This window comes from Clinocottus analis, unplaced genomic scaffold, assembly GCF_023055335.1.
Source record: "Clinocottus analis isolate CAN_PGR_092001 unplaced genomic scaffold, fCliAna1.0.p SCAF_8, whole genome shotgun sequence".
In the NCBI taxonomy this organism is placed as follows: Eukaryota; Metazoa; Chordata; class Actinopteri; order Perciformes; family Cottidae; genus Clinocottus; species Clinocottus analis.
The window spans coordinates 19,932,413-19,999,135 of record NW_027176240.1 but is presented as its reverse complement, the minus strand read 5'-3'; the positions used below and the strand labels follow the sequence as shown (position 1 = coordinate 19,999,135).

The window sequence follows — 66,723 nt, the reverse complement described above, 5'->3', positions numbered from 1 at the left end:
TCACCGTGGTGGTCCTTGACCCTCCCACCAGGAACAAGATGACACCCACAGACTGGAAGAGCTTCACAAACGTTTCAACATGCATTTTTTCCATTAACAAGTTGCCGACACGTTTGACCACGTTTGCATGCACCGTATATTCTGGGTTTTTTCAGTTATTCCCAAATATATTGAGCATTTGAAAATTAATATTCCACTTATATTCTTGTTTACATGCAGCTGTGCATTTTCCAATTACCAGGAAGGCAGAGCGTTGGGAGCTGCTGGATTCACCTCCACAAAATATGTTGTTTTTTCAAGTTTTCTCAAGGAATTGTCAAATAGTCATCAACATGGATGCAAACTTGACCAACACAATCTCACTACCAACTTGTCAAATACAGCCGATTGGTCAGTAGACCTACGCTTCAAACTATATGGCACTTTGAGTGACAGGTACGTTTATGTCCCATGAATAATGTCTTTTCATAAGAAATTTCCAAATGTAGGTTTAATGGCTCTTTAATTTTGCGCAGAACTAGTTGGTTTAGTTTCAGAGAAGATCATAATTTGAGTTAAAATAAGCACGTTTATTCAAAAGTAAGTCCGTTGCGCAATAAAATATCTCACGTAATCTGCTGGCTGCGTAACCGGGGATACTAAAGTATGTAAGTTATGAAACAAAACTAAAGTAAAATAATATGTTTGTTTTGTAAAGTCAGTAAGTTTGTTACATGACTGCCGTTAGTAACGTGCATAAGTTAGGTAACATTAAAAAGAAGTTCAATTTGTTACGTAACTAGATTTAGTAAAGTATTTAAGTTCCGTAACAACATAAAGTTTAATTATATGTTTATTACACACAACTAAGTCTATTTGTTAGACTCTCCCTTCTTCTGCTTCCGGCCCTATTTTGTTTTTTGCACGGACACGACCAAGACCAATTCTGATTGTTTTAATGAAATAAAAAAAGAAGAAGTGCTGACTGCCTACAGAGCAACACAAGACATCCTGCATCCTGACGACAAGGCCGCACCACGAGAGAGACAACATTCCCAGGTGGCTGAACACTTTGGATGGAGATGGTCTGCGGGGTCGTCTTCTGCGAACATGGCCGGCTTCCCTGTCGGGGCTCCGGGTTGAACAGATCCAGGTGTCAGAGCAGAGGCAGAACAGGGGTTGCTGCCGCAGCCTCTGCGCTGGCTTTAAATGCTCATATGGAATGGGTATTAACTGACATGTGCGCCTTGGAGGAGGGTATATTTGGTCCAACCCAGCAGGGCAATCAAAGACGCGCTGGAGTTGGGGACTGGAAATGTCTGTAAGTTCATAAATGCCAGGCTCGCTCTCTTTCCCTCCATCCAGATGGATAACCAGTTGAAGGCACACACACACACACACACACACACACACACACACACACACACACACACACACACACACACACACACACACACACACCCTAATGCCTCGGGCCTGAGAAAGTGACTGCAGGACTACAGAATTACTCCAGACTCCTGGCTCGGCCCCGTCTATTACTTGGATGGTTGCGATGGTTTTTGAGGCAACCTCAGGTGTGTGTGGCGTCACCGACGGTCAGACACACAACGTTTGATCGTCGGTTTGTGACGCTGCTGACGCGATCAGGAGCTTGCCAACACTGTGACACTGTCATATTTATTAAAAACCGTGAGAGAAAATCTCCCCATGCCAATTTTAAGTCCCAGCATGCCCCATTCAGACAATCTTTTGGCATAAAATACGTAATTTTTCCATTTTTAAACCGAACGACACAGTTTTTTGACTGAAACTCCTTCCTAACAGGCTAATGTTTTGTTTTAATGGGATTTTTGTTGCAGATTCCGATTCTTCATGTCCTAATCTTTCCAAAAATGAGTCTTATTGACCGCTCGAGGAGGCATTTTGAGGAATCTGGCTCATATCACGCTGGATGTTCACTTACGATCAAAATATCTTTTAAGAGTGATTATTTATTTGCAGATATTTTTTGCTGAACAAACACATACAATAAACACAAGTATTGAAATTAATTTGGGGTTCCTATGACGACTCAAACACAGGGGAAAAGACTCAAACTCAGTGAAAAGGAGGTCTGGAGCCAAGATTGGTTCCACAGTTTTCAACAGGTTAAAATATAAATACTGTCTGGTTTGTTATTAAGGAAACTCATAGTAAATTCCCCAGTAAACACGTAGCTACTTATCATACTCATGACGTGAGGAGGGAATACTCTGTACTCTTTTTTTCCTTATACGTTAATGGAAATACTCTTCAATTAATTTCAAGTTCAATTTAACTTTTCATTTATTTCCGGTAGCCATCGTGGGAGCTGTTGCTCTTTAACTAAGCGACGGTGACGTAACCTTGGCAGGTAGGCCGGGTAACGGAGGCGTCCGCCTGGACCCCGCTGATCAACACAAAGCCGCGTTCAGCCCTAATTATTCTCTTGTGGATGCGAGCAATCTGCTTCCGAAGGCCCCTGGATGATGAATGTCTAAACACTTGTGTCTTTTATATTTTGGACACACAATCCTGCTGGCGGATCCCAACACTTTGACCACATTTGCCGCCTCGGTCATCACCTCTCAGCCACTGTACCTTGATTATCTAGAGATGATTGGACTGGTATCCCCCTCCCCCGCACACACCGGACCAGTGGGAGCATGGTGAGCAGGTAGAAGCACTTCAGACATGGCCGTATGAACTCGTTCATTTGAAGCTCACCTCGGCTTAATGAGGCGTAGGGGAGAGAGAGAGAGAGCGAGGATTGGAGGGAGGAGGACGAGCAGAGGGAGGAGGGGAGATGGCAGATGGCGGCATGTTGGAGAGAGAGGTGACCAAGGTAGAGTGATCTGAAGAAAGGAGGAGTTCGAGGGGAAAGGTACAGTGATATTTAATCCAGGAGCAATGTGAAACTTCTGTGCGGACCAAATTTGACTGTCATTTTTCAGCCAAATAAAAATGTTGGCAATGTCCATTTATTCAAACCACTGGATGTATTGAATTTTGACGTTTCAAAAATCTGAATCATGGATCTGTTTCATATCAGCCTCATATCACGCTTGCAGAAACGCACAATGCCGCATGGTGAACATTCTGACATTATTGGTTAGGTTTAGACAACAAAACCACTTTGTTATGGTTGCAAAAAACATAGTTTGTTGTTTAACTTAATAATGTAAAGTAACCACGTAACAATGTAAAATCTAACAATGTGAAAATGTAATGTAGTGTCAACAGCATTAATAAATCACACCTCCCTTTGTGGATTTTCTTAAGTAACACTACATAACAAGCGTGAAGTCAACACATAGTTTTAGTTCCACGCGGGACACGAAGCGTGGTCTCCTGGGTGAAGGTCCCGCGTTTGATTGACAAGGTAACGTCACATAACAACCAATAGCAACAACGTAAAGCAACAACGTAGCATTATAACAAGGCAACACTAGCGCAACGCAATGTAACAATGTAGCGTGAACAACACAACGTAACATGACATCATAACCTAAAGGGCGAGAAACACTCTTGCAACTACAACCACGCTGGTCACGCAGTTGCATCGACGGACTCATTTTTATTTGAGTTTCCCGCCTTTTCCACACTCCAGACCAGTAGGTGGCGCAACGACCGTTTAGAGTCGAGCTGCACACCGACCTTACCGATATCTCCCTCCAGGAATTCACCGCCATGTGCATGTCCTTATGCTCCATTAGACGGCTCATGTAAATGCTCATATTTGTGGACCTCTTCAGCCAAACGTTCTTCAACGGGATCCATTGTTCGTGTTTCTGCTACGGCTTTTAAAAACAGCGCTATTATGCTATGAAACCGGAAATACGAGACTCAGAAAGGATGTGGTTAGCGGACCAATCACAGCCTTGCGGGCTGTGAACGGCTTGCGTAGCTTTGTCGGATAGTCCGAAATTTTGGGCGACGCACACAAGAGTCCCGTCAGCAAGATGGCTGACAGGACTACACAAGGGGTCCTTGCAGGTCTTGCGTGCTTGCGTCTCTGCATAAAACCCGAGTATAAATGACCCTTAACACGGTGACCTGAAGACGTAACCAAGCTGCGCTACGAGACTGTGGCGCACAACGACATTGCAGTGAGATGTTGACACTGTAACAACGTAGCAGACGTCCAGAGGTCAGAGGATACTACTTATGGATCGTTTAATGAGCTCGTGCACTTTCATAGAGCAGTTCAGTCCCGTGTGAAAGTCCTTTTGAGTGACGTGGCCTAATCCAGCACAGTCAGTTACACTATCGTTTTGTACTGCAGTCTCCATGTCCCGCTGCCAGGATCGATGCTACACAACCATCATGATGGTAACAACCATGGAGGACTTAACTCAAGACAGTTTCAATTTACCGCAACATAACTGTAGAGCTTATTAAAAAGAAAGGGCACCAATGGAGGCCGACAGTCTGAAACTGAAATGTAAAGCACGGATAGTTGGTTAACAGGCCAAAACATCACATCTCTTAAAACTATTTGTAATGGTGTGTCACGATGGAGGCTTTTTTCCAGCAAATTCTGGAAGAACACACACAAATACTGAGCATAAATATGGTTGAATATGATTTTTCTTTTTCGAAATATGTGAAAATATGTTTTCCATAACTCCACGCTGGTGGAGCACTGGTCCTAGAATGGAGGAGGAGGAGGAGAGAGAGAAAGAGAGAGAGAGAGAAAGAGAGAGAGAGAGAGAGAGAGAGGGGTGGAGGAACAGAGGGGGAAGGGTGTTTGCCCCCCCGCGGGGCTGCTGATGGATGCAGGGCTCCTGGGGTTAAGGGGAGGGCAGCAAGGCCCTGAGCCAGAGTCCAGAGTGTCAGCTACCTGCCGCTTATCACACACACACACACACGCACACGCACACACACACACACACACACACACGCACACACACACGTATATGTCAACTAGCGGTTTAGACTAGAGAAACTAGAGAAAAAACTCTTGTGCACCTCACCTTACACGCACTGACCCACTTTCCATCTTGCATGTTGGTTACATGTTGAACTTTTATCCTCTAACACACACACATGCTCACATGCACACACACACACGCACACACACACACACACATAGGAGAAGAAGATGCTACTGCTATTCACAGCTCCTGTGTTTGATAAAAGTCACAATACACCATCGAGTACACTTGGAGCCCCCCCCCCCTCCCTCTTTGGCCCCATGGAGCGCCCACTGGTGGCTGCAACTGGCATGACCAATCTTCACTGTCTTCACTGTCTGGATAAGCACCTCTTATAGGCCTCATAAAGATGCATCGAGGGCAATACTTACATTGTGAATAAATAAGTATGCAGCTGTCTACGTCACCAGAGAGAAACAGTCTTGGTCCTGGTCCTTGAGTATTCTCAACTCTGCCGACTATTCCTTTTTTCTGGTGTTTTTTACACTACAAACAGCCTCTCCCGCTAATGTGACCACATTAATGTCCTAATCAGACCGTGCTGTGTAATGATCGATACCGATCGAGTCTAATTAATGGTCAAAAGCAATCACGAGTCTTAACTGATAACGATCGCGCTTACTCCGCCATAATAAAAAGGGGGCGTGGTTTGCGGGTAATTAATGTGGCGCATCTCTCAAACTAAACGGTCCCGTTTTCACGTCACCTCACCGGGGCTCCTGCGCGTCCAGCGCCTCTTCAGTGGTCCAACCTGTCGGATGAAGAGGTGAATACGTCTTCTTCTCTTCTTTTATTTCAAGCCTGTTTGTCTCTGCCGTTCAGTTCTCTTTAAATTCAGGAGGGGGGAGTTAAAAAAGAAGCGCTAATCGCCTGTAATCCTTTTAATATGTCTCACACTTTGCTCTGTCAATACACAAAGCCCCCCCGCCCCCTCCTGAAAAAAACTCACTAACACTGAGGAGAGAGAAGCGATGAGCAGGAGGTCACCGTGCTACCGTCATATGTGTATGATATATTATATATTTACACGAAAAAATAAACAAAAAAGAAGATGTATGTATATATATACATACATTTATATATATATATATATATATATATATATATATATATATATATATATATATATATATATATATATATATATATATATATATATATATATATATATATATAGGTATCTTCTCTCATACACATAAATCTAAATATTCATATATATATATACTTTTTTCTATTATATATATTACAGACTTGTGGTGGTGTGTAGTGCGCGTGCGGGGGCCCAGGCTCCTCCCCCTCTTACCAAGCGCGTAGGGCCGCTCCTCAGGTAGAGAGATGTTTTAAATCAAGAGGGGGGAGTTAGGGAGGGGAGAGCGCTTTTGTTCCCGCAAAGGGAAAAGAAGGGAGGGGGGGAGGGAGGGGGGAGAGGGGGGGTTTCTTCTCAGCAAGATCGCGGGAGGGGGAGAAAGAGGAGGAGGGGGGGGGGGTACAGAGCGACCGACCGACGTGCTTTGACACGGCAGCGGTGTGTGGGATGAGAGAGAGAGAGAGAGAGAGAGAGAGAGAGAGAGAGAGAGAGAGAGAGAGAGAGAGAGAGAGAGAGAGAGAGAGAGAGAAGCTGCGTCCAGCCCCTGCAGTCCTGCCACAAGCGAGCGGAGGAAGCAGCAGCAGCATCTCCGCGCGGGACCTCTCTCACACACACGCGCGCACCTGAGGGCCGCGGAGGATTACAAACGAGGAGGAACAGTCTGACAGCTCGGGACCAGTATGTTTGTTTGAATTAATTTAGATATATTAAGTATAGGAAGCCCTATATTTATCATTGATATACATAATATAGGGACACATCCCTGCAGCGCTTTTCCACAAAAAGAAAGACTTCTCGTGCACTTCGGCTCTGCGGGCCTCTGACACAGCGGCTTTCCTCAGTATCACTGCTGTTTGAGCCAGTTATGGACATTTATTTGACGAGGTGTGTGCTCGCTGCGCATGCATGAGCCCCCTGTCAGACCTATTTTTTGTGTGCTTGTGTTCGTGTGTGTGTGTGTGCCTGTGTGTGTGTGTTGTGGATTCCGGTGAATTCTTTGGACTTGAGTGTTTGACTTCCGACGAGCTCTGCTGGACAGCGCAGCCCCGGTGACAATTTACTGGAAGAGCCTTTTTTCCCCCAGACCTCCATCCAACATGCGAGCCATCGCATCCCGACTCAGCTATCTGTGAGTGTCTCTCTCTCTCTCTCTCTCTCTCTCTCTCCCTCTCTCTCCTCCACCTTTACGCGCCGCAGCTCCACCACTAACTTACCGTGTCTTTTCCTTCCTCGCAGGTGTCTCCACTTGTTTGCGTTCTGCTACTACGCTCAGGTATGTCACATGCCTTCTATTTATTTTTGTCAATATTTCTGTCATGATGTTATTTTATTTTGAAGTGATAAATTGCGGATTATCTCGCGTACACATTTAGTCGACACAAAATAATTTTAAAAAAGTCGATAAAAGCGCGTCAAAGGGAGAAAAATAGGTGAGGGCTTGATGGCAACATTATGGGATACCAACGAGGGCGCGCGGCCCGCTTGGCACGGGTTGCTGGTGGACACACACCGGGGCCCTGGCACGGGGCGCGTGGGCACAGACGCGGGGCAGAGGGGACACGCGTGGGGTGGAAAATGATGTTGTGGGGTTTCAAAGTGAGCAAGGGGGGCAATGTGGCCGCAGAGTCATTCCATCACAGACAGGAGAGCCACGCTCGCGCGCACAACCTGTAATCACACGCGCGTCTGTTTTGGGAAGCGGTTCATTCCGCTCTGGAAGTTGTTCCACTTGTCACGCGGGGAGGTAAACAACAACAAGCTGTTGTTGCGTTCAGGATCATTTACAGAAACTCAATATATACTCGATTTATTTATTTTTGTTAGTAAAATACATACATTTAGAAGAGGGAAAAAAATGAGTAGAAGATAAAAATAAAAAAAGAGGAATGAACACGTACTGATGATTGTGATGACGTCTAATTTCTGACAGGTAACCAATCAGTCCCCGCCTAATTTCACGCAGCATGTAAGCGAGCAGAGCAAAGTGACGGACCGCGTGAGCCGCAGGTTGATCCGGGTCTACCAGCTGTACAGCCGGACCAGCGGCAAGCACGTGCAGGTCCTGCCCAGCAAGAAGATCAACGCCATGGCCGACGACGGGGACGTGCACGGTAAGACACGCGCGCTTCTGTCCTGCGGCGATAGAGATGTTATGTTGAAGCAGATCCCTTAGATTAAAAAATAAAAAAATCAGAATTGTAGATTCAAATCATTTTATTTGAATGTATATATTTGTTTGTCAAATTTCGCACACACATCATCTGGATTTGTTGCATGTTTTATTTTCAATTGACGCCATTTAAATCTGTAACTGTCCGTTCTGCACGCGCGCCTTTTAGCTTCGAGTTAAGCAAATGTTTTTCAAATATATTCCTTCATCATATTTTTTTCATTGTATATCTCTGCTGGCTCCACATGTACAAAAAACATGTATTATTTTACCTTTTTATTTAGTTAGTTTTTTTAAGCAACCAGCATTTATTTTTACTTCTACATTTCGTTTTGGCTTTGTGATTGAAATGATTCCCACCACTTGTTTATTTCGTCCTGACTTGGCTGAAAGCCAATATTCTAATAATGACATTCAAGTATAGTGCAGAAGACCTGAAGCATTAAAAAAAAAAACTGAGACGAGAAGAGCTGAAATAACTCAAAGTCTAACATTATATTTGCATTTCATTCATAAAGACGTGTGAATGGGCATAAACAAAGAGAAAACATTAGATTCACATTCAATCAGTCTATTTCTGTCTGGTTTCAAACCCCTGAGTGTCTAGACCCCCCCCCCCCTCCCCCCCATCAGCAGCATTATGTGAGGCCTCGGCCCCTAAACCAAGCCGACTGAGGTGGTCTTTGTCTTTGTGGTCCAAAGTCTCTGCGGCCTCCGAGCTCACAGAAACCGTCCGCTGGATTGTATAGGCATGCTGGAGGTGATCCTCCAGAGATCCCGCCCCGGTCTGGAAGAGCCATTAGAAGTCATCTCACTTCTCCACCTTCCCAACATTTCCTGCATAGCGTCCTCCCCCCTCCACCTCCACCTCCAACCCCTCTCCGTCCGGCCTGAACGGGCCTCGCTCCGGCCTGCCTTTTTTTGTTTTAGTCCACTAGAAAACCTTTTTGCAAAATGGGGCATCAAAAGTGGAGTTGTTGCGATGATGTCACGGTGTGTGGCCGAGAGAGGAGCGCGCAAGCTCGTCAGGTCACCTGGAGGAATGAACGAGAGAGAGATAGTGCGAAAGGTGGTGGTGGTGGGGGCCCTCCCACGTCTTTCACTCAGACTCTGCTGAAGCTGCCGGTTCGAGTCCCAGCCGTAACTCTCCACCGTGTAGCGGTTAGTCGCTGGTTGACCCCTTGTGGTCGCCGCCGTGGACGCGTTTTCACGAGGTCACGCGGGTTAGAAAAGGTATCCTAATGTTTCTGGAGGAACATCCACCAGAATCTCCCATCGCTGCATCGGTCATCCTGTCAGAAGTCCTTTATACGATGTCGTGCTGCAAAGCAACCAAAGTCCTTTCCCTCTGCAGCGTCCGCATGTCTCTCTCGCGCAGATAGAGATGAACGTGCAGCTTTATGTGTGAGGTCAACGCAGATTTATTCGGAGGGGAGCAATCCCCCGAGGGCCCGAGGGTCGCTCCTCTTTAGCTTTCAAAGAATCAGGAGACACGTGGTTTTGTCATTCTGCAAGAATCTCAGCTCGCACAAAATCCCCAGGAACGGTCCCTCGAGTTCTGGTGTGTGTGTGTGTGTGTGTGTGTGTGGGTGTGTTCAGAGAGAGAGGATGCATGCTTGGAAACACACTTGAGCATATCTGCGTGTGTTTTTGTTGATGCTTTAGCCATTCCTTTAAGTTTTGAATGTCTGAAAGAATACTGCACTGACGGCACGTCAACCTCTCTTAACTTTCGTTTCGTCCCTCCAGCTAAACTCATCGTGGAGACGGACACGTTCGGGAGCCGAGTGCGCATCAAGGGAGCCGAGACGGGCTTCTACATCTGCATGAACAAGAGGGGGAAGCTCATCGGCAAGGTGAGGAGAAGAGTCGGCCTCTGGGAAGCATATCAAGAGTTTAGTGAGAAAGGGAAAAAGTAAGATGTTAAAGAAAACACTCAAGCAAAACTCAGATCCAATGGTTTGCGGTTAAGTTCAGGGTTGTTTGTGTGGGAATGTACGGTGAATATAGACTATTCACATCATCTGGAAATAGCCTTTTTCACTGCATACTGGGCCAAGTATAAACTAAACATAGTTCCAAAAATGATCCAAGCTGTATCAGTGTTCATGATTTGTTTCTGATTTCAACGAATCCCATTAAATAACCAACACATGGATCATACTCAGCGTTACTAAATGAAGGAGCCTTTAAATGAACACATTAGCATATTTGTGTATCGCTGCGTTTTTTAAAGATTAAAGTTGTGCGTAGGAACCAATGAGCTTGAAGCCGAGAGCCACAAACAGGAAGTCGAAAAGTATAGAGACAGACGTAACACGTATTAAGTCTTTTTATGGGATCTGTTGAGGAAAAGATTGTTAAACAATAATTCCAAACTTCAGACGATATCTTCAAAACCACTGGGAGCACTGCTGATGTTTAGAATCACGACTTTGAAGCTGCTAAACGCAAAATTCGGAGTTCAAAATGTTCTTCGCTCCTCCACATAATCTGCAAACAAACCTTCATGAGCGATGAGCTGGTGTGTGGCGGTTGCCTCCAGCTTCGAGGGCTGATGATCGATCTACATATGTAGATCCACTACGTTTATACATGAGGCTCTTGGTCAGGGTTTAGTGGATCCGGGATGTGTATTCGTTGCTGTCATGAGTTGTGTAGGTGTGTGTGTGTTTGAGGCTCAGGCTATCTCACTGTGACGGCTAATAAACAGAGCTGCCAGCACCCCCTCCGCCCCCCACTCTCTCACACACACACACACACACTAACCCCTCCACCCACCCAGCACCCTGCCTCGCACACCATCTGCCCCGAGCTACCGGCCCAGTCACAGCCTGCCCCGGCCCCTGTGTGTGTGTGTGTGTGTCGAAGAGAGAGAGCGAGAGAGAGAGTCTTTTTCGGGCGACTATTTTTAACACACGGCTGGTTACAGTAGGCCGGCACAGCGTGTCCAAGTCGACGCTGGTTCAGCTGACCCTTACTGTACAACTTTCACTCACCAACCGGAGCACACACTTCCCCTTTGGGCGTCCCGTCTGGGGGCCCTTAAGCTGAACGCGTGCAGTAGGCCCCGGGGAAAGGTGTGTGTCGGGATCCAGCGATGGCAGCCCCGCTTGGTTATATTTAAACTACGACAGGAGATCAAACTTCTTTAGGGGGTTGAAAGTGACCCTTTAGGGAGGAGGGGGGGGGGGGGGGGGGTTGGAGGCTTTATGGCTGGAGGATCCAGCTACTGACCCGCAAAGGGCCACTGGATGTTTGCTGGAGGGGGAAGAGTCATCGCTTACTGTTTTCCCCCCTCTCTCTCTGATCTGTAATGACTGTAGCATATGCTGCATGCGCGAGGGGGAGGGCCCCTGTGTGTGTGTGTGTGTGTGTGTGTGTGTGTGTGTGTGTGTGCTGCACAGGGAAGCCTTTTATACATGCGATACCCCCCCCCCTCCCCTCCCATCAGTAAATCTTCCAACTAACCGCGTTCCTCGTGTTGTTGTTTTTTCCCGCGCAGAATAACGGAAACGGCCGCGACTGCATCTTCACGGAGATCGTGCTGGAGAACAACTACACGGCGCTGCGCAACGCGCGCTACGAGAGCTGGTACATGGCGTTCACGCGCCGCGGGCGGCCGCGGAAGGGCTCGCGCACGCGCCAGCACCAGCGCGAGGTCCACTTCATGAAGCGGCTGCCCAAGGGGCAACAGCCCGCCCACACGAGCCACCACCGCCCGTTCGACTTCGTCCACTACCCCTTCAGGCAAAGGACTAAGCGCACGCGCTACTCGACGGAGCGCTGAGGATGCCGGGAGATGGAGGAGAGAGAGAGAGCGAGAGCGAGAGAGAGAGAGAGACTCACGGGACTGACAGGATCACCCTGCAGCCGGCACACTCCTCTCTTTCTCCACCCACCCCCCATACAAAACACTCTAAAGGCATTTTTATACTGAGCATTACTATATCTTATATCGTAGGTCGTTTTCTATTTTTCTCAAAGTAAAAAAAAAAAAAAAAAAAAAATGTACATAGATGAAAACATGAGGGATCTATTTTTCTACTCCAGACTTAGTGCTGACCTGTGTAAAAAAACGTTTTGAGGTAACATTTTCTAGAACCATGTCTGAAACGCATTATAAACATACATAATGCGTTATCATCTGCTTTATGAGATAACAGTTGTAATCACCGTTATAAGACATTATAATGTGATAATCTAAGTGGTCACTGTTTTTATTTTTACAACATTTTGTGTGTAGATTTAATCATATTTCCCCCTTTACAACTTCAAACAATGACCAATTAGAGTAACTTATCATCACATTATAATGTATTATGACAAACATATAATGTATCGTTAAAAAATATTATACATTGTTTGTTACAATTACATCTATGGGAGTTAAAATACACTATTATCCTTGTAATTGTGGAATATTAAGATACTTCACCTTATCAGTCATTATAAATGCTTTATAATTATTCTGATTATGAGCATTATGAATACTTGGGAGAGCTTACAACTATAACTATCCAGTACTTACGAGCAGATTATAACACATTATTACAACAGGTATTGTTCATGCATGACGCGTCATAGAACGTGTTACCAGGTCTGTTTGCAGATGCACATAAGAACTAATTATCTGACTTAACGGGACATCTTAGCGTAGTGTTCGATGTGTTTTGTTTCATTTGTATAGTTTCGTGACGACCACTGGAGTCTTTTTGTTGGACTCTCGCCTGCTGCTCAAGGAGACTTGAAGGGCGCTGACTCAGCACGCTGCAGGAACGCTGCGGCGCATCCCGACTGCTTCTGTTCTCACACCGCGTGGCAGCTACGTTTCATCATGACACGACACAATGCAGCGTGTGGGGAACCCCCGACACACACAGTACCCTCACACACACACACACACACACACACCCCCACACACACACACACGTACTCTTGTGTTTTTGTTGCCCCCTGAATGTCTGTTAGTTTTTTTTATACATATATAAATATATTTTTATTTGAGGATGTGTAAAATAATTTTAAGGATGGAATATTTATTTAAAATGTGTAATAAATGTACATTGAAATGCTGATATTAAACTCTTGTTTGATACACGCTTGTTTTGGGCCCATTTGTGTGAAAAGTCTGAAAAGACACATGCAGCATTAAAACAATGTGAATGTTATAATATTTACGACAAAGGGATCTCAAAGATATGCAACGTTTCCAGCAACTTCTGAAACAAACAGTGGCATTGTGATTCAATACGACGTGTGTAATTGCTGGCGTCCATTTATGTGCTCAATAATTTATTGAAAGGCTCAAATCAGTTGATCCGTTCATTGTGTGTGTTCTCAGGATTTAACGTCTTAATGTGCTTTTTCTTAGAAAGAAGCTAAAAACTCTTTGAAACACCAAAACTTTCCAATTCCAGTTCTTGATGAATACTATTCATCCACACTGCACTCATCAACTCAACCTGCAGGAATGAGTCAGCATTTTTGCTCTTTGGGTTTCCTTGTATCTAAAATCAATGTTTGTTTTTTAAATGAGCTTTTGGTTTGATTAATAATGTTTTGTTTTACAGCATAAAATACATTAGTAAATGCAAAACTTCAAAAAACGGTTGCTAACAACCTTGTTCTGTGTACTACATCACCATGGTGTTGTTCATTTTGAGCCCAAAACTAGTGTTCTACTTCTGCTTCATGCATTCAAATATCACAAAAATGGCTTATCTTCAAAGAGTATCTTGTTAAACAAAAAGTGTAAGCATTATACATTTTTGCTTGTTTGCCGTAGAGCTTATTTTCTGCAAAAATCTAAAATCTAATAGAACAATCCTGTTGGCTTTTAGTCAATGGGATTCAGAAAGTCAGGCAAGATGGTGCAAAACCTGGCAACGCAACTGCAATGACAATACAACACTGAATGCAGCAGCACAGTCACCGCTCCGATGGCTGTTGGACAAGAAGTTGTTCCAACATGTGACTTCTTTATTTCACATTTCAGTTTGTGGAGGGAACAAATGAGCCGCCCAGGTCCCGGGGAGACATGTTGGGATTACATTACGTTTCATTTAGCTCACGCTTTTATCCAAAGCGACTTAGAATAAGTGCATTCAACCGAAACTCAGAAAAATACAAATTAAGAAAGTACAATTTATTTAAGAAAGTACATTTTTATAATATTGTAATATGTAACATTACGGCTTTATGCAAACCACAGACATGTGTAATGTCGACGTTTGGCACCTTTCTGCTGGCGTGATACGAGGCTCATATGAAGCAGGTTTATCTTTTGGGCTTAGACATGTCATCCTTCAAAGTATTGAGTGCAAAAATGTACAATACCAAAAAAAATGCCCTCACTAAGGCTTCAAAGCAGCAGTCCACAATCTAATAGGCGTCATCACTTATATGTACTCCTTGTTCACTTCTGATGTCCAGCCTGTGCACCCCGATAGCAGGTGAGCTATTCGTAATGCTAACCATGCTAACCCCGGCTGCTAAATACCGCTGTGTACACGTCAATCGGCCAATCTGACAGCGCCCTCGGTTGTAGTCTTTTTGCCAAATCCCCACTGATGATTCCTTCAGTGTTTCCATAATGTCAGCTTGTTTGTTAGCTAGCCATCACTGTCTTCCTGTGTATGCTAGTCACGTGACCGTTTTAAACTTGTCTTGTACCGATTTTAAAGAGTATTTCTGATATTTTAGCATATATTGATTTCCATTACATTCCTTCTCTCAGACTAGATGAGAGAAAACATCCAAAATATTCAGTCAACAGGTTGTTGAGTTCACTCAAAGTTAGCATCAGATGACGTCTCATTGCATATTTTACATTTCAGAAAAATTGGATACAAATAATATTATAAATCTGGGGGATTTTCATGTTGCTACGTACATTTTTTGACCCTGTTTACCTGTAACATCTTCAAAATGTATATTTACACCATTTTCATGACTGCTTATGAAGCCGGAAGGTTTCTACAGAGGAGTTTGTTCATATATTATTCACAGCCTGATTTATACAACAATCGATTCTCAAAAACATGGCAAAAATAAATATTTTTTATGGTAGTTGATGGTATTTTCTGATTATGGAATTATAAAATTAATTATAAAATTGCCTTTGGTAAAAACCTTTGAAACGAAACAATAATTTTGAACACGGCTTAATCAAAAATTTCCAATGTCTGTTCTGGAAATGTATGAAAGTGAAGTATTAAGTTACATTTTGGGATGTTTGTAATTGCAGGGTTTCACTAAACATTGTATCCTTCACCGCCATCGTCCTGACATAGAACATGGCGTCTTTTTTAGCTTGATTTCATTTTTTCTTGGGGGTTTGTTGGTGCTTCTTGTCGATAGTGTTGCCGTTAACTTTCTTCCTCCAGCATCTTCCAGGACGGAACAGAAAGGGACGCGCCGCGGCCCCTGGTTCTTCCTCCCCGTGTGAAACCTGACCAGGGAAAGCTAACAGGGAGGGTATTCTTAGTCTGATCCCAACAGGGATAACAAGGTCACCCACCCCCGCCCCTCTTTCCTTTTTAGCAGATAGCAGCACGTCAGTGTCAGAGCGCTTTGCTGTTGTGGGGATGATACCGCCTGTGTTTGTCTTTAGGCTTTAGCCTCCATCGCTTCTGTAACTCTCACTATCTCCACTGTTATTCTTTCATCTCCCGCCTTTTTTACACCCCAGCGAATGATCTGATTGGACAATCCCACCAGGCACTAGTGTGTGTGTGTGTGTGTGTGTGTGTGAAGGCATGTATTGTGCTGTGCAAGAAATTAGTCACTATATGAATTTGCCATTGTATAGGCCTAAACGTCATCGACCTGTGATATGATGATAATATGCAGTTTTATCAATAATACAATTTTGCACTATTGATAGACTCTGTGAATATAATTTAACCTGATCGAAACCTCTGCTTCATACGTGTGTGTGTGTGTGTGTGTGTGTGTGTGTGTGTGTTTGCCAGCAGGAGAGCAAATAGTTCCTGCGCTGCTGACCCGATATATTTGTTCCAGAGTTCGGATCTGGATCCGAACTCTGGATCCAAGGATCTGGATATGTTTTTAAACGTGTTACAAGTTTGGAAAATTCATAAAAAAACTTGGTGTGCCTTGATACCCTGAGAAAATAAACATATATGCTAAAAGTTAGAATTAGGTTTAACTGACTTTAGAATGTTTTCCATCACAAAGACATTATTTGCTTTATTTGTTTTTTTTCATGGCAATTCCAACTTTATCCTATTTCCCAAAAATCTTCATCTTTGTCAAGATAAAAATCGTTTGTGACCCCCGTGCTTGTGGACGAGTTCCTTCACTGGTTAATCCTGACCTATCAAAGGCTTTTCGAGCCAAAGCACTGAATTAAATGATCTCGACAACACATGACATTAATCTGCTTAACTCCTTCCACATTGGATTAACAGAGGGATTTGTCCCTCAGGACTTCCCATAGGCGCTCACAGACACCAAATCAATCAACTAAAGCCATGCCAGTGATAACTCAATGATGCGGCCTGATACTGAGAGGAAACATGCTGGTAAAATACAGTTTTGATTTTTAAAAAAAAAACAGTATGCAGATGACTCTTGAGTTTCTTCTCAAATCCGGCCTTGCGGCGCCTCTGGAAGGCCAGTAGACTTTGTGTAAATTGATTCAATTAGGCTTCCAGTCGGCCCCCTCAGCCCCCACCGCAGCCTCCAGTGTCTGTAAAGTCACAGTGAACCTCGGCGAACCTCAGTGAACTGGCTTGTGGGAAAAATCACACCTTCTGTGTCGCCAATGCTGCCATGCAAATGTGGAGCAATTCCAGTGCGGAAAAGCGGGGAGGGGAGAGAGAGAGAGGGGGGGGGGCGACGTCGCTTTCATCCATTTTATTGAGCCACAACCATCATCCTTAACCCCAGATAAACAAACAGAGCTACCTTCTTCATTTGCTTAGGGAGCAATTTAACCTCTGCCTTGACCCCCCCTGTGGAGGCCGTAGAATAGCAGGGGTGACCGGAGAACGCGACCCTGCCTCCCTAAGCAGTCTTGGAAAAGCCACAAGCCGACACAGAAGCCGCCCCCATCAAAAAGCACTTACAGCCTCCAGCCGCCTCGTACACGCCCGGAGACATTCAGGGAGATGAGGAGTTGTCCTGTTGACCCCCCGCGAGCTGGCGATGGTCAGATGATTATGGTCATCGGAACAGATCAGCGGCTCATCAGGTGGAAGTCGATATTTTTTTCGATACACTTGGAACCTCGTTTGCCCCTTCAAAGCAAAATGATGGATAGATCGCTCACTACACTGAGACTCTACTTCTCTTTCATTACACACGGCTATCACAGTAAAGTCCACCGACTGATGAACTGCTGTCAAAGGGAAATAACTTTTATTCACTTCAAACACGTTCCAATTAAGCATTTTAAATGTTTGCATCGATCCAATCTTACTTTTTTAGATCTGAAAATATGGCCAACTGAATCTGAGTAATTCGGTTTTTTACATTGGATATTAACGTTTCTGAACCCTGACAAATACTTTCATCATACAAAGGAGAATTCAAAACCACATAAGTGCAGACATTTTAGTTTATTAATTGTATTGCTTTACAACTACCATCAGAAACATTTAAGCAGTGTGAGTGATCATTTAAATATGTATGCAATATTGGCAACGCTTGCTGTATGAATGCATTGCTCAATTGTAAAATACATTTTTTTTAAATAAATCATCTGTACATACTTTAATTTGTGATATAGTATTTTTATATGATATCTGAGTTCCAGGACAGCACTTCTATTCTTTCCATTTAAAAAGCACCATCTTATCTATTTAGACTTTTCCGATGTATTAAACACATGAGTTTACATTCTACAGACAAATTACAGGTTGCGTCTTTAATTCTTTTCTTTTTTTTCCAAACAGTCTCTTTTTCCATCAGACATGTTATGCCGGCAGTGTGGGAAAACATTGACACAACAATCAGCCCATTGTGCAGCCGTGAGGCCAGCGGATCGTCACACTCTTCTTTAAAAACAATAACATTTCGCCTTCTGTCTTCTTCAGCAACTCAAAAACCCCGATTACATCTGAACACATCATACGCATTACAGGCTGCACTCAACACACATCGACTGTCATACTCGGGTGTTGTGACAGATGGAGAGAACCAAACAGCGATAAAGCTCATGATGGTCTTATGTGGTTCTTCTTTAGTTCACGACCCAGCTCACACATCAACTAATTACACGGAAATATACAAAATTACAAAAATCCACAAACTAATTTACACATTTTCCAAACTGGAAAACAAAGAAATACATTAAATATATATATATATTTTTAATTTGATGTAATTGCAACACTGTTTTAATATAAAAAAATTGGATTATATATATATATATATATATATATATATATATATATATATATATATATATATATATATATATATATATATATATGTGTGTGTATATATGTATGTGTATATATATGTATGTATATATGTATGTATATATTCATCTCATTTGATTTCATTTGCTTACATATATATATTTATTTCTCATTTTTGTATATATCTGTTATCCCTGTTCCTGTTATGATTTATTTGATTTGTGTGTTTAGCTTAGTTTGTTTATTTCATTGGATGTCTGTAGGTGTGGGATGCTGCTACTCTGACAAAAAAAATTCTCCTTGGAGATTAATAAAGTACTTTTCATTCATTCATTCATAAAAAAACACCTTGCATCTGACTCGTGACGAGTGGATTCGTACTGTACCGAGGCCAATAACCCACGTTTGTCTGAAGATATTCAGGCGCGCCAGCAGTAAGGTGGATGGATTCTCTATCAAAAATGACAGGCGGCCCATTAAATCCAGGCCCCCATTCAGCAGCGCTAACAAAAGCCACCAGTCCGGCCAGGCTGGATAATTGAAACGCAAACAACTGATCAAAGTGAAGCTCCAGCTCGACAGTTTCATTGTTTGTGTACGGGCCTTGTGCGGGACCTGTTGACTTTTCCAATTGGAGCTGTAAACTTTTGTTTGTCCATGCATTTCCAAGACTGATTGTCAGTCTGATCTGAACAATTACCAGCTAAATGTGTTTGCCAGTGCAGGCAGAGCCCCCCCTCTCTCTTTGCTGCCCTAAAAAGATCAAAAGGGAAGAACCCCTTCACCCTCCCCTCCCTTACACAGCCCCCCCCCCCCCGAAACACACCACCGCTGCCCCCAAACGTCCCCTCCACTCCCCGTAACCCTCCTCCCAACCTCTTCATTTCCTTTTAGCCATGACAGTTCAGCTGGAAAGCCAACCATAAATGATTTTTTTCGACGGCCCGGTGTTTGGGACATGGCCTTTTTGGAGAGAGCGCGGCTTCCACAACAAGGGGACATGTCTTTTAAAAAGAAGGGGAAAAAAGGAAGGAGGAAAGAAAGAAAAACGATCTGCATATTTCAATTATGTGCGGTCGTGCTCAGCTGATCAAAGAGCTTCGGGGATGCCACTCGTAACTGCAGGCTTGAGGACCCTCATGATGTGAATGAGCACAAATTGATGCTACTGATGCTAAACGGTTAAGCGCCTCACAAAATGTCATAAGGTCAATCAACTTTTGGTAGTCATTTGACCGTGACACAACCTTGGCAGTTTTAGTGGCTAAACAGCCCTCAGGGCTGTATTCCACTTTCATTGTATTGCTCAGTGTCTGTATAAATCACCATGTGAGGCGAGGAGGGGACGCTGCTGCACATTTGGGCCTGGAGAGACATTTTGACCAAACAAAAACTAACTGAAATGATTCACGGTATGATCATACACTGAAAAACACCACAATGTCATTTCTGGAAATCCTAATTATTGTTCATGTGCAAGAGGACATTGAGTGCAATTGAAAGCCCTGGGAAAAAAAAGTTGTTATTTTTATGTTGAAGGTGTTTTTATGATTCAATATATTTAGTTTTTCACACTTATTATTAAGAAATACTTTATAATAATGCTAATTTAATCTGTGTGGACTGAACCCTTTAAAACGGTTACTAGAATTTGAAATGATGAGTTCAATGAATGTCCGGCTGAGTGATTCAAGAGCTCATTCAATTATTTGCATGCGGGTTAAAACTCTCCTGGAAGCCTTTTTTTTATTACTTTGAAGAAAAGTTCAAAGTTATTCATCATAATTATAAAAATAGTTGTGAAAATGAAGCTATCAATGCCTACCTCTGGTTTTTTTTTTGCTCCTTTTCCCGTCATTCCAGTCATTCAACATGCAGACAATGCAATTCATAGATAACTCGGCTTAATCACTCAGCCTTAATTAAATGTGGCCACAGCTGTATTTTAATTTTGTTTTGCATACAAGCCTCATACTTCATTTAGAAAGTGGTCATAACATTAAATTAAATGTGTTGATTTTAATGCAATTATTTTGTTAAATGAATCTAAATCAATGCGTTAAATTTGACACTCTCCCCTTCTCAGCTTTGAATGAGCTGTCCCTGCGTCAATCACTTGTCGTTGGCTTTCTAGTTCGGCGCTTGGAGGGAGTGACGTTAGTAACTTCAAAGACCGCATGATGCACTGAAAATGTGGGCAGAATTGTCTGCAGAATTAATAGTTTGTTCGTTGAGTTTGGCAATCAGAAAACACTCATAAGCACCGGTGAATTTTTGGGTCAACCCAGGTTTAAATTCATCTGTGTTCTGACAGCGTTGTGTCACGCAGATGACATAAACAACCCGGTTCAAAGTATGACCTTATTAACAAAGTTGGAATAGAAATTAAGGAAGAATATACAATTGAAAATAAAGGAATTGAGCACAAAGTTACTAAACTGTCTCTTTGTTCAGTTTCAAACACACTGAATTAAATATGTTCTCCCACTAACAATGTCTCACTATCCCTTTTTGTTGAAAAAAATACTTTGTGTTATTGTTTATATGCGGGTTATTATACAATAGTTTATGGAACACCACACAACTCAGTGTGACCTAGATGTGTTGACTTGATAGTGTTTTAAAATGGGAGTGTCACAAAATAGTTGATTAAAAAGTTGAAAGTAAAAAACGGGACTCAGACAAAAGAGACCAGCATTCCTCTTCCCACAGAAGAGTTTCAGCTTCTTCAACTAAAGACAAATAAAAGAGTGACAGTGAGAGCTGAGGCGGGCAGTTCAACGCCAAAGAGAAGATATCAAATAGCAGACAGTTGGGTCAGTTTACAGCAAATGTACAGCAATGTATCTCTCAACGTAGCCAGCAGGTTTAACCGATTGTTCATAACATCTTAGCATCTCCAAGTTCTGGCAACGGTACATGATCTGTGTTTGTTGCTTATGATCGTTTGTTCTCGTGGTGAACGGCCGCATGGTGCGTCACTTTAATCCTAATAGATTCTGCCGTGGTCAGCACCGTCAACATGGTCGACACCCACCAACCGCAAGCAGCAGCTTCCGAACATCTATTGAGAATTCATCCGTTAATACAGTTGTGTTGCCGCCTCTTTACGTTCCCACACCTCTTGTGGCCGAAGAGACTTTCCAGACTCAGCGTCCATACTGATCCTCCCAAAGGGCCCAAACTGATTGTTCCCATGTCTGGGTAGGAGCAGTGTTGTCCCAGGGCTTGGCAACCAACTGACTTCTGCCACATTTTTCCCGACAGAGCAGAATTAGGACATTGCCAATTGAGGGTTTGCCGGTGGTTAAACAGGCATTGGGGTGGAGGAATTGGATGGAGAGGGAATAGCAGCCATTTTTGGTGTAGCCTGACCACCAGTACCTCAAGGACAGCCAAACAGTCAAACTCCTGGGACTCTCACCTGTCACCCTGCCCTCCGCTGAAGACTGCTGCGTGTCTTAAAACAGGGTTACGGTGGAGCACCATGGAGTCCATCATTGGAGGAGTTTATCGCTGGCTGTGCGGCGTCTGTCCAAAACAAGTTTGCTCAACAAACATGGTGGGCCTGCCCAGGCTCTAATCTGCCGCTGCCCTTCGTAACCAGCTGAAGTCCTGCTCCATCCCGCCTGCGCCGCAGGACTGCTGACCACCGTAGCACCTAATCCCCTCGCTACCACCCGAATCAAAAGGTCGCTTCCGGTTGAAAGTGGAGTCCAACATATTGGCCCTTCGACAGTTTTCAAGGTCATCAACCTTGTACACACCAAGTATCTCCTTGGGGTCTTCAAGGACTGCAATACCTGGTCGACCGGGAGGGATATGTCCCTCAGGTTACAGACAGAGAGGCTCTAAAGACGGAGCTATTTTTAGATGGGAGAGATTATTGCTCAGAGGAAAAGAGCCTGCAAGGGTAACATGGATATGGTAACTAAAGTTATATTTTACATGACCATCCCTGGGCGAAGGATTTTTAAAATCGGTTTAATATGATCGATGTGTCATCATTGTCCAGAACAGATTACTTTATGATACTCAGGAGATCTGGACCAAACTGTTTCTCATGCCAAGAGAAAAATGCTCTGTTGATATGGTGTCATGAGTTGTGCTTTGGTCAAATTACCTTTTTTTGTGCAAATTTTATTTTACAGGCCTGGAAGAAAAGGCAGAATATTTTGATATAGGCATAGAAAGTAACCTGCAATTTTGCATTGTAATGAAACTTATGTTATGTGCATGAAATAAAAAATAAATAAATAAAGGGACTTTTGTTTATTTAGCAACATGTTTTATTATTGTTTATGATTGTTGAAATGTAAGTTTCTCATTTTATTATTAAGGCCTATATCCATCCATCTTAGACAGAACACCTTGCAAACATGTTTCATTTAAAAAAGTTTAGTTAAAAGAATGGTAAAATCATACAATGTTCTTATTGTCAGCAAATCCCATTGAAAGACTAGTAGATATACATTCATTTGGCTCTGCACATGGGATTTAATGACAAGAGCAAAATATGAAATATCACCATCCACACCAATTCAAGAACGTGGAAGACGACTTATAAAACACTACATACAGGACCGTGTTGGTTCCACAGACCGCTGGTTGTGAAACTCAACAGCTCCATGGGAGGATCTGCTCTCGCACTCAGCTCTCTGTTCTCTCCGTGTTACAGTAAATGTGTTAAAAATTGTATTTCTGCCAGCTTCTGAAATTCAAGCCAGGCGGGTACCTCCGGTTCTGCGGAGTGAAGCCAATCTTCAGTGTCTTATAACGTGCATTCTCTCTCCTGACCAGCAAGGGGAGACTCCTCTGGTTGCAAAAAGATGGATTACTTACCTCAGTAAAAATTGTAAACATGAGTTTATGATCTTAATATCTAGTTTCCAGTCTTCTTCAAATCGGCATGATTGAAAAATTAAGATCCATTTGAGTCTAATAGATCATAAAGCAGTGTGCTTTAGGGCGGGCTGAGAGTGTATACAACCTCTCTATGTTGCCCCTTTGCATTCTAAATATGGTAACTTCTGTTCATTGGTTGCTATAAAAACAACATGGCGAGCGCCGTAATCCAAGATGGCCATGGAGAAAATTGCAAAACTCAAGGCTTCAAAACGTCCACAAACCAATATGTTCGACCCTCTGTGGTTGTTTGAACCGCTTGAACAGCTTTGCAACTCCCTGCCCGAGCACCTCAAATCTGTTGAATCCGTGCAGATTTGTAGCTTTTATTTTAAGTTTGAGTACCTTAATGTTTTACAGTGCTCTAATTTAAATTGTATTTATTCATCTCATTATTACATACTAACATATTGTTTCATTGTCAATGCTAAAAGTTAAAAGTAAGTGCTAAAGTTGTATATAACACAGGAACATACAATACTGAATGGTAGGTAAATAAAAAACACTTAATTAAAATAAACGGATTTATTTTAATAAACACACATGACTTCACTCCACGCCAGGAGGTACAACACGTAGACGTTGTCGTATTTTGACAAACGCAAGTTTGGACAGAGAACCCGTGACGTCATCACGTCCAGTAGTCGTCGTCATCAAAATACAGGAAGCTACTTCCTGTTTCCTCCGCCATGCTCACTATGATAGTCCCGCTGCTCTCTAAAAATAAGACATTTTGTTTCCTGCGGTCGAAACCCGCGTTTAAAAAGTAGCCCCGCGCGCTGGTGCGCGTGCGAGGCACGACCGAGACCCGACGGCAGCGCCGTCAGCTCAGCATGCTGCTGACGCAACTGCCGGAAGATGTTCTCTATCACGTCTTGTCTCATTTGGACTACAAATCCCTCAGTCGCCTCTCTCAAGTCTGTAAAAGCATTTACCACCTGGTGAACCGGGACGCCGTGTGGCGGAAGATTGCCAAAGAGTTTTTAAACACCGGAATCACTCGGAACGGCACGGACATGTGAGATAACAGTCGCACACTGATGACAAACCGGCTCTGTGTGTGTGTGTGTGTGTGTGTGTGTGTGTGTGTGTGTTTTGCCTAGCGTTAGCCTGGGCTGGTGCATTGGCACATTCTCAGTGTGTTTAGCAGGAAACTATGCAGCCAAATGCGTTTACACTATGACGTACACTGTGGCTATTCCACACTATGCTGTGGTGCAATGCTGCACAGCAGTCCTGTGTATCTCATTTAACTTTGATCATTACGTCATTCACGATTCCATTACCTAAAAAGGTATCCCATGACCATATAACCTCAGCTCAGTATTGAACCTCTCTTTGCAATATGTATCTTTGTGTTGACATGATGTAGCACATTTGTGAAGAAATATGCAAGATATGAGTGCACACCTGTAATAATAGGGATTAATTATTCACAACCCACCACCGTCTATATATAGCAAATCACCATGTTTTTTTTTTGTAATTGCACAAGAACAAATCTTTTTGTAACGTGATGACAATAGTCCATAAAAGGATGATCCTGAGTTATGACACAACTTGTTTTAAAAATAATGTTACTGTTTTAATTTAATTTATTTTAACATATTTTTATTCAATACTGTGAGCACCTCAATATACATTCCATTCATCTCCATTGTGTTGGAATTTAGGCATAAATCACATATTCAGACTGATATTAGGATGTTTTAAATCCCAAACTAGCCGATATTTCAAAATCCATAGCGTAATGTTAAACTGTCGCTGTTTATTGCAGATATCCTTCCATCCCATTGAAGGAGAGGGTGAAGGTAGCTCAAAACTGGTACCACGGGGTCTGCAAAAAGGCAATTCACCTCAAATGGAAAACAAAGTGAGTGTGTATTTTCCCTACAAAACTGTGATTTAACCTTTTTTTCCGAGCTTTTTTTAAAGCTATGCTAATTATGTCCTGTTTCTTGCTTCATAACTAACACATAGGCATGATATTGATATAAATCTTCTTATGTAACACTCGCAAAGAAAGCGCATCACTGTCCTCTCAAATCCTATATCTCGTCTTCAGACTGTTGCCGTGGTTGCAGCTGGATGGGAACGTCCTGTTTCTGTCTCAGGCTGCCGATATCGGAGCGTATCGTCTGAACACAGACTCCGGGAAGCTCCAACGTAACGCACTTGAAATCTACTCTGGTCACAAGGGCGATGTCTGCCGCTTCGTCCTGACGGACTCTCACCTGATCAGCGGCGGAAGGTGAACCTCGCGTTCTATTTGTTCTTCCCTTTTTGAGTGTGTAACACCGACATGGTGGTGTAAGAGCGTCAACTCATGCTGGAAGATGCAGCTCTCTTGTATTTTCTTCCTCAATGAAGGCTGACGTCCTCCTGATGGTTTGGCCGGCTGAAGTATCAGACTAGTCCTAAAAAAATAACTCCTCTTTTCTCAGTGATGGCAAGGTCGTGGTTCACAGCAGGAGGCGGGACATGACGATGGAGTTGTCGGGTCACAACCAGGAAGTCAACTGCCTGGACTCTAAAGGTGGACTCATCGTCAGCGGATCCAGAGATCAAACAACCCGGGTGAGAACGACCTTTTATTCTCACGATTTCTTCACTCGATGCACAGTTCCATGACGTGTAGAGTCCACATTTCTTTGGCAAAGAGGAAGACTGTAGGACGTAGACTTTATTGCGCCCAAACGAAGCTCTACAATTCTCCAGAATAAGACGATTTTGCTTCAGATTCAATCACCATGAGCTTAATAATAATTCAGCGGTAAAGACCCTTCGTCATGATTACGGGTTAGCTGGAGGCAAGAGGTGTAGGCTACGGTTATACATCAAGAATGTCATCTTGCTTTGTTTTTGGGTGACAGAATTTATATTTGAGTATGGCTGCAACCTTACTGCATACCTTTTGCGATGAGAAACTATGATTCTAGACTATGTCGCTAATAGTTTTTAGACTACGTTGCTAATAAGTTAACTAGCCCCCTGCTAACCGAAGCAGTAAGCTCAATGCTCAACTAAGTACAAGCATCCAAAGATTAATAATCACGTTGCTCTCTTCTTCAGGTGTATAAATGACTAGCGTTTTGTCGAGTATTCCTTACGGAGAGACTGGACACATTCAAAGAAACTCGTCAAGAACAAAAAAAACAACAGGACAATTCTAGCTCGCCAGTCTGGAAGATAATTATTCTGGCTCCACCTAAATTCGTCATCATGTTGATTAAGAGAAAAGGGGTCTATGTGTCATGTGCATAACATAGTATGGTCCTGTGATAAACTGGTTTTGGCTCCAGCGACCCTACAGCCCTGTACAGGATAGGTGGTTACAGATGATGGACGGACGGACATAGTTTTTGCTTCCATTATGTATTGTGCTGACTGGGGACTTTTGTTTCTTTAGATTTGGACTCTGAACTCCAGCTGCCCCAGAGACACCATTCCCATGTATGACAGAGTGTGGTCTGTTGCTATCAGTCCCACATTGAGGTAAGCATTTGCTCAGAATCACGCACACAAGTTTGGTTCATCAGTGATTGATGTTGTCTTTTTACGGCTATAAATGCCACACAGCCTGCACTGTACATTCATTTTAAATGATTGTGATACAAGAAAAGAAAAAGACAAAAACATATTTAATGAAATTTAAGTCAAGAGGTAAAAATGAAACACCAAAGTATGGTTTACATTTTGTACTACCGTGTCATTTGCAAGTGCCTACATCATTTCAAGTGTTGATTGTAAAAAAAAATAAAATGTTAATGCAAGATGGGGCACGGTGGATTTTCACTTGCTATTTTGGTCTCAAACGATTCTAAAAACCAAGAAATCGTGATGAAATGTTTATTGCTTTGCATTCCTCATGCTCTCATTTTGCCTCGTGATGTTTAAATCCAGCGCACCCCTTTGATGAGTTCATATTAATATCCGCTATGATTAGTCTGACTGGCCATTCTGGCTGCTAAGATACACAGTAACACATAGTAAAGAAAAAAAAGAAGTTTAAAAATATAATAATATTTATAATTTTTCTTGTTTTTTTTTTTTACGCTTATGTCTATAATGCATTATAAACATACTTACAATGCATTATAATACATTCATAGTAATTGTATACTTATAGGTATAAAAATGTAAATATTCATAGTATTTAAGAATATTCATCATCTTAGAAATATATATATGATAAAGCCACAATCAATGTAAACTGTACATGAACTTCTGTGAGGAGAAAAAGTACAATGGAAGAAGTAGAGTTAGTAATGTGCATTTATGGCACATGAATTCACCCAGAAGGAGAGAGAAAAGAGGAGCTCAGTGTATCCTGACATGTCCCCCAGCAGTTTTGGCCTATTGCAGCATATTTAGATGCTGGAGCAGAGCAACCCTGATCCAATATAGTACTATAAGCTCTCTAGTGGTAATATAGTACTATAAGCTCTCTAGTGGTAATATAGTACTATAAACTCTCTAGTGGTAATATGGGACTATAAGCTCTCTAGTGGTAATATGGGACTATAAGCTCTCTAGTGGTAATATGGGACTATAAGCTCTCTAGTGGAAATATGGGACTATAAGCTCTCTAGTGGAAATATGGTTCTATAAGCTCTCTAGTGGTAATATGGGACTATAAGTTCTCTAGTGGTAATATGGGACTATAAGTTCTCTAGTGGTAATATGGGACTATAAGCTCTCTAGTGGTAATATGGTACTTTAAGCTCTCTAGTGGTAATATAGTACTATAAGCTCTCTAGTGGTAATATAGTTATATAAACTCTCTAGTGGTAATATGGGACTATAAGCTCTCTAGTGGTAATATAGTTATATAAACTCTCTAGTGGTAATATAGTTATATAAACTCTCTAGTGGTAATATGGGACTATAAGCTCTCTACTGGGCTAATGTGGTTCTATTAAAGGCAGTCCTTGAGATTTGATTAACGTGGGAGTTAAAGGACAAATCCTGATCAAAGATATCTCTGATATTCTTCACGGTGGTGCTGGACGCCAGAGCAATGTCATCTAGAGAAACTAAATCATTAGATAATTGATTTGAGTAAAACAACTTCAGTTTTTAAAATACCCAACGACCTCTTGCAGTAGTCACATTATAGTGCAACATAACAGTGATTGTAATGATTATAACTTTTGGGATCATGATACATTTTGTGCTTAATCATACAGTGCTGAAAGCCAATTATAACACATTTAAAGCATATTTATAATGCTTTATAGATATGGACTGACATATTTTCTACCATTCAAGTACGCACTTCTTCACGTAATGTAATTGTTTTCTTGCTTGTTCAGCTTTTGCTGTCATATTGCATGCACACTGATTAACCATTTTGTGTTTTAAAAAAATAATTGTTTACCCTTGTTTGCACCGCTGCACTTCTCACCGCTGTTGTCCACGTTATAGAAATAGAGTACACGCTTAATAGAATATAGTAAAAGTTCCCATCGCGTGTCGGCACATAAGCAGCGTGAGGTTAAAACTATCCATAAAGCCACGGACTGAAATGGGCTTGAGAGAGCAGAACCAAGCTCTTTGTAGTGGTGCATTCGAGGAGCCCTTTGATTTCTCAGCCGCGTTTACACGCTTAATAACACACGGCATTGACAACACGCAGGCGGGCAGATGCAGAGCGCTGTAACAGTATCCTGACTTCCCCCACCTGCCGGTCCAGAGAAGAGAGGCAGGTGATCGTCCATCTGGCTGCAGAGTGGGAAACATCACAGGTCACCAAATGACCGGCTGCTCCACACACAGCCTCAGGAATCACTCAAAACAAAGCTCAGTGGTTAATGTCAATGTTCATGTTTGTTTTAGGTACTAAATTAGGAACTGGCTATGTGACAGTGTAATCCACGTCACGGACATTCTCCTGATTTGTGCCACATACCTGAAAGGGAAACTTAATACATTTGTACAAAGCTTATATGACGAAAGGGATTGTTTTGTTTTTATAGTGTGTACCGTATTTCACAATATAATAAATCAGAACATCTTATAACTGTTTGATTGGGTCGGATGCCCTACACGCACATCCATATAACCCAAACTCCACACTTGTACCTTCTTCCCTATATAAAGGATAGTACTTACTATATTAGCTCTGCATTGTAAAGTCATCCAATATGGACAGAAACTCTTCAGTACCAAGCTGTATGGGAGCAGGTTTAACCCAAACCCATTGTACCCACAGTCCAGCCATCGTGTGGTCCTCTAGCTGTATAACTAACAATAGAAGCTGATAAAATGTCCTAATTTTCAGTCCAAAAGTGAAACACGAGGGAATAGATCCAGTGTATGAGCACACATGCATGGTGGCCGCGGCGGTCTGATCCCGGCCTCGCAGCGTCTCTCAGATCTGAGAGGGGCAGGCAGATTATCCACATCATTAATTTCTCCAATTTGCTGGCTGAAATAGCAGGCCGTGCCTCAGCACTGCTGCCCCCTCATAATGCTTCCTACCTCTCACTGACCACCGACCTGGTTAATTGCAATTTCTTCTGGAACACAGGTGTCACTGATAAACCTGTTAAACTAACTTCTGCCACGGCACACCAAGAAAACCTGCTGGTTTTTACTCTAGCTGTTTAAACACAAGCAGAGCTGAGAGTCAAAAAGGATACGACGACACACAATCATGATGCATTATTTACACGGCTATTGTCTAACTGAAACCGGCGTCAAGCCGTGGACGGCCTTTTAAACATTCAGAGAATTTCTAACTATCGGTTTCCCCTTAGTACCATTACAGAGTGGCCCTGTAGAAGCTAGACATTCAAGGACTCTCATTTATTCAACATTATCATATTAAAAGTGTAGATGTGTACAAAAGCTGGGCCCCAGACCTGCAGGCGATGTTCCTTGCCACCAACAGCAGTGGGCTAGAGTTTTCCAAGCTAGCCTAGATATGGATTCAAAATCTGAGGAAAATAGATCATTTAAGTGCATTACCAGATTGGTGTGCTCTCACCACCAACATTGGTCGCTTACCTGCAAACGTGATCTCTGATCACATTGCATTCATTGGCTGAAAAGCCAGCAGGAGCTCCAACCAAATCTTCTTGGACGTTTCTTCAATGTCCTGCCTCCCATTCGCAATCGCGTCCTCACTGTATTGAACTTAATGGGCTGTGTTTCCTTGATTACGTGGCTCAAGTATGTTTCTTTTGTAGCTTCAGACTTTCTTCAAATTTGGCACGTCCACTTGGACTCAAGGATGACCAGATTATATTTGAATCGGTAATGGTTACGGTCACTGTGACCTCACATCCGCCACATCCTCGTGAACGTAATACCTCAGCAACGCTTTGAACAGATCTCTGAAAATCTGGCACAATCGTCCACTTGGACTCAAGGTTGAATTTATTTGAATTTTTTTTGTCAAAGGTCACTGCAACGAAACCTGTTTTTGGCTGTAACTCAAGAATTGCTCCGCTAATTTTGACAATTTCACACAAATGTATTAAAAGATGAAATGATCAAGCGACAACATTTTGGACAGACATGGATTTAAACTCCATGAGGCGTACAAGAGTGAGGCGGTGATTGTAAATGTATCTTCTTTCTGTCCAAAAATGCCTCTTTTGATAGTAAAGGTTGTTTTGATGATATTCAAGTGCTTCGATCATATTGCCTTGATGATATTTAAGTCCATATAGATGTTTTAGTATGATTGTGAGAAATGCTGGAATATTGTCTCTTAACAAAACTGAGGAATTGTGAAAATCTCTGTCTTCGGTGTCTTGTCTTTAAACTCATAATTAAGACCTGTGGAATCCATCTGGGATGCGACCTTTTTCTGGAAACCTAGTTTTTAAATACTTTCATGTGCACAGTTTGGGGCGTTTCTTCCTGTCAGCCTTCATTAAAGACAATGCGAGTACAAGACTTAAAATATTTTGGGAGGGTGGCTGAATTATTATTGTATCATGTAATGTTAGTTCATAATGATGTTTTTGAACATCTGCTGGATATGATGTGGACAGTTAAACCACGGTCTCCAGCCATTTCATTCCATTTCCATTCAACAGGCTGATTATCTTCCCAGGTGTACGACTCAAGGCAGGTGTCGTAATTCACTCTGTGTAACACTTTGTGGCATTTGTTCGTGCCATGTGCCACTTTGACAGAAGTGCTAGATTGTTAGTTTAAAGGTTTCGAGTGAATGAGGTAAATCACGGCTGCCTTCTTCCTTCCACGTTGAAAGCAGCTTGTGTTAAACCCTTTTTCCCAACAAAATGTGTCCGTTAGTGCAGGCTTTTTTAAATTCAGGAAAACCTACTGAAATAGCCGATAGACTTGCCAGTGGACTAGTCTGCCAATTTGTCCTTTTTTTGGTGGGTCTCAAAAAGTTTTAGTAAACAGTGAAGATGTCACAGTGTCGTGGTTACTTGGTTTTTTACACCTATATTATTCACTCTCTTTTTCAGTCTTATAAACAACGAAGGTGATTTGTTTTAACAAAGGAAAAGCTAACAAAGACAGTTTTGATGGGTTTTATTTCGTTTCTGTCAAGTTTGAAGTGTGTTTTTGATGACCAGCGAGGTTTAAATTGCTGTTGTCTGACAGGAGTCTGCTGGCTTTAAGGAGAGCATATTACTTGTATTTTTTGTTTGTTAATAAATTATAATTGTCCAAATTCCTGTTGATAATATCGTAGATTTCCTTCAACTCCCATCACGCCGGAAAATTGGCGCGTGCACCTGGGTTTCCATCACTGCCGAAAAGAAGATACCTGTTAATACTGACTGAGTCATTTGTCCCGGCAACGCATGCTGACTGTGACCTTTCCCACTAAAGACAAAAGCCAGATGTCAGCGAGTGGTTGTAGTGTTTTTGTCCAGTGGAAAAGAGGCTTTAGAAATGAAACTGTCCTTGCTTCACACTTCTTCTGTCCTTCAATCAGCAGGGAATGAATACAGAAACGACACTATTAACCAAGCAATTTATCACACAAATGTCAGACTAGGAGCCATAACAAGATCATAATGTTTCATTGTGAAATCTTCATTTGTAATGCCACATATTGTTTTATCCATCTCCAGCAGATTATTTGTTCTGGGCTTCAGACCGCCGTGTCTGCCTCTGTACTTTGTTATGTTTGTGCCGTGGTTCAGATGACGGTTGAGTTTGATAATGACTAAAAATAAATTGGCACTGTCACTAATATGATCTGTTCAGTGTGTGATACAGGCATCAACTGGTGCACGGAAAATGCGGTTAAATACATTTATTGCCAGCCACCTGGGGAAAAAATCCATTTGTTAAACTGATAATCTATAGACTTAACATGAATCCATCCACCACACACACACACACACACACACACACACACACACACACACACACACACACATGCTCATGCACACACATATCTCAGCCCACCTTTGTTTCCATCCCTGTATTTCTGTTGATCCACTGGATATCATCTCAAGGTCTCCGAGTGAGGATTATGTGACTGCGGTGAAATGTCAAGGCTAGTGCTGGACGGCCGCCCCCGTCAGCGCTGCCTCGGAAAAGATATCGATCCTATCTGTGGCTTTGGACCTTGGCTTTCTCTTTTCCCTCTGTTCGGATTGCTTTTCTCAATCATCTTTCTTTTTCCCCACCATATTGTGTACTCACACTCTACGCCCACTGATGGAGCTCATATTGGACAGGTTCAATGAACTATGACGAAGCACTACAGGAGGTTACAGGGGTGAAATAGGGTCATATTGTTTCTCACAATGTTATTGCTGTTTCCTTCAACACCTCCTCGTCACATACTGACGTTTGGTCAGGACTGTTGGCAACACTGGGTAGCCCAGCAAGTCCAACTCTTAACGTTGTGAATTCAAACAAAAACTTCGTTCGGTTTCGGAAAAACATCACGGTAGAGCTTAAAATATGTACGTAAACTAAACGTCCTAATTAAAAGATTAGTTCCTGGTCAAGAGAATGTTCCTGGTAGAAAGTGCTCCCCCCAATTCCTCTCATTTCTTTGGTCTTTATACTATGTTCACACTCCTGTAGCATTTTTTTTATGAAATCAAAAATCATTCTGAAAACTTATTTTAATTTACAAAAATGGAAATATATGATAGAATTACTTTGCAATGTCTTGTAGACATGTAGAAGACAAAAGAAGTACTCAACATGCTTTGTTTTGGGGACCAAGAAACACAATTGTTAATATAAATGCTGTTTTTCAGCTTTTTATAAAATAAGCAAACGGCGTTCCATCATTGAAATTGCAATAGTCGTCTTTTTGACCTCCACTGCATAGAGACTCAAGCCTTAATGTAAAGCAAGCTTTTATTTTAACCATGTCTTTTATTTCCGTTGCTCATAAATAATGCAAAGTGAAACCATCCTCCATGTTTAACCATTGTCTTGTTACATTAAATACGATGTGCGTTTTCCACAGCGCGAATTGACGCGACACCTCGGAGTAAAATCATTGAACCAAGTACATTTATTCTGCGAAGAAGGAACAGAGTCAGAAGGACAATTGCATATCTCAAATTATCAGCCCAATGCTATCATCTTAAATACACATGTTTATCAATACACAAAGGCACACGTGGCGTCTTTATGGCTTTATCATGAGGTCTTCCCAGTCATCTGACAATCAGGCCGGTCTTGGCCAAAATAAGGCAACAGGCGCCCATATGTTCTCACACACATCGACATATTGACACTTACTGTCTTATGACTTATCAGGAGGCTCACGATGTTGGTGTGTCGATATTAACGTGGGAGAAAAAAAAAGTCACTGGCCTTCTAATACTACTTATAATGAATGAGTTTAACAGTAGAAGAGTATTTAATCAAGAGTAAATGCAAGTTTTTCTTCAAAATCAGAAACGTTTTATTACCACATAAGTTAGTACAAACGAGGAATTTGTCCTTCCAACAGTGACCAAGTCACACCCTCCTCACTATACCTCTCGCTACTCTTTTTCACACAAGTACTATAATCATGCGCTTGTGATTCTAATCCTACTCGACTTTTCTACATCTTCAGTGGTATACTAAAGGTCTTTCGACATTACACACCGTCCTCCACAGCTGAGGCTGGTCAGACCTCAGCTTGTGTCCAGTTGACTAGCTAGCTACTTACCTCGTGTTTTTTCTCTTGAGCCAAAGCTATCGCCAGACTCTTTCTGCCACTTCTATGGTGTTGGCTGTTGTAGGCTCTCTGCAAGGACTGTAAAGCCCCTGCATCCAATTTCTACCCTTGCTTGCCCTCCTGCCAACTTGCCCACATTCACAAACCAGAGGTGAGCTTCCTCTCGAAGGCTTTGTCCAGGCGATCTTCCCAGGAATCTATTTCTTCCACTAAGAGGACGAGTCTCTTGCAGAGGCCAAGATCTGGTCTTCGCTGAGGGTCCTGGCTGCACCCAGCTCTTGGGAAGATGATGGCTTGTTTTGAGGGGCGGGACCTTAATTTCTCCACCTCTATTGTTGCCTTCCTTTTCCCCTTAACCCTCATCCTACATACGCTTTCAACAAAGAAAGACTAAGGACTGGGGTCTCCGAGAAAAAACTATCGTCAGAGACATCGCAAAATAACAACTTCTTCTTTTGAACAGCTTCCACTCCTTCCTGTGTCCTTCAAGTCCTTAACTTCATATTTCTTCTTTTTTTTTGCAGCTGTGGCTCATAGGTAGAGTGGTTGTCCTACAACTACAAGGTAGCTGGTTTGATTCCTGGTCTCTCCATAGTTTGCACATTGAAACCACATGATTTTGGGCCGAATGCCGTGCTGGTACAGCCATGCTTTAAGCCATTTAGCAATTCTTTCCAGTCCAATGCTCACAGGCAAATCAGTGCAGGTGGATTAGTGTTGATAAGGTGTCCCTCAGGGTACTCTCAAACATGATGATGGTAGAGATGGTTGAATAAAAGGAGAAAGTCTAAGCTGTGGAAGAGGACATTAAATGGGCTTTATCATGTCAGCCATGAGAGTGTAATTGCCATTATTTGGATATGGGCTGTAATTTGAGAATTATAGATTCTAGTAGTGATGACAGTGGTGACCCGTCTCTCTGTCCTCCCTGTGTCTCGCTCTGCTCTCTCTCTCTCCTGCTGTATCGCTGGTGTGTGCAGGTTCAGGCAGTAGGAAGTGGGGCAGGTGGTTAGCTAATAGTTGACTGAGGTGTTTCCTGCCGACCCTGCTGTCATCCAAACAAGACCCAACAGGTCCAAGTGGGCCGGGCAGCTGCAGATGTGTCGCGGCAGGTCAACTCTCACACCAAGTCACGGGCGATTAGGTTTCTTGGACGATGCTGGCTTTGGGCTGGGCCCTCGTCCAGCTCAAAGTTGTCTTCTGTGGACATGAGTTTTAGGTTGGTTTGGGATCTCTTTTTGGGTGTTTTCAGCCTGACAGTCTCCATTCATGGGACTGCTGCTAAATATAACCTTTTGCCTGATGAAGTACAAGTCCTGGGATCTATGAAAAGATCCCCAATGGTTGGGGATTGGGATGTATGGCTGTTTAAACCCTACTGCATGCATTTGTCTGCAGTGCAAAATATAGACTTTCACCTTCAGCTTCAGTAAGTTGGTCGTCATCATTTAGCTTCTAATTTTCTAAAGAAATACAAAGATGGAGCACAAACTCAATGGATTTCTGCTGCTGAACTGTACATTCTGGTTGAAGAGACACTTTTGAAAAAGAGTGTTTATCTGCCAAGAGGAAGGCTGGATGTGAGGAAGTATTAGTTCAATAAGCTTTTACAGTTTTCAGCTCCATTGAAAGATCAGTGATTGAAAGAGTTTGGAAAAATCCCTGTTAGTTTTTAGTAAAACATTTAAACTCCTGTGGTAAATAAGTGTCTTTGGCACCTAAAAATGTAACTTCTTAGTGCAATCCAATCCACATTGGACTCCAAAGGAGTTCCTTAGAGGAACACTAAAGTCTTGAAAGCTGTAGACACAAGGGGCCACATATAGTAAGTATTGGGATGAAGGCGTTTCCATGTCTGAACATTTTTTTAATTACAGTTAAGAAACTCTTGTACATTCTCATGATAAGACTTAGATGGTAACTCAAGAAGCATAGAGCCTGAAAGCCAACAGCAATATTGCTATGTGCAGATTTCCTGCCAGACTAGGCGAGTATGCTGATTTCGAGCTTGGTTAGGGTTTGGCGTTTTGGGAAAGGGGGTACGCTACACTGACCACTAGTGTAGAGAAGTTGGGAGGGGGGGAGCTGGGCAGAAGCCAGTGAAGGGAGAAGCTACCCTGAAGAGAGGTGAGAACAGGGAGGGGGGGGGGGGGGGTTACAATTGTTTTGTCGAGAATTCCTCAAGCACAACTACAAAGATGTCGCAGGGGCCAAAAGCGCTTTTGAAAGTCTCCAAAAGAAAATGATTGTTGGATAAACCGTCCCCGATTCGCCACTTTCTCACCACCGCCGGGGGAGGACGACCTTTGACCCCTGGTATCAAAGTACAGGGTGACGCCGCGGCAGCCACCCAGCCAGCCAGAGCCGGCCCTCTCTCCGACTGCGCCCCCACCGCCTCCGCCGCCGCCACCACCACCACCACCACCCGGCCTCACACACTCCAATTTCACCCCCACTGCTCTGCCCCACTCAACCGCAAGAAAAAGACCCGAAATTCATGTCTTTCTCTTTGGTCTCTCCCGAGCCGTCCCTGTGGCTCAGGAGTCAAGAATTCAATTAGTTAAAAAAAGAGAAGAAAAGAGCGAGGCTGCAACAATGCAGCGATAAGGGGGCAGAATGTGCGTTCCCACACGCTAAATACAGGGCGCTTTCCCTGGGGCCCACAGAGCCAGAGGACCCGCACCGCAGGAGGCGAGAATAATCACAGCTCCCTCTGAACCCCCTCATTACACACTCACACACGCACACGCACACCTTACATTCCTCACACACACAGATAACTTCATGCGGACACGTATTATAGGCAGACATTCCCTTCGAAGAGAGACACACCTTGCAGACTCCCCACACTTACTGCACACATAAACACACGCTGAGAGGAACTTCCAGCACGCAAATTCATGCTACACACACACACACCGCGGCACATAAAGACCTCTCATTACGTGCTGGCCTCATACAGGTGTTCTCAGGTCTCAGGTTTACCAGGGAAGAGTGTTTTCACGCCAGACACACTCTTGCCTCATGTAAGAAACACAAACAACGGTCCAAGTCTGCGACAAAACAGCTCATATACGTGCAGGATAATGAATGATAAAGATGTGCTTTTATCTCAAAGTGTACATGTATGGCAAATAAACAAGACAGATTTTTCAGCTAGTTATACTTCTGTAATGACCACGTGAAGCCTCCCTTTGGTTTCTGTTCATTTTAAGAACAAGTATGATTTTCCTAAAAACGCAATAGAAAAAGTAATTCATGTCATGATTTTTATGATCGATGCACCGGTATCGGATATCAGAATATCAGGCCAATACTGACGCAAAGAGCTAAAGGTCCTGGTGACAATGAGGCCAATCTATTTAAAAAAATGTTTTTTTTTGTGCCATTTAAAAAAAAAAAAAAAAAAATTGCAAACACTTCAATTGCAAAGCAATGTTTAAGTCAAGCCTGTTGCATCACACACACAAGAGATTGACCGCAGTCACTGGAGGCATGCAGCTTATTGATCAAACACGGTGATCGGCTGTGATCTCGCATCGGCTGATACCTAAAGGTGTAAAGACTAAAAACAAATTGGATCGGTTTATCCCGACTTATGACTCACTGAAAGTGTGCGACGCTACACTCTGACTCACGAGAGTGAATCTGGGGTTGGCTTTCTTTCACCCCTATGCAGCCAAGGTGATGTCGCACCGGCAGACGCGATACCCCCCCCCCCCTCCTCTCCTTCACCTCCCTTTCCTGCTTTTCTGGCGGCGGGTTCTCTCACATCGCACATCTTTGAAGAGATTCTGGTGGCAGATGTGAGGCGCATTGCTTTACCCCAGAAGACATGAGTATAAAACTATCCAGAAGTAAATATTTTCCTTGAGAAGCTTGACCGGGGAGGAGGGGTTTAAACAAAATGTAACTCATAAATTCTAATCATTGTGCCTGTAAGGTTAGTTAAGTTACACTTCTTATATTGTCCAGTATTGCATATTTAATACATGTGATAGGACTTTGGTAGACATGACGGTAAGTATATACTTTTGATGAGGGCTTTTTGGGGATGTTTTGTCCCCAGGACTGGGTGAAATAGTTCAAAACAATATCCATATTAGGGCAGAGAACAATTTTGATGATCAGTTAATCATTTTAGTCATTCACAACATTTTATCACTGAATGAAAAATTGTGGAGAGATGTTAGAAAAAAACTTTTAAAGTGATGCCATTAACAAACATATTAAATTAAAACAAACACTAACTACAGCCCGAATCACAATATTAAGAAGAATATTCCTCAAAAGTAATAAACATATACTAAATGGGGTCAAAGTATGCAAAATCATGTAAAATAACCAAATTATGATTATCAATGCAACAAACTGCTCTGCAGTGTTGCAAGTGTTTATTACTAGTGAGCATAGTAAAGGCAGCTGTAATAACAGATAACTAATGTAATAAAGTCATGCAGATGTCTTTTTTAGAAGCAGTCGTAATTGTTAACTATATAAGATAATGTGTCATAAACACATTGCTTTATTATAGGTGACTTATAGGAATGGTTGTGTTATTATTTAATAATTTAAGCAGTTGATTTGACCTCGTAGTGGAGAATGTTTGGTGTCATCACTTAATAAATAACTTAAATCATTATTGATTTAAGTTATTTAGTTTGAGTTAAAGCAGGTCAGATGATCTTTTCTCTGGAATTTATTCATAGTTATTTCCCATATTTAGCCCCTTTTTACCTTTTTGAATTATTCAGAGAAATCGCTGTTCCCAAAGTGTGTGTGTGTGTGTGTGTGTGTGTGTGTGTGTGTGTGGTGATCCGGGCAGCGTGGGAGTGTGCGCTGTGTACCGGCGGCGTGTTATTCATACAGCACATTATCCTAATGAGCGTCACTCCCACCACATTTCGAGCAGGAGAAAGCTCTGTGATCACTGAAGCTTCGCTTCTAGTGGATCCCAATATAAAAGTTGTCGGTCGCGCTTCTCGCTGACCCCGGCCATACAAGCACTTGTCACAGAGACCTCCTTTCACTGACTCCAAACCAAAATGTCACAGAGTGATTGTGACTTCCACTCGCTGCGGTTTTCTCATTTGTTTCTCCACAAATCCTTCCAACGCGTCCATTCATGGAGTTGCTCGTTCAAAAGAAGTCCAAAGAGTTTTGCTGCGCTCCTCATAGATGTAGCTCAGTGCAGCGAAGTGTGTTTCCTTCTGATGAAGGCCTTTGCTCATTTCTAAGTATCCATTGATTAGTGAACATTAATCCATCAATCAATCAAAGTGTCCACGAATACATTATATAGTTAAGATGTGTCGTGTATTTATTTATCATTGAGTTAATTAATTATTTTATCAGCTTACACTCGAGTCATATATATATATATATATATATATATATATATATATATATATATATATATATATATATATATATATATATATATGAATTAGAAAACTTTATTAATCCCCAGGAGGAACTCATTTGTCACCAAAAGTCATACAGACGACAACAAAGTTCACAGTGCACAGCAGACGAGAAACACATTATTACAAAGAACAAACACCAGAAAATGCCATCAGAAAGATGCTGAATCTAAAAACCACAACCACAGGTGTGTAACTGCTGCTCGAACAAAAGACCTTCTGAGTCCTTCAATCGAACACTTTGGCATCCTGAATCGCTCACTGAGTCAACTTCTGAGTCCTTTAAAAACACATTTATGTTATATATGTGTATATATAAATTTATATATACAAAAAAAATAAACAAAAAAGATAAGTGTGATTACGTCATGCTATACTACCAGTTCCTCATCCCGTAGTTGTCGCTTGTGGCAACAGTGAGAGTTTGTGTTACAGCGCTTACGAGGATGGATAGCTAACATTAGCGTGTTGTTGTGTCTGGTGTGTGTGTTTGTGTGTATGTGTGTGTGTGTGTGTGTGTCATGGGGACGGTTGTGCGGGGTCCCAGTCTGTTCCAGCCGGGTGAACAGAGCCGAGGGGCCGGCTGAGGAATGTCCTGGGGACCCTACACACAGGAGACACAAACAGAAGCCAAAAGGGCCACGGGGGTGGGAGGGTGGGGATGGGACAACAGTGTCCAGGCATAGATGTGTGTGTGTGTGTGTGTGTGTGTGTGTGTCTGTGTGTGTCTCTCCATGCATAACAGTGTGAATTTGTGAGAGAAAGTGCATGTTTGTGTGCATGCATATGTTTGCCCATGCATATCGGTGTGTAAGAAAGGGGCTAGAGGGGGCAAGGGAGAGGAGTCTGGGAGTGAAAGAAAGAAAGCAAAAGAGGGAGAGAAAGAGAGAGAGAGAGAGTGTGTGTGTGTCAGCGGGGGTCAGCACTTGCACCCTTTGGCTATTGTCTCCCTCCCTGACCGATATAAAAGCATCATAACCCTTTGAGCTCAGACATATTTAGAAAGCAGATAAAAGCACTTTTTACAAACTAGATACACGTCGGGCACAAAGCCCGGGGTCAAGCGCAACAAATTAACAACCCTCTTTCTGACGGGAGGTTGGGGGATTGGAGGGGGGGGGGGGGGACTGACGGGGCAAAGCTAAACCGCCCCTGGAGTCCATAGCCAAATGCCTCCACATTCCCAGCGCGGGGATGTGGGCTGTTCTCTTGCATTCATGTGTAATTGGTCCTCGGGGCAGAGGCTGAGATAAATGCTGACTTACTTTTTTGTGTTTGCATTATGTCCTCTTAATAGAAGACTTGTTTGGAATTCCCTAATTCCAACAAAAGTCAAGACAGCCATTGTGGAAGAATTTAAATCATTTGTCACTCAGGGTCACGAGCACCACCTCAGCCGGGTTGCACACAGTGAAGTCCCAAACGTTTAAACTGTTGCGCTGTTTAGGTGAGCTTTTAGATTTGGTCGAATGTAGGATGTGTTAGACTGTGTACAGCTACACAGGCTCACAGTGACATTCATCATCTCAGATAAGGAACAGGCTTCTCTCTTCCCTCTCACAGTGAATCCATCAATCAGAAACATTTGATTCGGGCAAAAATGCCAAACATTTACTGGTTTGATCTTGTTACATCATGGAAGAGTAAAAGGTTTGAGGTGTCGGACTGTTAATCTCACACATCAAGCATTTTCCTCTTTGTAAATTCTATCAATTGTGTCACCTCCTACTCTATCATCACTTCAATTATGTGTTTCAATAGAGCCAAACATATAGCCAGATATTGTATTCTATTCTATTACCAAACTACTACATCAGTGTAAAATGACGTTCAAGTGTCATAAACTACCTTAAGCAAGAATGTTACTTCACAAGGTCTAAGATGGCTGACAATGTGTTTTTAGTCTTATTCTCTTTTTTTTTTTTTAAAGCTAGAAAACACTGAATCCATATGCACGTTAGCTTCTCCTTCACTCCCGAGCCTGTCACTCACTACATCATCTTCACTTTATTAGCATCACAGGAAACAAGTGCCCTCTCGGATTCCCCTCCCAGTAAAGTGTCCTCCGGGGCACTTTATCACGTTTTCAATAGGGAATATAAGAAATAATAATATTTCCAATGGGAAAAATGAGATAAAGTGCCCTCTCGGATGCACGTGAGGAAATGCCCTCTTTAGGATAATCTTTCCAGTGAAGGAAATGTATTGGAGTGCCGTCGAGGAAAGTGGTTCTCAAATGGGGGTACGAGAGATTTGAAAAAGTAAAAAAATCCTGAGATAAAATGCAAGAAATATTCAAGAAAACATAAGTGTAGGTTCATAAACATAATTGTATATATTCTCTCTTAAATTTGACACTGATGGCACAGCGCTGTGTATTACATCTTTTTTTCAACCAAGAATGCTTTGCGCTGGTCAGGAGGCTGAAAAAATGTTGAGTACCACTGGTCGAGGATGCCTTTCAGCTGGGTAAAAAGTGGTTTGTTGCATTTGGAGATATTGTCATAGCACATAGCTGCAGGGGAGCGATAGGACGGCCACTGATTCTTTTGCGAGCTAATATTGCTATATTGCTCGCTCCAACCTGACAATCTACAAAGCCCCTTTTTTTTAGTGGCAGCTTCAATTCCTCCACACTTGTTGCTCACTAGATGTAACGTGTGTAGTGAGGCGGGCTTACTACAGTAAATGCTGACAGTCTGGACAGCAGCAGTGTGTCAGTGCTGGTCTTGGGAACGTGGGGCGCTCCCTGTGCGGTCAGCGTGTTGATTTGGAGCTAACAATGTTGGTACTGTTGGACTCAACTCCCAGCAGGTGCTCTCACACTCTGTATGCGTCTGTGTGTGTGTGTGTGTTTGCGCGCAGGACAGTGTTATGAACGTGTGTTGATGTGTCTCCCTCCCTTCATTTCTGTGATGTGTGTGTGTGTGTGTGTGTGTATGAGAGAGTGAGGCTGGGTTCCCACTGAGGACTCTGTTAGTTTGTGTGACCCTGCCACACAGGCCCTTAGATAATACAGCCAGCTGATGAGGTTACCCAAACGGCAGCAGAGGCCCAGCATGCTGCTAATGATGAGAGGAGGAGTGAGGGGGGAGGCACACATCGGGAACCTGTTTGGTCAGAGATATGACTGTGTGTGTGTGCGCGTTTGTGTGTGTTTAGGGGGGACACTTGCCCCACATTAGGCGAGTGAGGCTCTGACCTTAGCAGCTATAATATCAGTGCGAGCTCTGACCCCAGATCAGGCCTGGTTGGCCCTTCAGCGGGCCGAGAGAGCTTGGAGAGACAAGGGGGGAGTCGTACTTTCTTTGTATGGCCGGTGTCCTCTGTTCTGCCTCTGCCAGTGCCACGACCCAGTGAGGGGTGAGTAATGTGAGTAATGGAGAGTAATAGGGTCCAGATAGTGAGTGTGACCGTAACCCTATTGTATCCTGTGTCAGCGGGGTCAGAGGTCACCCACCACGCATACTGGTCCCGGCCCCACCCGACCCATTTGGGCCATAAATGAGTTTACCCAACACTAATCACCGAGGGACTGCCGATGGGCCACACTGCTTAATGGGCCTGACAGCTGCCTGTATGCCGCACTTAGACGCCCCACCCACCCCCACCCCACCCCACCCTCAACCCCGTCCTGCCACCCATTCAACCCCCACAACATATCCCACTCCTCACCACTCCCCATGTGCTGATGCCAGCGTCATGGTTTGCTACAGTATGAACCAACGCAGAGCGTCTTTACTTTTCTTTGAAAAATATTTCGATAGCCCCGTTGGATGAATTTCATCTAAATATCAATGTTTTAATCAAGGCATTTGATTAAAGAAATGTGCACACAATATGGGATGCGACTTTTTTCCTAAACGTAACGAGTGAAACACAGTCCAGTCCACATCTCCAAACCATTTCTGTCTCTGGCGTAGGTTTTCTAAAACACAGTCGGGACAGAAGGGAAGGGATCCTTACATGGTGGTTCTTCTGGAAAGTAGCACACTATTATGAAATTGATTATTGTGTTGGTGAGCCCTGGTTGGCATTGGGGGTCTTAGGCGATAACGTTTAACTGCAGCATCCCTGGTTTAGGACTTGCCTGGGACCTTTGGTGCCTCTCATTTCCCTGTCTCTTTCTCTCTCTTCCCTTGTTTCCTGTTAGTTCTACTGTCCTTTTAAATTATACGTTAAATGCAGAATATTTTTATAGGCCAATTGCTGTTGAGGAGTTGTCACTTTGCAACCCGTTCCTGGAGCGTACAGCTTCAAAACTGGACCAATTACAAAAGTTTAAAAGTTCCCGTTAGTGACTGAGACACAAAATCTTGAGTAAATAGGGTCCAGGATGAAAACTACCCTTTAAGACCATACTTTGTAAGTCAAGCACCATCTCCTGGTTCTCACCTGAGTACCTAATTCAAGACATTATGTGGGACATTATATGCAAATCACTCCGGGACTTAAGATGTCTGGCAAGTCGTTCAGTCATTTAAAGCAGCGGTGCCCAACCTTTTTTCGCGACATGAACCGGTTTCGCGTCGGGCAATGTTTTCATGAACCGCCCTTTATGGTGTGGGCAATAAATATGACACAATAAATATTACGTAATAGAATGATACGACCAGCATAAAGAGAATAACAAAGTGCTTAAAGATACAACTCACCATTACGCCAAATTAGTAGGAACCCTGAGCTTGTTTCTCTCTTTTTTTTTTTTGAAAATTCTTGTCATTCGCTATATCTGTGCAGCCCGATACCAAGGGACTCATGTCCCGGTAGCACGGTGGTTGGGGACCCCTGAAAACTGTACTTGTTTTACTATAAGGCAGCCGTCAGGGCCTGCTCAGCCTTCTCTGCTGGCCTAAACAGAATCACAAAGTTATAGCATTTTTATCATTCAAAAAAATAAAAACATATTTTATATTTTCATATTTTTTAAGTTATCGCTATTTTATAATGTATTTTTTTGTCACAAATAAACTACATGTATGATAATTGTTATTATCAGCTGTCAGTGTTATACATCTGACAAACTCTATGACTCATGCTGCGTTCACACCAAAAGAGTTGCGAAATGTGAAGTCAATGAGACGCAAATGGTTGCGAAAAAGCTTTTTTTTTTGCCGGGCAGCCAAATGAGGCGAAAAAACGTTGCGTAAATTAGCTTTTTTGCCTGACGCTGAGTCAGAGCTGTGTGCGACTACGGAAAATATTATGAACCCAGACACGAGGGCGATGTTCTAAAGTTTGTGGGACTTCTTCAACAAGTATAAAGCAGAACTAGTGGTTATTTTAATGGTGAATAGCAGCACTGGAAGCGGCCGTCATCCAGACGCAGTTCCTGGAGGAGTTGTCGAAATACACCAAGCTGTGTGCGGCTACCAATGTTATGAACCCAAACACATGTTTGATGTTCCGACGTTTGTGGTAATTCCACAACAAGTATAACACAGAAATAGTTGTTAATAGTTGTGGAAAATTAAAACTGTTTGACAGGAATGTGACCGGGTCAGTTTAGGTTAGCTAGTGAGGCTATGTGCTGATAACTAGGTAACGGGGCTCAAGCCGCGCCCCGTTTCTAACGCAAATGTTGCAAAAAAGCAAATTAACCACATAAAGTGGAGCGAGTAAAGTTAGGCGAAAAAGTGTTGCAAAAATTCACAACTGTTTTGGTGAGAACGCACCATCAGACAGCAAAGCAGTAGGTAGTTATTTCACTGCCCGCCACTGCTACGAGGTAGCATGTAGTTTTTGTTTCGTGTTAAGCTCACAATAGGATGCACTTGGTAGATCCTGAACAAACAATGATAATTCAAATAAAGACGGGATACTGTAAATACGTATGTCTGTCCTACCTGATCAGGGCCTTTATCTTATCTTAGCTTATTTCCATCAGCCAATTATGACTCAATGAAGTGTCACATTGTCGAGATACATATGAAGGCCCGTCCTGTGGCAACTAAAAGCACACCGCTGGGGAGAGTAGCTGCATTTCACATTCTGAGGTCTGCGATTCAGCAACCTTTTCAAAGTGGTAGAATAATATTTGGTATTATCTCGACTGTGTCAACTTTCGTTGAGGATGAGAGAGAGAATGTGACAACGTGACAGCAGCATTACTTGTGTTGTTTGAGCGAAGGCACAGGCGCGGGTCACATACTGACAGTGTTCCTGACCTATGGCTCGACCACAGCTGGAGCTAATAGCTTCCTTCCCTTCACTGTGGTTAACAGGCAGGGAGTTAACCCGAGGGTCAACAGGAATGGGGTTTCCGCTGTGAATATGCATACAGGCCAGTCCCGGAAGTTCTCGGACTTCTAGGATACTAAGTTTTAGGATTTTCTTCAACATCTTCAATAAGGCCATCTGGTTTATCTGCAAGCTGCAAATGACTTGTTAATAATCCTCAAAGGTTTATGGTCTATGATCGGAGATGCATATGCATATTTCAGTTTTGTCATTATAAAAGGCCAATGTAATTATGTAACAAATACTTGCATTACACCCCCTCTAAATTTCTGTTTTTTGGTGCTAATGCAACAGTTGATATGGAACATAGCAGCGGTAAATGAAAGCAATGATTCTGGTTATTGATTGATCATACCTCATGCTGTTGCTTTTCTTAATTTTCATGTATTTTTTAATCAAATAGGTTTGGGGTTTTGGCCAGCTCTTTTAAAAAAAAAAACCATCATGTTTTGTACATTTGTTAATTAATGTTACAGAATGTTCAATTGGGTTTTCAAGTTTATTAATAATGAAATGATAAAAGCTGCCAGCGGAAAGGTAAAGCATGTTTTCTTGTCAACACTATACTATATTAGGTCGCCAGAAGCGGTCATTATCGTCATCCTTTCAGTCCTTGAACACATCATGTGTGACCAACACTTATGTCAGAAAACACAACCGAAACTAATCTTAAATTTGCGATATTTTTAATATCTAAAAGAAATTCCCAAATAAACCGCTTTACCCTCAACAGATCTTTCAATTCTGAACCAGCCATGATTGATTTGCCTCAGACCATCAGTCGCGACAAAACTCCTGTGAACCTTTGACTGAACTGCAGGCTGATGAGCACAGTGCATTGAGGAGAGGTCGTTAACATGTGAGGAGCTCAATATATATTCTAACGTCCCGTGAGTCCCATGTGTGTCTCCTGAGTGCCTCCTGATTGGTCATTCCCTACACCTGCGCTCAATCACATGCCCCTGGTTTTTCCCTCTGCCAACCCCACACATGTATACTGCCCTGCTTTAACTGCTCTGGTGCCAGATTGTCTTCGTCCTGCCTTGTATGTTCATTGTCTTCAGCAGTATTTTTCCCTTGTTAGCTTCCAGGGTTTCTTTTGGATTTTTGCCTGCTCCTTGTCGGACTTGTTTGCCTTTATGGACTGACCCCTGTGTGGGACCTTTGGGCCTCGAAAAAAGACCTTGCCTTCTCCCTCACCTCGTCTCCAGTGTCAGTCTCTGCTTTTGAGTCTCTGCTCTGTCCTCGTACCCTTACACACATATTGTCCTTGAGTGTGAACTGATTCAACAAAGAATAAGTAGAGAGCCATGTTTGTATATTACGTTCCACAGTCTTTGAGTTGAAACCCGTAACATGAGAGTGCTCTATTTGGCTTACCAGAAGTTGGGATCTAAATATTGGCCTGGCAGCATTGTTCATGATGGAGGCAACATCTACCTTACCAACCGCCACAACAATTCACCAGATATGTCTTTCCGGATCGATCTCCCTTCTCTATGCGCTTTACGGTTCCAAAGAAACTTTGCTTGCATCTCCATCTACAGTATTCATCATCCAGCCAACAGCGCTTGTCAGTAACTATCTCTCTGTGTAAAAGGTGGGCCCTCCCCCCTGTCCGTCAACCCCGTAGGAGGGCGCTAAGCCCTGAGACTCGGGCCCGGCCCAACAGAAGCCCCCCTACCACCAGCACCCCTGGCCACCACCCCACCCTCTACATAGCTTCTAACACCCCAGCACACCCCAGCAGCCCCACTCCCACAGCGCTCCTCCCCTCTCCTTTCAGCGCTCCCCCACCTCTCCACATGCGTGGTATTCACTGTGCATACCTAGGCTGCTAATTCCAACCTGCCACTCCAATCAAAGGATCACGACTGTTGTAGTTTTCTTCTCTTTTCTTCTGCTGGGAAACAATGTTTGGTGGATGGAGGCAGGGACGAGTGTGTGTGTGTGTGTGTGTGTGTGTGTGTGTGTGTGCTATGTGGCAAGCAAGAAGAAGCATTCTTTGTGTTAAACCCAAGAGTTGTAGACAAGTGACGATAAAAGGAATTCCTGTTTTGCACGACGTTAACTTTTGGTAAATCAAGTCAATAAATGCAGTCAAGACTACTTAAATTGAGACCAGACCAAGACCAGACTGTATCGAGATCAAGACTGAGGTGTTGAGTCCGGATCAGTGCGAGTCCCACACTGTACGACACACTCACAGTATTACACAATCACAGGTACATCAGGCACTGTACTGATACTTCCCCGCTGCTGTGGTCTTGAAATATAATCCAGAGTCCTCTTTGTCAGAGACCAAGATACGAGTATGAATGCGCCCGATTCCCAAGACGAGGCCGAGACACAACCAGCGTACAAGATATTGGTCTTCAGATGTTGCCGATGGGTTATTGACCGATGATAAATGAGTCTCTGACTCTTTCTGTTTGTCTTTATAGCCACTGTTTAACCCTATAAACATATCGTATGGGATTCTGTTTGGAGCTAAACTCTGGTATATTTCCAATATATTGAGATTGTATGAATGACATCCTTTACAGTCATTATAAGCTACCTAAAAAACAAATAACATTTTGTTATTGTCATCAACCCTTTTTCCAAAGTTGGAGTTCAGCTGGCTTAAGTGGTTTGTGTGAGACTATTAATTCTCTCATTCTCTCTCTTTCTCGGTGTGTGTGTGTGTGTGTGTGTGTGTGTGTGTGTGTGTGTGTGTGTGTGTGTGTACAGATCCTTTGTGACGGGCACTGCATGCTGCGAGAACTTCTCCCCTCTTCGCGTTTGGGACGCTGAACGGTAAGTGGAGAAGCTGCTCTCATATACTTCAGCTTTTCTGTAACTTGCAGCACGTTATACGTTTAGTCATCATTATAAAAACTGACGAGAAACCCTTAGTCGGTTCCAGATGAAAGTATTGGAATAAAAAAGGGTTCTCGGTCAAACCATCTTGGTGGGCTCTAGATAAAACCTTTAGATTATAAAAAGGTTATTGGTCGGACGCTCTGGATGAGTTGTAGAATAAACTTTTGGAATAATAAAAAGAAAAAATACAACCCCCTGGGTAGATTATAGAATAAACCCTTGGAATAAAAAAGAGGTCTCTATACAACCCCCTGGGTAGATTATAGAATAAACCCTTGGAATAAAAAAGAGGTCTCTATACAACCCCCTGGGTAGATTATAGAATAAACCCTTGGAATAAAAAAGAGGTCTCTATACAACCCCCTGGGTAGATTATAGAATAAACCCTTGGAATAAAAAAGAGGTCTCTATACAACCCCCTGGGTAGATTATAGAATAAACCCTTGGAATAAAAAAGAGGTCTCTATACAACCCCCTGGCTAGCTTCTTGTTCGCACCCTTGGATGGTGGAAAGGTTCTTTGTACAATCTCTCTTAAGGAGTTCTGGGTGTCATTTTTCCCAAATGGTTCCATGTTGATATGTTTTTTTTATAAAAGTGGAACCTTTATTAAAAAAAAAGTCCTGCCGGGAACCAAAAATTGTTGGGGACAATCTGAAGAACCCAGTGTGGTTCTTTATTTTCACACAAGTAAGGTGTTTGCTAATTTCTATCACTGCTCAGATATGTATTTTTTTTTTATCAAACAACTTAAATACGCCAAAATGAATGAGGAAGTCAGGTCCATTTTAAGAATTACCAAAGTGTCAATACAACTGAGCACGTCTGTAATGAGCCTAAACATTGATTATCCTTGATATATGTATACATAAGAGTTGTGTTAGTTTTATATCGGTAATTCTATCGTGGACATTTTATGTAGTTTAAATTAAACACAGTTTTGTCCAATGAAAAAGTGACGGAACATTTTGCAGAGTGAGGCTGTTCTAGTAGTACATACACAGCTGTGCATAAGAGGTGTCAATCAAAAATAAAACCCTCTGCCAAACCTATGCTCTTCCTCTCACTGCCTTCCCTTACCGGCCTTCTTGTAGACGAGCCCACCTCCTCTTCCTGTACTACAGTACAGGTGCACGACTGAGTCCAGTGCATTATGGGTTAACACCGACGACTAATTTGCCGGATCAATGTTCCCACACGGCTTCTGTTGATGTGACTTTTTCCAACGTACAATATGACTGCATCAGTGCGTGTACCGACAGCGTGGCCCCTTGAAGCGCAGGTTTCAAAACACCATGGGACGCGCTATTCTTGAGCGAGGAGCAGCTCAAAATGAGTGGGGCCTCTGAAAATTCCTGTCTCTGAAAAGCGAGGCTTAAACCTGATACATCCCCTCTGAGGCTGCTTTAATTCCCAGCTTTACCTGGGCCAATTAAAACGGGCCGACGCGACACAACACAAGAAAAGCTGCTTCCTGCGCCCAAATGACCTGGAAATCTGAGGAGGGGAGAAGACAGGAGCGGGAAGAGGGAGGAAGGGATGGGCGGGCGGGGAGGTTACGCTGGAGGTTGCAGGTAGTGGCGGGGAATTGAATGGTCACGAGGTGTAGCAGACCTACATAATGCATGTGTCCAAAAGTCACAGTGATTTATTTATTTCATTCACTGACTCTTTGTGAACTATATAATAATCCATTCTGTTTATCAGCTAATACTTGAAGATGACATTTCTTGCTCTTTACACTACCTCAGTTTTCTGCTAATGATGCTGATGGGTTTATAGCCGATCTCGTTGAAAGCCTTTTGTGTCTAATACGGACGCTATGTTGCATTAGCATCCAATTCCAAAGAAGAGACTTCTGTAACAGACAGGTCGGGCTGTTCTCATACAGCTAAATTTAAATTAGCTGTAATTTGTCAAAATCCCACGTCATCAATTCGTATGTAATCCACGGGATCGTGAACCAGGAAGTAGAAAGGGAAGAAGGGGATAGGTCCAACAACCAACGATGTTTTTGACTGAGCGACCGCTGGGTGAAGCTCTCCACGAGGAACACTAAGATAAAGTTGATTTATTTGTCATGTAACTTTCGTACAAAAGCGACGCCACCTCTGTAGTTATTTAACCCAAAACATGATCTTTTCCAAAACCTAGCTAAGTAGTTTTGTTGCCTAAACCTAACTAAATTGTCTATTTTGAAGACAGCAGTTTATTTTGAAAAGACTATGCATGTAAACAAAAAAAAATGAAATGAACATGTGTTACTGGACTTTCTTTAAAAACCACTTGATGAGGAGCAAGTTAAGTTAAAATATATATGAGGATACTTTGTTTTCTATAAGCATATTTCCTATTCATTACAAGTCAGGGAGAAATTAAAGAATGTTGTCTCCGTATGGGTAATGAAAGAGTAATGGAGTCTCCCCTCTTGCCTTAGCTTACCTTTAAAAGAGGTATTGCTCATGAATGGCAGGTAGACGTTGTGGTCTTTGCTGCTCTCGCCCTGACATACTGTAAGTCCCTGGAAAACCAGCACCCTGAGGGTGTCTCCCATCGACATACCAGGCTGCGTGTGGGTGCACACTCAGATGGGTGAGGGTGATCAGGGTCCATTGTTCATGTTTACTCTTATCGTAGAAGCCAAAGCACTTAAACTGTACACACACGCTATGAATGTTCAGTTCAGGAGTCGCATATTGTGTTGTTGCAGAATCAGTTGACCCGGTGTCACCTCTGTCTACAGTCAGTGTAATGTATCACTACCTTAGTTATACTAAGTTATTACTCTTCTATCTTTACTACTAAAGACTGAAGTGGGTTTTTCAAGCATCATGTCTGTTTATCAAATTTACAAATTGGTCATTTCTTTGCATTGGGGTTGACCGATCCATTCCAGCCAAACGTGATTACAACACCATGCTGACACTAAGCGTCTGTATGAGAAGCCCCAGACTGCTCAAACAAACACAGACTTTCACCCAGGAAACCGCTGTTTGCGTCCTACGTGAAGATTGACTCATTTTACCTCATTTTTGTTATGTGACTTATGTACTTATACAATGTGTATGTACGGTAAAAGCGTAAATTGACAAATTTGACTTTACTTTAGCTACGTATTTTAACTAACTTAACTAACACCAGTTACATAGAAAAAGGTGCTTGCTTCACGTATTAAAAGAACTTATTTGAACCCAAAACCACAATGGTTTCCAAAGTCTAACCAAGTGGTTTTGTTACGTACCTCGATCTCAAAACTAAGTAAACCTATGTTGGAAGTTTATTTTGAAAAGATACAACGCGTGGAATGAACCGTCCCTGACATAGTTTGAAGAGTAGGGCACTTACCAAGCGTTGGGATTGAGAATATAATAAAAAACAGCTTACTTTTGGTCACTTTTCTAAATGTATTATCAAATTAAGTTGTGTTGAGTTTGGAATATTGTGAATGGAGAATAATCCGTAATATGTCAGTTGTGAGGAAGCTCGTGGACGAGCCGGCTTCAGCCACTGCAGATGCCTTCGTCTCCCCGGCCATGACGCAGCACCGTCAGCCCCTAGCACCCACCACCACCAGCCTCCACCCAGTGCATTAGCGCAGCAGCCTGTCCCTTTGATCCCACAGCCACCTGAGTCTAAACACCGTTCCACCTGCAGCGCCAAACAACGTCCGGCAAAAACAGCTGCCGCCGCCGCCACCGCCGCCAGATCACAGCAGAGAGACCGCAAAATATTCCAGGAAGGATTCCAGCAGTCACTTCCTGTCTCTGTGGAAAAAAAATAGTGGTGACACTGTCTCACTGTCTCACTTTGTCAAATCACATGAAATACATCTTGTATTTTGCTGTTTTGCAGGTTGCAGTTGGGGGCTCAGTAGTGACTTTTTACTCTGTTATTGCGATTTGAATTTTTTTTTTTTTTAAATATGGTAAATAAACAACTTTAGTCAGGTTTATCAGGAACTTTAGCTTTGAATAAAAGAACCCTGGAGCTACAAGCAACTTTGATCATTTTTTAAAAAAAGAAGTATATTACAACACAGGCCGGTCTGAATAAAAAAAAGGAAAGTTCAAAGCTCAAAATCACAGTTTTGGTCAGAAAACCTGCAGTTAGATATTTTTCTCAAATGATCCAGCCGTCATCCATTTCCTCTTGGTTGCCACCGGCGGCTAACCGCAGGTTAAAAAAACTTCCATTGAGCTCTTGTGGCTTTGATTTTATTTTCATTTAACACTTTCTCTTATGCTCTGTTGCAATCAATTCTGTCTCTCTCTTTTTTTTTTTTTTTTGTTCATCTCGGCGGCACAAAGAGCTCTTCTGATCAGCCGGATAGAGGGGGGGGGAGGTATCCCACAGAAGTAGCGCCATTGGAGCAGCACCCCGACTTTTTCACACCGTCTTCGCTCATGGCTAAACACAGAGGGGGTGAAGACGGCATCAAAGAGAAAGGACCCTGACCATCAGTCCCAACTCCCAAAAGTCCCCTCTGTTCTTTCAGAAAAGGAGCCCTCTTTTTTTTCTCTTCTTTTTTTTTCACAATCAGGCTCGGATTCCTCACATTCCTGACACTGAAAAGAGCAGAGTGAAATGTCTGCGTCGGGGTTGGACTCTGTTATACAAATTGCAGTGGGCATTGTCTTTGCACGGGCGCACACGTATGCAAGATTTTTTTTTTTTTTTTTTTTGAAAGATGGTCGTTGTCGATGGGCCCCTCCCTCTTCACCAGGGAAAGCTTGCATTCCTGCCGCAGCGAGCTCAGAGGTGCCGGCTAAATTGGGTTGACGTGCAGCAGGTTGTTTGTTTTAGGGAGTAAAAACCTCAGCGGGGCGTCTTTTCTCTACCTGTCTGACGGCTTTTGACGAGAGGGCCTGTTTTCCCAGTGCGTCCCCCGGGCTCCTGTTTAAAGCTCAGCCTCCTAAACACACACACAGCTTTTCTTTGGCCGTCCCCACCACGGAAGGATAATGCCCTCAGCTTCTTCTATTTTTTCCCTCGACATTGTCAGTTCATTAATGATTCCTTTCACAACCTGTGTGTGTGTGTGTGTGTGTGTGTGTGGCCCCTATAAAGCCAACCTGGCTCCTGCAGAGAGACCAGACAGGCTTAAATCAGGACTTAGACCCTGTATGTCACACAGCCAGCAGCCCCCTCATAACAATCACTAAGTCGGAGCCCCCCCCCCCCCCAAAGCACCGGCCTGCCCATCTCACAAAGTCGCTGCAGCTCTCAAGCAGCAAAATGATTCTCGCGATTTGCATTTGAATCTCTGTTATTTTTATTTTGACATGAGGCTTAAAGGATCATTGTCATTAGGTTGCACTCCGGCTCCCATTCATTATAGTTTGCCATTGTGTGTTTCTGTTACAATTACATTGCAAATCCATCAGAATGAAATACCGTAGTATTTCCTATATATCTTCCAGGAGACTATATCTTATTTTCATCTTCTATCAGTCAGCCACGTGACCTATGATTATAATGTTATGTATAGCTCAAGTTTATGCTGATTTATAAGTCACAGGACTAACTAGGGCTGGGGAATGAGTATGTTTGATAATTGATCATCTTTCAACCATAGACTGTGTGTAGGAAGCGGATGTAGTCGTCATGACGTCACCCATCGGTTCGTGGGCTGCAGTTTTGAAGCCTCAAGTTCGACGATTTGATCAGAACAGTGTACACTGACCCGCGGTATTCATAGAGCAGAGCCTGCATGTCCCACAGGGAAGTCGTTGCTATTCAGAAGGTTATTGTTTGAGAGCTGATGAGAGAAACCAGTTTGATGTTAAATGCTCTCACCTTCCTAGCAAACTAGATCTTGTGCAAAGCGGTGACAGTCGGTGTTGTAGAGAAGTCTGCATCTCTCAACACAGTGTATTTCTATTTAAATGTGCTGTCTGCATTTCTACATCCAGGCCATTTACCACCGACTTGACCCGACATTCTCTGTCATAACATTAAACTAATTATTTGTTAACATTTTCAATATCTATTTCTTCATAACCTTTGCTTTGGCTGACTTCCATCCTCAAAGGGGCATTGCGCCACCTACTGCACACCCATTACACCATGACACTTCATGAAAGACACCGGATATTAAGCCATTTTAAATCAAGCCAGTTGAATGTGCAACTTGTATGTCCCAGGGCTCTAAGATACTTAGGATAACAAGAAGAAGAACACACATTGAGTTGTTGCAATGCGCTGTTATGAGGTTTCACGTATTTCTTGAAAATCCGGCTGCTTACAACATAATCTGCATGTGGTATGGCGACGATGAAAAAGCGACGCGGGCCAGCTCGCGCCCTGTGATGTTCCTGCAGAGTTCCTCAGCAACGCTTTGAGGCTGTGCCGCAGCCAGTCGGCTCTGTTTTTAGAGCCCGCTTCAGGCCAGACTCAGGTATTCAACGTTGCTGGACTCAGACAAGCCCCGAGAGAGGATGGTCAGATCAGAAACACGCTCACTGACAGATACAGTCATTTTGACAGATTACACGCTCATGCCTCCATCCTGTAATCACACGCGGCCTCATAAAAGCCAGCGACCTACCAATTTGACAATCCCTGCTGTTTCTGCGCTGTGATACAGCTCGTTCGCATGGTGCTATTACCGGCTTTAAGATCCCCGCGCAGATGTCGGGTCCGTTTTATGGAAGCCCGGCTTTTGTTTTTCTTTCACATTCGGGTGTTTGCAACTGTTTTTGACTTTGAGAACAGATTGTAATCACCTTGTTTGAAGGATTTCCGATGGTTGGGGGTTATGAATTGATGATCTCTTTTTAGTTAGAGTGGCCCGTGCTGTGATGGAGACATCATTATTTAGTTATGAATGAACAGGCTCGTATCCCTTTGGCTTGAATGGGTTTCTTTTTGTGTGGCAAGCGCTAAGCTCCTTGGTTTTAGTGGTAAGGGGAAAATGAGGGGTCACTACCCCACACAGACACAAACTCAGCCTCATCACAGACTCCCCATTGGCCCAGGCTTAGTCATGAGACCCTGGCAATGAGAAAGCTCTCACCCAATAAGGTGCCCTGTGGGGAAAGCCCTGGTCCAATAAGAAGGCCCCCCTGGGGTAAGGCTGGGGGATTACCAGCCTGAGCCTACAGATTGAGCTCCAGGGCGAAAGAAGGGGGGCACGAGTCGCAGCGCGGGGGCTACTCGGTCGCCAAGGCCGGCGGCCTCCTTTAAATGGTTGCTACGGAGCAGGTATCAAACGTGCGAGAGTCGCACACAGTCACGGTCATGGAGGGTATTAAGTGGCAACAAAGAGACAGTTATTCTGCAATAATCCGCCCTGCTGAGTGCAAGTTATTCTCCAATAATCAAGAGGCGAGAAGCAGGCGGGACGGAGCTGTGATCAGAAGAGCATGGTGCTGCACAGAGCTTGACTCGCACACACACACACACACACACACACACACACACACACAGGTCACACCACATCAGCCCAGGCACACAAACTTTATTTATCACTTGGACATATCCCCAATCCCACACTCACTAACCCAGGCTTGACTTTGTGAGTGTGGATTCCAAGTTAACACATTTTTGTTAAATATGTCACTAAAAAACAATCAGGACAGCAATAATAATATTAGTTACTATGAGGGACCTGTAGATCTCAGCCAAGACCAATCTACTCCCAGCGGCGACGGGGTCCCACGCTTCAACCTTCCACCAAATATCATGGAGATCAGGTCGCTAGTTTTTCGGTAATCCAACAGACAGACAAACAATTTGAACCAAAAACATAACCCTCTTGACGTAGGTAATAATGATGACTATATGATAAAAATAATGCCATGAAAAATATTGCATTATAGTATTTGTACCAACAAGTATGTTATCAAGTATCCAGGCCTCCGCCCGGTGGGACGGCTTCAGACGTCTGTCAATCTGAACAATTAAAACATGTAATCCAGACATATCCGAGATGTTGTGGATTATGACAGTTCTGTGTAAATGATGAGAATTTATAGATTTGCAATAATTTTATGTAGGTTCTTGGTTTGTCAATAATTTAATTCACTGGATTAGACAATGTCGGACAATCCCATTTTATCCAGACAGTTTCTCATTGGATTTTTTACAGCCATAAAGGATTTTATAATTGCCCGGGTCAGCAATTTTCTATGATATGAACAATAGATTGTGGAAACAAGTAAATCATTTCCAACCTACAGTGCATGTTTTGATTTGCCGTGACACGAGATAGATTGATAGAAAGACAGCAGGTTCAGTGGGATCTGCGAGGGTTAGCGTCATGTCACCAACTCCATCTGTGATCTTCAAGGAGAGGATCTCAAACCACAGCCGGTGGGAGCACAGAGTTCATTTTTGGGGACCTCGACTCTTTGCAGACGATGTGGTTCTGTTTGCTCAGTCAGTCTGCGAGCTTCAGCACTCACATGTTTAAATTTGGGATGAGAGTTGGTACCGACACGGACAAAATGCCGAATTGTGTTGTGTTGGAAGCGAGTATCTGCTCCAACTGAGGGAGTTCATGCATCTCGGGGTCTTGTCCCCAAGTGAGAGTAAGATTGAGCGTGAGGTGGACCAGCGGATTAATAGGGACGCTGTACGGGTCCGATGTGGTGTACAGCCACCAGTAGGTATGGTAGGAGATCCCTGGGTAGACCCAGAATAAGATGGGAGGATTATTCAGTGCATCTCGTCTTTAGGAGCTGCCTTGCAGGGTTTGCTGCCACCTTAACTCAGCCACAGAAAGGCAAGCGATGTAATGGTAGATGGATGTACTATTCGTGATCAGGGGCCACACCATTCCTTCATTATATTCCTCACAGTACATGTGTATATATTCTTTGTGACGAGGTTCCTGTGCTGCATACACTCCCAACAACCTCCACGTATCAGCTAATGTTAAAGGTAATTGATTGAACCGGATAATTCTTCATGGGCTGGGAGAGTCAGGAGCATTTCCATTCAGTGCTGTTTTTCTCATCAATCCAATAGTGTACTTTATAGTTTCCTCAATAGATCAGCATTGACTGAAGATCTTGTACTAAGCTGACTAAGACTAAGCTTAGTCAGAGTGTTGAATTTCAATTCAAACCAAATGTATTTTTAGTTTAGAGCTCATAATATAACGTTAGTATCATATGTATTCTCATTGTTATCTACTCAGCACAGTCCTCATTGTCAGTGTTTTTCAAAAACATTGTTTCATGAAATCGTAAGTAAAGAGGTAGAAATGAAACACCAAACGCACTACCTTGTTATTTCTGTTAATTGTTTAAAAAAAAAGACATTTTACAAAAGTCTTTTTTTTTTGTGATGAATTTTAAATGATATTGATATTTTCTTTTTAATATTATTTATTTTCTCTGTCCATTTTTCTAAAATAATTCAATTGACATGAAGGCATATGTGGTTCCCGAATGCATCCTTCTCATATGTCTCTCATATCTCTCTTGTCACTCCCTCCCTCCATCCCTCCATCCCTCCCTCCTCCCTCCCTCCTCCACCAGGTCTCAGTGTGTTAGCAGTCTGGGCGTAGAGTTCCGCCGCGGGGCCGGCGTGTTGGACATGGTGTTTGAGTCTCCTTCCCAGCTCTTCACCTGCGGCTACGATACCTTCATCCGACTGTGGGACCTCCGACTCCCACGGTACGCCACCACGGTGGTCTCAGTCTCCCTGAGACCACGGAGGATCTGTTTGTTAAATAGTGACACCTGCAGTGTGCTTCAGACCTCTACCTCGACATGCTCAACACCAAATCCACCATTGAGGACACTTATGAAGGGAATGTGTTGGCACATCCTACTACAGCGACAAACATTATTAGTGAAATAGCAGATGGAACTTTTTCTTAAAACCACAGTAAACACTAAGTGGAATTGCAGAAGATGAAAGCGTTTGTAAAATATAGCAGTCAAGGTCAGGGCTTTTCCTGCATCGAGGAATTGTTGTCGTCCTCCAAAGAGGTTTCAGGAAAATCACCAGTTCCAAAGATGCACCGACCTGTCAGTCAAAACCAGCGAGTTGTCAGCAGATCGTCATGGTCGGTCCCATGCATCCTTTTCGTTTGCCTGTCATATTAACAAACATGATGGTTTAATGTTGCGCACACAGCAGCACAAGCACACACAATAAGTCCAAAATAAGCTTGGTTTTTCTCTTTGTCTCTCTCTCTCTCTCTCTCTCTCTCTCTCTCTCTCTCTCTCTCTCTCTCTCTCTCTCTCTCTCTCTCTCTCTGTCTCTCTCGAATAGCTTTTTTGGCATGGCTTTTTTTTAAAGGCAATATTGCCAATGCATTAATATAGCAACATTACAGTAAATAACTTAAAAGAATATACAACTGTTATGCTTCTCTCTCTCTATACACACACACACACACACACACACATATATATATATATATATAGTGAATTTATATTCTGAGCCAGGAGAAACCCTGCGAGTTTTTCTGAATACACCAACTTAAACTACAAACACTTCTCGTTGTGACTGATTGGTCCAGTGTAATCGGAGCCCTAATATACGTTTTCATGATTTCTAACCATGACTACTAATCTTTTTGACCTCATTAAAACCCACAATGCCAGGTAAAACTTTAACTGGGGTCTCAGGTCCGTCCATGCGATTCCTCTTTGGTGTAAATCCTGCTGGCAGTCAGCTGGCTGCTCTCAGAGTATATTGATGCACACATAGTTTGCTTACTTTATGCAAACATGTGCTTTCATGAGACGTGAAGTCCGGCACAGTTCCCTCACTATTGTCTCTTGTCAGGATGGAACAGCTTCAGAAATAACATTCAAGGTGTAGAACTCATTCCTGGCCGACTGGTTTATCTGCAGCAGTGTGAGCAACCTTTAAACCCGTGATATCCATATTAATGCTGCAGCGCTCACTTCTGTGTATGCCGGCAACAGGACTGGGGAGGGCAGCCTTTTTTTTTTTGGACAGCAGGGGTTAGAGGGGTTTCAGGTTGTATTTCGGGGGCGGATCAGTCAAGTAAGACAAATCAGATCTGATTGGCAGATCGCTCTGGGGACTTCTCGAGGGGCTGGGTTGGGGTGAAGGTTGGCAGAGGGGGGTCCCTCTTTAGATATCAATAATTCATGCGCCCAAACCGAACTGGCCTCAAAAAAGGCTCCCAGGGTCATCCAGGAGGTTTAGGTTGTCTGGAAGTTGGGGGCTCGCCGCCAAAGAGAAATGCACTGTGACAGATAAAAAAACAAATGGTTCCCAAGATGCTTAATAGATCTCATGAAGGATGTTCTCTCCTCTTTATGAACAAGCCACATTTAGTTAGATCAAATCACAATATATGTGATTTTATAATTGTATATCTATGTATTAAACTATGCTGTGATACAGGGCATTAAATACCTTAATAACATCAGTGGAAACACATTATTGACATGAATCAGTTCATTGTATGAATATTTGCTGGCGCGCTAAAAGAAACATGCACCTGATTGTGAAGATGTTTTGATTTTCTCACGTTGTATACCCAACCATAACAGTATTTATAATAGCGTAATGGGTCTTGGGAGAGGAATATCAAATAGAGTGTAATGTAATTAAAGTTACATTTTCAGTAATAACAAAGGGATCAAAAATAACTGAAATGGTTTTGTACGTTGGAATGAGGTTCAATGAAACCCAGACTGTGATATATGAGTAGTGATGTGTTCCAACATAGCTTAGTAAGACTGCAAAATGATCATTCATCAACTTTCAGCTCAGTAATAATGTGTTTATATGATGCCGATGCGTGACTGACGTCCACACAAACGATTCGATTGAGATTTTGTGCTTCAACATAAAGTTTTGACTCATGCATCGCAGTAGAACATAGTTCATTGCTTTTGAACATGAGCATACATTGTTTTTCTTCTCCATAGATATCATATCATCACCTGTCACCTAGACCAATATGTTTTCCCCAGTTCACACAGTTAAGTGTGTGTTTCACCTCCAGGATGCGATGACAATGGGTGACCTCGCTGTGTTCGAGAATTAGAGCGTGCGTTTGTTTGTATCATCTGTGTGTGTGTGTGTGTGTGTGTGTGTGTGTGTGTGTGTGAGAGAGAGAGTCCAGACGTCTTTGCTGCCCCATTGTCTGCCCCTGGTGTCTCTCCATCACTTATTGATGAGGCTGCACTAATGGAGGATCGATGTCTATTGGCAGAAAATACTTATCCCCAAAATACTTCCCCTCTCTTAACCACAGCCACCGCAACCCTGCTCTGCTCCTCACTCAGCCCCCAGCAGCATGTGCACACACACACACACACACACACACACACACACACACACACACACACACACACACACACACACAGCTTGACCTCCTTGTTAACAGTGTAGAGTTCTTCCTGTAAACAGACATTTCTTCATTGTCTCTAAAGCTCAACGACATCCACACACAGATGCAATTGTTTCAAACGTTTGTTTTCAGTGATCTCAACTGGAATATTTTTGATTTGTCCATTTCAGGCATACAAAATTAAATAATAATACCACGCAGATTCAGACAAACTACTCGAGGCTGTGAATTGACAATGTTGTGTCGTGTGTTATTTTTGCATTCATGTAATGACATCTCAACACGTGCTTAGACTCTCCCATCCTACCTAAACAGGAAGTGTGTGATGGAATGGGAGGAGCCTGATGACAGCGCGCTCTACTGCATCCAGACGGACGGGAATCACATGATCGCCAGCGGCTCCTCGTACTACGGTGTCGTACGACTCTGGGACAAACGGCAGACCAAATGCCTGAAGGTTTGTGGGCTACGCTACGTCCTCAATGTGTGAATTGGCTACAGTGCCATGCTTTTAAAGACCTGACATAAAACAACATTACATGAAGTGATGAAATAAATATGTCTGAGTTTATAAAGAATATAGAAATCAGAAGTAAGTCTTACTTCTTCCTCCTGCTTTGTCTCAGTCAGGAGAGAAGTTTACTAAAAAAAGAGCTTTTGGTCGATTCTGTGGCCGATTGACTTCGGTTTCACTTTCCTTTACATGTTCACAGACGTATTGATAATAATAACAACTCCGTGGAAGACGACCCAATCCCTCGGAAGATATTAATGGTGCTCATGAAAAACTAAACGATTCTTAGTTTTTGTGATTGAGACATAGTTGTGAATATTACATTCCCTCGCTGCCAATTAATCCCCCTCAATGTTGCACACGCTGAGTGATTTCATGGCCTGTTTTGTGTGCAGTTCTTCCAGCTGAGCGTACACCCGGTGAGCAGCCCGGTGTACTGCCTGAGGTTCAGCTGCTCTCACCTGCACGCGGCCCTGGCCACCTCGCTGCACTCACTGGACTTCAGAAAGAACCCCATCTGCATCAGATGATATGCACATGCACACACTGTTCCAATAAATCCGTTGAATAAAGCTGTTTTCGCGCAAAATACACTTTTTGAAAGAAACGTCTTATTCTGTGACAGCAACATATTTCCCATGATTCGGGTTTTGGAAGAACTGAGCTTTTCTTTACATGTCACAGTGTTTTAATATCTCATGAAGAGGGTGGACTTCGAGAAAGAGAGAGAAGAAGAAGTGTCAAAGCAGCAAAGGGCCGAGATATCTTTATTTTTAGTCCCTGGTGTGCTTTGAGGCTCCGAGAAGCCTTGCTACTACATTTCCCTTAGGGCAACCAAACAGCATCTTTCATTGGTTAATGCCAGGCCGCTGCTGTTCCCTTATTGTCCATAATCAAGATAACAAAGTTAAAGAACACACATTGTATTTCTTTGCATTGGACAAATATTAATATGATCTTTAAATAGCAACAATCTGTGTTGATAAACCCAGAAGCGCTGAAAGCGAGCTGGACAGGACTTATCTGTTGGCGGTGAGAAGCATGCTGCTGCCTGCCGGGGAAGAAAGGCTAATCCGTTAGCTCGAGGCGCTGTGAGCGCAAATGCTCAACACGTGAAAAAAAAAAAAAAAAGAAAGAAATCACGTGTACACAGTGTCTGCGGAGCCAGTGAATGAGTCCCGGTAAGAAAAAACACAGATCAGCCCTTTTCCTCCCCAAGACTTTGGAGGGGCTGCCTGGATCCACCCCGGAGCTTTTTGAAGGGATTAAGGCACATTAGCCTCTTGACAAAAAAAACATCTCATCACTTTGGAAACACACTGTTTGGGTTTACATACATTTGACCCATGCACCTGAGATCACACACCGGAGGGGGATCCAGAGTGTTTGACCCCTCCCCCTCACACACACACACACACACACACACACCAAATCCACACCAAACAATGTTAGGATCTATTTGATGGACGTGTATCAAATCTACGTCATCGCACATCTGGGATTATCAAACCACACGTACAGTGCACCTGGAGTTTTACACACAGGTTGTGTTTGTGTATGCGTGTGTGTGTGTGGTTGTGGGTGGTCAGTTGAAAGGAATGAAGGCTCAAACTGCTCAGGAATGCAGTGAAGATGTATTTCAAGTGGCGGCAGCAGTTTAAATACTCGTGAAAACACTGGTGGCTTCTGGACGTCGCCATTTTGGTCCTTTGCGACCAGAAGTGACACAAGAAGATTTAATCCAGTTTTCAGTGCATTTCCTATAACCCAAAAGCACAATCTGTACACTTCACATCCCTGGCCCGGGACCTCACATCAGATCAGGAAAAACTCCCCCAAATAAAGAAAGTAAAAACCCTTTCACAGGGAAAGGAGGAGGCTGGACCTTAGTAGAACAAAATACATTTATAGCTTCCAATTGTCTTTCAACAGAATCACCTTTTATTGAACAAATATTTGATAGCAGTCAACCTGTGGCTCTGTGAAGTGAAGCCAATGGGAAAGTGTCTTGAAGTTTCTCTTTCTTGGTCCCGTAAACCACTAATCTCAGTCTTTAGGCGTCTGGGTTCATCATTCTATGGATAACATACAAAAAGATTTCGTGGGATATTTATGAATTGCAGTTTATCTTTTTTTTTTTAGGTATAGCTACGTATGCTTGATGGGAACAATTTTCTTGTATTTTTTAATTTAACAAACGCAATTCTCCGTCGGAGTCAACCTGCTAATTTCCAAGTTTGTCACACATGGATTGTATATTTCTATACTTTGAAGCAATTTTTAGTGTCGGGAAACCTTTTTATGATTTACACTTCTTAATTACATTGACCTTAACCTGTTTGGCTTTTGAATGATTGGCTAATATGATTCTAATTCTGATTTAGCTTTACAATATCACCATTAATTTATTATTGATGCTATTAGTGTAGAACTACAATATCCATGTGAACATCTTAAATTCCTGCTCTTACTGTAGTTTTGTGTAGCTCACTAGTTTCTAAGGGATTATAAGCATCATTTCATTTTAGATCAATTTGACTTTGACCTCCAAATAAAGTGGTTTAGATCTTCTGGATAAAATGCTGGTTTGTTTTCATCCTGTCTGGTTATCTGACCGATTGGACACAATCATCATGTTCCTAGATCCCAGAGAGTGAAATGGGATCATAACTGGATGGAATAACAAACTTTGAGAATATGCTTAAAGTTAGGGCAACAAGACCCTTTCAGCCATTGTGTAACTACAGCATTCACATCAAAGGTGTGCAAGTGTTAGAAGCACACAGATCTTGAACGGGGCCGTGTGTGAGTTTGTGCTCGAGCAGCCACACATGTTTTCCGGGTTGTCCACACACTGTGAGTCTGGGCAGTGGCCGTCCCCACTGTCCATTAATGGCATATATTAGATCATGTCGTCCATTAGCTAATATGCCTGGGCCACATAAGAGGAGTGGCCAGGGTGCGTACAGACATTGCACACCCATGCAGGAGATGTGACCCCCGGGGACTCCTGACACTTGAATTAATCATAGAGGGCGGGGACGGGCGCCGCCTTCACAACAACATGCTACACGCCAAATTTTCTTGGTGGAGGATTTTGTCAAACGTGATCAGTAGGTAGTACTTTAGCCAGAGCCAGTAATACTGACTGTACACTGTCTAATAAAGCTTATAACAGCGGCGGTACAACACTGCACTGCAGTCACTGGATGGTTCAGTACACTTGATACAGTGAAGAAGCTTAAACATTTTAATGTCCCTGCTTCTAATCTCTGTCACTTCTCGAGCACTGTGGCACTTAGCACTCCAATGTGCCTTGTTGTCAATGTCAAATGTCACTTCCTGTATGTTTAAGGATGGTTCATCTAAAGGACCATCCTTTAGTGTGCTCGCTAAAGGATGAGCGCAGTCCTTTAATGGGCACGCTAAAGGACTGCGCTCACCCATCCACCCATCCATCCATCCATCCATCCATCCATCCATCCAAGCAACCAGGTTTAGACTTCTTGGTCACGGTTAGAAAAAAATCACGGTTGGTCTTCAAAAATAAACATTACAATGTAGTTCAACGTAATATGTTAGTTTCACACAGGGATGTGAACCTTGGTTTCCTGGGTGAAAGTCCCTCCAACCTACCAACGTTTTTTTTTTTTTTACTTATAATCCTCATACTGTATACTAAACTATACCATGTTACTCACAATAACAGCTGCTTTCTACTGACTCAATCCGGAAAAGTCTACAACGCCAATATGTCCATGGCACCTTGGCAGCTGAAGAAAACTCCAACTGTCATTTGTTGTAACGCAAATAACAAGAAAAAATCAGCCTGCCTCTATTACTAAAACATTGTAATATTGTTGTTTATTCAGCATGACTATCTTAGCTTCCTTTAACGAACATCACTTGCATTTAAGTTCTAAATGGACAAAGCGACATTACAATGACAGAAGTATCCACGCTGCCACTCCGGTAGACCTCAGCTTCTCCGCTCTGTGTGTTCTCTCTGTAAGTAGATGTTTAGGTCCAGTGGATAAACGAGCCTGGCATTGAGCGCTGGGTTTTCTTGTCTGCACATGTCTGTCCTCCTCTGTAGTGTCACTCAGGGTTTGGGAGCTTAGACCTCCGCCTTGCCCTCTCATCCCTGATACCTGTGTGTCGGGTGACATCATCCATTTCAGAAGGTGCTGCTACATCATGAAGCACAAAGCTGCTGTCGAGCAGCGGCCCCATAAAAAAACATGCCACACCGTTCACCCGCACACTTCAAACGGGTCTTTGTTTTTTTTTGGTCTTTTAAAGCAGCTGCCTTTGCTCCGCCTCCCTTTAGTTTCTGTCTTTCCTGGAATATTGTCAAGCACGCTGTGCTAACCTTTTTGCAGAAACGTCCAATATGAATGTCGTTGAATGTGACTGGGTTGACACAAACGTTAACATGTCCACAGACGGGACAGTCACTGATCCACCTGTTGAGGCAGCTGCTACTGTTGTGATCCTTAAGTATTATTATTTTTATAACAATTGTGGAAATGGTACCCACGGAGCTGGGACCTTTTGGTTGGCCCAAGAGCTGCATTCAGGCACTGGCTCTTCTGGTTTATATCATGAAGGTCAGGTAAAAGAAGTCTCTGCTCACCCAGAAAGGTTTCTGCAGTGGAAATAATGTGTTAGATGCTAAATGTTATTGGAGATCCACAAAAACGGCATCAATTGGAAAATGAAACCCTTTGGAAAAAACACGCATCTCGCAATGTAAATACAGACCTTCT

General features: G+C 42.9%; 2 protein-coding genes across 3 annotated transcripts; both read left to right on the top strand.

The window, feature by feature from the left end:
• Positions 1-6,525: 6,525 nt before the first annotated feature.
• Positions 6,526-12,201, top strand: fgf8a (fibroblast growth factor 8a). 2 transcript variants are annotated; one of them, XM_068568422.1, is made up of 5 exons: positions 6,526-7,150; positions 7,258-7,294; positions 7,985-8,132; positions 9,941-10,047; positions 11,697-12,201. In XM_068568422.1, exons 1-5 carry the CDS (start codon positions 7,119-7,121, stop codon positions 11,979-11,981), a joined length of 609 nt encoding a protein of 202 aa, XP_068424523.1. In that variant the 5' UTR covers positions 6,526-7,118; the 3' UTR covers positions 11,982-12,201. The 2 variants fall into 2 exon arrangements, with proteins under 2 accessions (XP_068424523.1, XP_068424522.1); XM_068568421.1 differs by having other exon boundaries at positions 6,527-7,150; positions 7,952-8,132.
• Positions 12,202-24,176: 11,975 nt separating this feature from the next.
• fbxw4 (F-box and WD repeat domain containing 4) lies at positions 24,177-62,545 on the top strand. Its single transcript, XM_068568230.1, has 9 exons — positions 24,177-24,505; positions 25,265-25,360; positions 25,553-25,738; positions 25,932-26,064; positions 26,897-26,982; positions 49,018-49,083; positions 58,634-58,771; positions 61,756-61,897; positions 62,350-62,545. The coding sequence occupies exons 1-9, from the start codon at positions 24,321-24,323 to the stop codon at positions 62,482-62,484; spliced, it is 1,167 nt and encodes a 388-aa protein (XP_068424331.1). The 5' UTR covers positions 24,177-24,320; the 3' UTR covers positions 62,485-62,545.
• The last annotated feature ends 4,178 nt before the right edge of the window (positions 62,546-66,723 follow it).

Bases quoted from the DNA above. Each gene is read 5' to 3' on its own strand.
- fgf8a (XM_068568421.1), top strand. From the start codon at position 7,119: ATGCGAGCCATCGCATCCCGACTCAGCTATCT. The intron at 7,151-7,257 runs GTGAGTGTCTCT...CCTTCCTCGCAG, and splicing joins GCATCCCGACTCAGCTATCT to GTGTCTCCACTTGTTTGCGT. The intron at 10,048-11,696 runs GTGAGGAGAAGA...TTTCCCGCGCAG, and splicing joins GGGGGAAGCTCATCGGCAAG to AATAACGGAAACGGCCGCGA.
- fbxw4 (XM_068568230.1), top strand. From the start codon at position 24,321: ATGCTGCTGACGCAACTGCCGGAAGATGTTCTCTATCACGTCTTGTCT. The intron at 25,739-25,931 runs GTGAACCTCGCG...CTCTTTTCTCAG, and splicing joins CACCTGATCAGCGGCGGAAG to TGATGGCAAGGTCGTGGTTC. The intron at 26,983-49,017 runs GTAAGCATTTGC...GTGTGTGTACAG, and splicing joins GCTATCAGTCCCACATTGAG to ATCCTTTGTGACGGGCACTG.